The sequence below is a fragment of the Wyeomyia smithii genome, chromosome 1 (genome assembly GCF_029784165.1).
Source record: "Wyeomyia smithii strain HCP4-BCI-WySm-NY-G18 chromosome 1, ASM2978416v1, whole genome shotgun sequence".
In the NCBI taxonomy this organism is placed as follows: domain Eukaryota; kingdom Metazoa; phylum Arthropoda; class Insecta; order Diptera; family Culicidae; genus Wyeomyia; species Wyeomyia smithii.
The window spans coordinates 171,911,916-171,981,978 of record NC_073694.1 but is presented as its reverse complement, the minus strand read 5'-3'; the positions used below and the strand labels follow the sequence as shown (position 1 = coordinate 171,981,978).

Sequence of the window (70,063 nt, the reverse complement as noted above, 5' to 3'; positions counted from 1 at the left end):
CGTGGAAAAGTATTTTTCGATTTGTGCAGCACTTCGAAATCGTAGACCAATTTGAAAGTTGTTCGGATTTTTTACCTCACGCGTTGAACTAACACGTTAAATGGCTTATTTTCACAACAAATTTTGACACTTGGCACTAGTGGTATATATAGCTGAATAAATTTATGTGCATACTTTTGTTATTTTTTGGTTTGTCTTTCAGAATTTATAATTTTCTGTAAAATCGCGGCGCGAATAACAAGCAGGCCCGGATTTGAGGGGGGGCAAAGGGGGCAAATGCCCCGGGCCTCCCGATTGAAGGGGCCCCCCTAGTCCTAGTGCGACCTTTTTTTTTTGCTCGTCACCTTCCAGAACGTTATCTCTCAATGTTTTAAGAAAAGAGGGCCTCTCAAACAAATTTGCCCCGGGCCCCCCAGCGTCTAAATCCGGCCCTGATAACAAGAGACGTCTACTCGCGTTGCACGCTTGCTTCGATCTTTTTTTTTTTCAAATTAAGTATCCAATAAAGTTCATTTTTTAAAAATCTATTCTTTTTTTGTAAACGAATTGAAACATTTCGAGAGCTCTAATTGTTTCGGTAGTTTTTTTCCAACATTCATGTAAAAGTTTAATTTACTGAGGAGTTCAGCAGAAAGTAGAGCGGATAAAATAAGATACTCTCATGATACAAATGACCAGACGGACCAACAGTGGAAAATTGTAACTACAAAACATATAAAAACAAAAGTTTTGAATTTAAAACATGACGAAACATAGATAAAACTTATTAAAATTTCCATTTTTCGTTTAATATGTTGATTTGCAGAAAATATCAAAATCGAATAATTGCAATTACACTAAGGTCGCTTTTTACTCGGCTTTTTTACGCGGATTCCGGAATTTACGCAGTTTTTTTACGCGGATTCCGGAGTTTACGCCGTTTTTTAAAGCGGATTCCGGAATTTACGCGGTATTTTTTTACCCGGATTTCGGTTTCTCTTTACTCGGATTGCAGAATTAACGCGGGTTTTTTATGCGGGTTCCGGAATTTACGCTTTTTTTTACGCGGATTCCGGAATTCACGCGTTTTTTTTACGCGGCACGTATCCCCCGCGAAAAAAGCGACTTCAGTGTACATCGTTCTAGCATTCAAAAACAGAATTTTTTCCTTCCAACACATGTTTCAATTTACTGCAGGTTGAATTCTTGATACGCAAAAAACCTAAATCGATGAGCTTGGTTCAGTTCCTGCCGATGGTGTTTTCTGACGAAGCGCTCACCGCCTACAACTATCACGGATCGTATGCGTCGGGAAAAAATAAGCTGCCGATGAAAGGATACTCGATCTTTTCCACATGCTTCCTAGGTTAGTGATGGTATTTTTGGTGGTTTTCATGTTATACTATTTCAAATAAATTTCTGACTTTTTCTAGAAGCATTCGAGTCCGAGGGCATCGATATGGCCGAACTTGGTAATCAACTGATTACTGCAATAAAGCAAAGCCGAAATCGAATGCGCCAGCGAGCATTCCGAGCAAAAAAATCGATCAAGCGAATAGTAAGCCAATAGGATCTTCAGAAACATCTTTTTCTAATAGTTCTTCATTTCTCTAATTTTATTTACTCAACCTAAGTTTTTTTTTTCTTCACAAATGACTCAACCTAAGTAATACATAGATAAAAATATGTATGTTCTGGTGAAAAACATAAAAGCAAAGAATAAATTGTTCATACTGATACTGGCTGATTTTTTGTAACTGTTTGTTGTAAATTAACTTCGGATACTCTAACCATTTTCAATCATATGCTGAATAGGAGAGGATAATCTTATAAAACTGGAGTACGTAGAGGTCGAAATGCGACAACTGGCGGAGCGAATTCAGGAAAAATCGAACTCTGCCGAGGATGAAGAGCTCTGTAAGGTGCGGATGCTTCGCAAAGAGCTACGACTGCTGGACGATGAATTTCGCTCATTGTCAAAAGCGACGTCCCATCAACTGACTCCTACGGTTGTGGGTTTTCAATTTCCTATCGCTTGTGAAGAGGATGTTGAGCGACTAGAAGCAGCCGTGCAATCGGACGTAAATATTCGGAGTCAATATGTAAGTGAAAATTCATGCTTTCTGAGGTTCAATATTAACTGTAAATTGTTTTTCGGCAGGTTTACTATCTCAATGTGATGAAACCGCTGCGATTAACCGTTGTCCATGCGTTCAAGAAGTTCTTCACGGATAAAGCTATGACAAATTACAACTGGCATGGTTTGGAAAAAGCGGAGTTTCCCCGAACACCCAAAAAGGCTATGCAAAAATACGATATATTTTATGTTTGTATGATGGGTACATGCTTGATATGGAACGTGTCAGTTTAACAGTACTAATTTTTTGTTTCGAGTTACAGAAGCATGGGAGAGCCATGGTGTTGACCAGTCGCAACTGATCGAGCAACTAAAAAAAGCTGTGTATTACATTTGCAGACGGCGGTACACAAAAAATCAGTCATTGAAGAAAAAGTGCCGTTCTGTAGAACATTCAGAATAATTTTTATATTGTTATGAATAAAGCTTAGCAAACCGATAACAAGCATTATGATGAACCTATAAACATTAGTAATTGGAACAATACCTTATAATTTGTATATTTTTTTTAGATTTTTCAGATACTCCGTCAGTTTCTGAAGACCTTAAGGCAAGTGACGCGAAGGACGATTTTGTGGAATATTATACTACGTTCAAAATACAATTAAACCCACCACCTAAGTTATCAGTGGAAGGATTCAATTTTCCGCTTGAAAACAGCGAACAGGTAGAGCGTTTGGAGGCTGTGGTTTTATCCGATCCAAATGCGCGGAAACAATTCGTGAAATATTTGAAGATGCGGAAGCCACGCCACATGGATGTCGTGGAATGCTTTGGAAAGTTTTTCAGTGATGATGCTATGGCACCATACGCCTGGAATGGCTGTAAAAATCCCAGATTTCCTCGTAAAAGCATGAAGTCTATGGAAATTTTCACCGGCTGTATGCTTGGTGGGTTTTACATAACAAAACAACAACAAAGAAGCTGATGTTATTAATTACATTTTTTTTGTATCGCAGAGGGTTGGAAGGACCACGGAATATTGACTGTGGAGCATCTATCTACAGTTATGACAAAAGTGGTTTCCAAAATCTCAGGTCGTCGACGTTCGAACAACTACAACCAACGAAAGCGTATTAGGCAGATTAGTGACAGACACAATGAGGAAAAGTGAACTAGTTAAACATATCAATGTACAGTTACTCGTTGCTGAAATACAACACTGAGTCATTCCTAGCGCAAATGTTGTTACATCCGGGTGTTAGGGACAATGTGTACAAATAACACTCTCCATAACTTATCGTTAATAACATAGTAGTATACCAACTCTAAAGCTATGGATTTCATTTTCTTCCTGAGCAATTTATTTTCTCAGTCCATAACAAAATTAATTCTGTTTGTAAAAAAGTATACTCTATTCTGCAGATTTCGTGGTCCAGCGTGTACACAACGTTCAGCGAAACTCTACTGTTTCGAACACCTCATGCAAAGTGTCCGGATTTAGCTTTCCTCTCTTTTGTGAAGAAGATGTGGAACGACTTGAAAAAGTAGTTCGAGAGAACGCTGGAATTCGCAGGCAATATGTGACGTTTCTACAGTTCATAAAACCATTTCATTCGTCCGTAGCTGATATCTTCAGCAGTTTATTCACGGATATCGCCTTGTATAACTATTGGCTGCCGGCGGCAAACGAGAATGCTGCGAGAAACAAAAAGAATATCGCTGAATACACTATTTTTATAAGCTGCATGCTAGGTGAGGGGTAAAAGCCGAATCTAAATTGCGTAATTTTTTTCACATTGATATTACAGATGCGTGGAAATCCCATGGACTTACGCGGATTGGGTTAGTTAATCATCTACAGACGATAATGGCCCAACTGAACGAACGACGCAATATGTCGAACTTAAACCGCCGAAGGCGATCGGAGCAAATTCAGCTGATGTTATTGAATGAACAACAAAAAAAGAAATCAGAGTCAGATAGTAATAATTAAAATTATTTTTTTGCATAAGAAAACACTGTTTTTATTTTTTTTGTTATTGGAGCATTATGATTCGAGTTTTCTTAAGTGTTTTCGTTTCTATTTTAGACGTATCTCTGCATGCACAAAAATTTGCTCAATTAAAAGTTGAATTAGCGGAACTGGATAAGCATTTCTCTATACACTTGTCGAATCATACTAAAATCAATGATTCGTTCGGTATTAATGGATACGGAGTTGATGGATTTATTTTCCCCCTTAACAGTGAAGACGAAGTGGAGAGATTGGAGCAAGCCGTCAACACGAATTCTAATATCAAGCGGCAATATGTGATACCATTTTCAGTACATACATCAGGCACACGATAACGTGTATATGATTTTCAGGTTCAAATGTTAAGGTGTAAAATACCATCCCACTTAGACATGGTTAACTGCTTCTTTGATTTATTCGGAGCAAATGCGCTACACGGCTATACCTGGAACGGGTGTCAAGCGGCAGCAAATTCAAGGAAGGCGATGAATGAATATGCAATTTTCACTAGCTGCATGTTGGGTAAGATTATTGTAGCAGAACATTTCCTGCTCCTTTTTTTTTGTCACGGCACGACTTTCTCAAATGAAATGCTTTTGATTTTAACACTTCTATGTTCGCAGATTCGTGGAGCTCGGAAGGAACTGATGAACACCGTTTAGAGGAAGGAATAAAACAAGTCACACAGCGCGTTCAAGGACGACGTTGCACTGTTGATAACAAATGTTCGAAAACCAATAGCAAAAAGTATGAATGTTAAAGCTGTAATAAAAGCTATGATTCATTCAATAGCATTAAACTTTCTTATATTTATGCTGATGTACTATTAGCAGTTAAATCTAATGAGTGTTGTTGTAAATACTGCTTGCAGGTATTCTCTTAGTAAATAGGACGAGACAGAAAAAAACGAATCTTTACACAATCAAAACAGTGAATGAAAGGACAACTTACATGATTGACATGGATAACGATGATGGTGATGACGATGAAGGCGATCTTCCTCAGCACAAGTTAGCGGATGACATTACGTTTCCCATAAAATCTCGAGATATGGTTGAAAGGTTGGAGAAGGCGGTTCGATCCGATCCTGTTGTACGGGAGCAATACGTAAGGTCAGACTGTCTCAAATGTGCTATTTATCAATCTGAGCGCTACTTGTAGGTAAACTTGCTCAGGAAGCAACGCCAGCAAATAGGAAAACCCGTATTTGCTTTTCTCAAATTGTTTACCGACAAGGCATTGTACGACTACAATTACAGTGGGAGGTGTAATTTTGCGGGCGCGAAGAAGTTTGCCATGAAAGACTACTGGATATTTGTCCAGTGTATATCGGGTAGGTATTTTATATGCGAACGAATACTACATGCTAATAATTATTCATTAAAAATTTACAGATGCCTGGGGCGATATTGAAAGTGCAGAGGATATTCGACAGCATATTTGTAGCGCAATCACCTTGATCAACAATCGCAAACGGGGTGCACGGTTTAGAAGCAAACGCAAACAATGATTACTTCGTTAGTTTTTTGATTGATGTTTTCATGAGATATTTTTTTGAAAAAAATCCCTTAACATTTGGGTACAAATAAATCTTGAATATTACAAACAGATGAAAAGATATACAAATAGTTTTCCGCTGTGTCTATGTTGAAAGCTGTTCTCTTGGCATGCATTCCTAAACAAAATGAAACAAATTGTAACAATCTATTTTCACATTCCAGAAATGGCCAAGCTATCCGCGGATTTGAGCTTTCTTCAAAACGTCTTTCGCGAGCCTCCACTGGAAAAGCAGACACGAGCGCATGCTCGGCGTAACCTTGCAGTATTTAGTGAACGGATAATTTTGTTAAAGGAAAACAGTGAAATAGTTTTACCGATTCGATTCCCATTGGCAACCGAGCACGCCATTGAAGCACTCGAGGAGGCTGTTCGTCAAAATCCAGCCGTTCGAAGCGAATACGTTAGTAACGATTCTGGATTGACTGCAGAACATTATTCCTAAATTCTTTTTCCACAGGTAGGCCTTCTACGCGAGCGAAGCGTCTGTAATTGGGATGTGTCCGATGTGTACCGTGATTTGTTCACTGATGAAGCATTACAAAACTATAACTACTTTGGAATGACCAATCGAGCCAAGAAGAAGAAAGCTATGCGGAACTACGTGATTTTCACGGATTGTATGCTTGGTTAGTATCCAATAAACTATTTGTTTATGGTTGTATCGCATTCAATGTGAGACTTCTACATTGCAGAAGCTTGGGAGAACCACGGAATAAATGAAACTGTTTTGAGAGAAGAAATTGCAAAGACAATTAAGCGGTTGAACCACAAGCTGCGCACTCGAGTTTATAGGAAAAAAACGCCGGTGAATGAAATACCATACAAAGCATTAGAAGCAAAATCATCTTCAAAAATGTTGTACCCACAATCCTAAAGAATAACGATTTACAAAAACAATAAACGTACAAAATAAAATACTTTTTAAAGAAATGATCGTGTGAAAACATGTGTAGTCGTACTGTACGAATGTAATGTTTAATAATTTGTACTCTTTTTTTCTAGCGAAATCATCCACATATAAAGTAAAGAAATTAGGAGGACGTGATCTATCGAGCGCAAATCAGAATAATTTATCAACCTTCAGCTTTCCAATTCAAAGCGAAAGTGACATTGAACGACTAGAAGCGGAAGTCAACTCCAACTCTCATTTACGGAAACAATATGTTAGTATATTTTTACTCCAATTTCACAAATGGCAATCGATGAAGTAGTAGTATGACGCACTTGGGTCTAAATCATAATATTTGTACTTACAGATAACCTTTCTGCAGCGAGTTAAACCTCTGGGCGTGCCGATAGCAGAAATTTTCAAAAACATATTCTACGATGAGGCACTGACGAACTATAACTACAATGGTTTTTGCAACAGCCGATCTGCAAAAAAACGAGCAATGAAAGATTATGTCATTTTTGGTGATTGTTTCATTGGTAAAGCATAAAAATTGTCACTTCTATTAAAAAAAACGTTGGAATTAGAACGCATTTTTCTGACATTCCAGAAGCGTGGGCCCAACATGGAATCACTCGCGACGATATACGGGCTACTTTGAGGAAAATAGTGAAAAACGTGCATGGACGCAAACGCTTCAGACGTTACAAGGAGCGAATTCGTGTTCAAAAAAGCAGCAATCCTACTTATTTTTATATCGATGGAGAAGAGGAACTAGAATAAAATCAAAACATCCTAAATTTCCTATTACTTTTCTACTTTCAACATTTTCATTGATACCGTAAAATGAACGAATAATTTCAATGTTTGCGATTTTTGGCTTTTTTTACAGATGACTTGTTTATTGAAAAAGAGGATAAGATGACTATGCTTGTGCCGCTAAAAAACCTAACTTTTCCGTTAACTGACACAGCAACGGTCATACAATTGGAACATTGTGTTCGAAGGGATGATAAAACAAGACTTAAATACGTAGGTTTTAAAATGAAATGATCAATCTTTCAATAATAAACACTTCGCTTTTCAGATCAAATTCCTCCGCCGCATCAAAGGTCCCGATGAAGACATTGAAAACACCTTCAGTAAGATTTGCACCGATGAAGCAATTTTTCGAAAGTTCAGTTGGTCAGCCGTGAGATCAAGCGACCCTATGTCTCAGCGAGAATCGGTTAAAGATTATCTGCTCTTCTCCGAGTGTATGTTGGGTAATCGATTTCAGTAGTACACATATGCTCTAGTAAAGAAGCACTCATGTGAATTTTTTTTACAGATGCTTGGAGCGAGCAAGGATTGGATGAGCTTGATATAGCCGAAGCCATGAAAAACGTCGTGAAGCGCATTCATGTTCGAAACAATGTTCGGCGGTTTCGGCAGAGCAAAAGACACTCTCCTAGTAGAGCAAGAAAATAGAACTGTTTATGTTTTATATTCTCAGATTGATTTACTACTAAAATGAACAGCTATAGTTAGAATTGAATCATAGTTTTTTTTTTAATTCATGTACCTCAAGACTAACTCTAGAAAAAATATAAAATTGTCACTAATTATTACCTTTTTATATGTTCTATTCGTAGTTAAACAAGTTGCCAAACTTCGCAACAGGTTGCAATGCTTGATAAGGATGAGTTCCAGGCACACTGACCCGATGGACCAGCGGAAGCTAAAACAACAAATTCAGGAAATAAATCACAAGCTAAGCATGCTTGTGGCAGAATTACCGGAGAGTCTAGATAGCGACGACGAGTCAGAGCTACAAATCAAAGATGAATCAACGACGAAGGTAAGGGTTGATGGATTCAATTTTCCACTAAATTCGATGATCGACATTGAGCGGCTTGAGGAAGCTGTGCGGAACGATTCGAGTGTACGAGATCAATATGTAAGTTAGAAGCATGTGCTCTGGAGTGATAAGCTTTTTAATGCGCTTATCATTCTTTTATCTACTCAGGTTCATTACATCTCAAGCAACAAGCCACCATCGATGGATATAGTAAACTTCTTTTCCCGGCTTTTCACTGACGAAGCGTTAATAAGCTACAACTACTCTGGTGTAAACAATATCGGTGAACAAAAAATGCCCATGAGGAACTATAGCATTTTTACCGATTGCATGATTGGTGAGTAAATCTAATTCATTGGTGTCAAACTTTGTAACTAGAACTTTTAGAAAAAGTGCCCTAAAAAGTTAATTCCCAAATTCTATCAATGTGCTATTCTAACTTTTTTTAAACAATATAATTTAAGCCCGACCTCGAAGCATAACGGGACCGAAATTGGGTGGTTCATGTCTCTCAGAACGGGAGATGATAAAAAAAGAAAGAAGAATAAAGATAATAGAGTTACACTAAAGTCGCTTTTTACGCGGCGGATGCGTGCCGCGTAAAAAACCGCGTAAATTCCGGAATCCGCGTAAAAAAAACCTGCGTTATTTCTGCGATCCGAGTAAAGAGAAACCGAAATCCGCGTGAGAAAAAAATACCGCGTAAATTCCGGAATCCGCGTGAAAAAAACCGCGTAAATTCCGGAATCCGCGTAAAAAAACCCCGTAATTTCTGGAATCCGCGTAAAAAAACCGCGTAAATTACGGAATCCGCGTAAAAAACTCGCGTAAAAAGCGACCTTAGTGTATATAGCGAAGTTCTTTATTCCACAAGCTCATCTAGTTTTGACCTGAAGACAACCTAACTGCTGCCAAATCGTCAAAACCCTTCCTTTGTTCGCTTGGTTTTTACCCAGTATTGCCCTGGCTTGCTACCCTAAAATTTGTCAGTTTTAGCCCGTCATCGCACGTGCTTAGTTTGTAAACAATGCGTAGGTTTGCACTGACCGAGTGGAGTAAAGAAATTCGCTATTAGTGTGAAACTTTTTCAGGATGGTTGTGTTGGGAGAAGATGCACCGAGATAGTCAAATTTGATAATTGATATCTTTTGAAAAGTCATAAATAGGAATTGTTACTTTTAACCTTGCTTTGTGATACTTAGGGAAGCTTAATAACTCGTGTGGTGATTACTTTGTCAAGTGGATGGTCGTAGGTTTGAATCTCAGTAGAATCAGGACCAATCGATGTCAAAAGGGGACTATTATGGGTATATTCTCAGGCTCCCTCACAAGTTCCCTTTTTTACGCTGCATTCTTCTAAAATCTTTTGGTAACGTTTGCAGTACAAAAGTAGACTTATTTCGGGTAGCGGTAAAAAAGGGTAACTAAGACAGATAGTTAAGATTGATAAATTTTCCATGAAAGGCTTTTGCGAGCGGCCTCGTAGAAAATTCTACACCCTTCGCGAGCGGCCTTCCGGCAGTTAACCGTTAATGCTTTTATGCATGTATTTGAGTTCTTTCTTCGTTTTATTTATCAGTTCCTCCTCAGTTTTTGCGACAGAATTGTTGGAGTACATCTCACCTCGAGTAATGGGCTGACGCCAGATCTGGCCAAAAACGCCGCGTCTTCGGCCTTCTTGATGAACGACACAACTTCTGGCAGGCACTCCGTGCTATAAATCTCCCTGTTCACGGTTAGTCTGGAGCAAGAGAAGAGTGGTTTTTACATCCTCTTCTCGCTGATTGTCAGCCACAGCAGCACCTTCTTAGGTAACTTTATGGATGTTTACTTCCTTCGTGGGAGGAAGTAAAATACGAAGTGTCCTGCCAGTCGTTGCCATTCAGGGTAAGTGTCTCGTCGTCCATCAAAACCGTTTTGATCATCTTATTTACACGCTGGATGGAACTGCCCAGGAAGCGGCAGTATGTCCATTAGGGCGGGACAAAAAATGAATGTTAGCTCCCATGTAAGTTTCGTGTTCCTTGTGGGTACTATACTGCCGCTATTCGCATAATAGTCCTATGTAAAAGTTGCGAATCCTATGTAAATTTTGCGAAAACGGGTCCATTTTGGCATGTTTTTCAAGAATAGCCATTAGAAAAGTAAGGTTTGATTCCCACAACCTCGATTTTAATGACTACTCTTGTAGAGTATGCCAAAATGTACCCATTTCCGCAAAAATAAGAAAACATAGGACTTCTACATAGGACGATCTACGACGATCGGTGGAATTATATTTTTGCGTATCCATACAATTTTATATGGGAAAAATTCACGTTTTCAAAACTTATTCTCCAGAAATGTCCAGTTGGCTCCTAAAAATATATATATACATGATAATTGTAGGAAATTTTCCTTAGAAAAACTCTATGATGTTTGTAGAAAAAGTTATTCAACCAAACTGATTGAATTTCTAACGAACGGTTCACCATTGAATTTTCCAGCAACACTGCTGCAGCATGCTTATGTTGCAAATTCAACCACGCGATAAGAAATAATATCACGAAGATTTAACACTTGTAACTAGTAACACCGATCGATCTGAAAATTTAGACAGTTACAGGGCCCATAAGCAACAGGAAAAGTGCCTGAAAGCGAAAAAAAACACTATCGCCTTTTTCCCATATAACCTTGTCCCAGTCTAATGTCCATATTCGCCAGGTACTTTTCACTGTTTGACCGGTAGCACCGACCTTCCGTCCAAGCGCACGCAGCGATGTAGCCACTTTTTCCTCGGTGGAGCTTCTTGCCGCCAAGATATTGTTGATGCCGGAACGGGCGTTTCCGGTTTCTATGAGCTGTCTCACGATGTCCGTTTTCAATGCAACGAGGTACCGTTCTTTGAACGCGTACACTTCTGAACGGAGTAGCTTCAACGTTTTCGCCATCACGGTTAGAGTTCGACTGATAGAGCTGGCAATTTTTCTGCTGATTTATGGGTTACTACGATTAGTGCTGCATGAGTAGTTTCATTAGTGCCTGTGGAGGTAAACCCATGAAAAATCGGCAAATTATGTCCTTTTTTTATCGCAAACGTTATAATAAATAAATAAGTCCCTCTTATGATGAAACTGGCCAGAAGGAAGCTCAACGAAACTTTTCCGGAGGATTATTATTGGCGATATTCGGCAGAAAGAACTAGACTCGGTATAGTAGAGCTGTAAGTGTGTAAAAGAAAGGGTAAAACACACCAGCACAAATAAATAAGCATGCCACTTCTTAGTCACGGTATTGCTAATAGAAGTGACACCCGGGCATATCCCACAAATAGATCAGCGATTCTGGTCGCAGTGAGCAAGTCCACACTGGAAAATAAATAAAAAAGAAGAATCTATCAAATATACATCGACTAAACTTTGGGATATTGGTCATTTCGAACCCTACAGTATGTTTTCATTTGCCAAACCTTTACTACACGTTTGCTGGTTAAATTTTGTTAGCTGTTCTGATAAAGTCTGATGATTTGCAGATAATTAGTTTATTCTATTTGCAGAGGCTTGGAGGAACCAAGGCGTAAACCATGCTGTGCTGGAAGAGAAAATAAGACTAGCGGTGAAAAAGCTTACTGGACGAAGACGTATGAAACTATTCCGCCTGAGAAAAGCAATGAAAGAGTAGCCTACGATAGAAGTTGAATCAGTCAATAAATAATAATGTGCTCGTTAAACCACTATTTTATTTTCACTTTTTGATTCAAAACTCTTTATAAAATACTACTAAAATCAATTTCATTGTTATGTAATCCACAGATCCTTTACGGGTAATAGTCAAAACAGGAGGATGCCTGAAAAACTCCTCAGATGATGACGATTGTGCAGTTTCCAATGGAGGGCGGAAGTATATGTTCATCATTAGTCGTAAGGGCGGAATTCTACTGGTGCATGAAAACTACATCTATCGTTCAAATCTGCGTCGTCAGGGCCGTCATAAAAATATTCTCTACTGGGAGTGCTCTCAGAATAGAGCGGGAAAATGTCGCGGAAGAGTAAAGAGCGTGGGAGATTACTTATACATCTCGAACAGTAACAGTAATTGATAATAATAACCTTGCTGAACTAAAAACGATTACTAAAATTTTACCATTTCTTCCAGTTCAACACAACCACGAACCCGAAATGCAGCGAATTTCCAGTGCAAGGCTGAGTGGTCACCTGTCTTTTCGTACTTTTGATTCACTATGAAAAAAAGATAATTTCAATACATCTAATTTGAGACCAATACATGTGCTTATTTGAATGACTTTCTTCGTCTTCTTTTGAAGTCAAAGTATGCATTACATGATCATTCTGAAGTCTAATATTTCGAATATTTTTAGATCAATCAACACAACTTTTGATTTACATTAAAAGGTTATGGCAATCAAGAAGACGATCAACTGTCACGCACATGCCATTTTTTGTGAGCTTGTTTCTGATTAGAAAAAAAAACGACAAAATACTTTGTTAAATTGTTACAAAGAAAATAGAAAAAGATGGAATAAAAATGATTCAAATAGCGTTTTACAAATTCCTGCTAGTTTAGAAGGTATTTTTATGTGGTGCAGTTATTTCAAACAGATTTCCATATCGTTTCAGATTTTGTGCGATACGTTGCTGGCTTTCGGGGTTGCCGTAAACTGAAAGTGGGTGATTACAGTTTCACCAAGAACAAGGAAAGTCACAATAAGATCTATTGGTCTTGTGCGAGAGCTGGTATGAACAAATGCAAAGCGCGAGTCTTAACCTATGTGCTGCAAAATGGGGAAGAAAATCTGGTGGTTAGGTATCCAACTCATAATCATGATCCGTTTTAATGGACCTTACACATCTAAGGATAAACAATAAAATATTCTAGCAGTAATTGACGATACTGAGTTTTTTTTTTCGTTGCAAGGGGTCGGGTCGGGCATTAAGCAAGACACCATCACTAATGTTATTTGTGTTTAATTTTTTTAGAAACGCGTATGTTCTGCGATGATGACGATGAACCTGGCTCTGATATGGAAGTACACTTTTCGGTAGGGCAACGAGGATGCGTTCTTTTGAATTATGATGGGTACACTTTTGTTAAGAATAGAAAAAGTAGTACTAAAATATATTGGATCTGTGCAAAAAAGGTGAGTTTGTGAGGAATGGAAAAGTCTTAAATCTGTCATTGATGTTTCGCTATTTATTTCAGGGCAGTACCAACTGCAAAGCGCGAGTAATTACTGCCGTTCACGCGGAGATGCAACAATCTCCCAAATTAATTCACTGCAATGGGGCACACAATCACGACGTATTTGTGGGACGTAGGAAAAGATATACTCTAAAGAAAAAAATAAATACTAACTAAACTGTCAATTGTCTTTGTTGTTAAAAACATTACCAGTCAAAGTAGCTCGATTATACTATTGATAATTTGATTGTTTTTAATTTCTAGATGAAACGGATGAAGGACAAATCTTCTATATAACAGAATTGGTTGAGCGAGATGGTACACGACAGCGAAAGTCATTAATCAAACGAAATTCTACCGAACTTATTGAGCACTTATATGCAGAGACACTTCATCCATCCGATCTAAGTTCTAAAGAGAGATTGTCGATAGATCATCAGTCTGACGAGAAAAAACTGACTTCTGAAGAAAAATTTTCAAAACTAACGTACACAAGCGGGCGTGGTAACTACATTCTGATTTACGAAGGCCACCGATACATTAAAAATAATACCCATAGTGGAAAAACGTACTGGAAATGTACCAAATGGCACAGCGGCTGTAAAGCTCGTGCCATTACCAATGTTATGACACCTGAGTCATGTCAATTGAAAAATACTCATAATCATGATCTGTGAACAAGGGCACCAGTTGCTTTTAACCGTTTAACGTATAGTAGAAGTTTTTCTTTCTAACGAATTAGACTTGTGTACAAATAAAGACCTAGCAGTAACGTTAATTCTTAAATAAATTACCAGTAAGATAGTATTCGAGTGCTCATTTTGTTTTAAATGTTTTGATGAAACAAATGTCAACCCATCTACTGTGCGTATAAACAACATAGTATTGATGATATAATTGCATTTTAGTACACGTGTGATTTCGGTATACATGAAACTAATAACAGCTTTATTTTTTAGCACCGGTCACAACAGCATTCCTGCAGCAATTTCAAACCCAGCCTTTGCTGTCTTCGCCACAGTTTAGCTTCAAAACGTCTCAGCGCAGCGGTCGCCATCTGCTCGTGGTTAACGGTGTGACCTTCTTTCGCAATCGGCATCGTAACAACAAGCAGTACTGGAAGTGTAACCAGTACTATAAGTGCAAATGTCCGTGCATCGTAGTCATAGATGAAATCAACTCACGTATGAATGTGAAACATTTTCACAATCATGAGACCTCAGCGGCAGCCGGTCTGTTGCCTAACATGACAAATCAACCGGTTTCGGAAACGCAACCCAACGAGAGTTATCTCTCGGGTAACACGAGCGTACTGCTACGATCACCGATAGCCCCTGCTACCGGTGCAATTTCATTCGCCCAAACCATACAGTCGAGGGCATTTTCCCAGAAAAGAGAATAAAGAGTGAATATTGAGTTATTGTTCATTGAAGTTGTTTTTTTTATTGCTATCTATTAGTAAAATGTGACTTTAGAGATTTTTTTTTACTAAAACAATTTGTTACTTGCAGGTGTCTTCGAGCTGGCGATGTTCGGTATCACGCGACGTGGCCAGAAAAAGCTGATACATGGCGGCCACGCTTACACGAAGGATCGCCAGTCCTCTAAAACTTGCAACTGGAAGTGTTCGCTGTTCACGCGCTTCAAGTGCAAAGCGCGCGCAGTTACACGGGAAATCAACGGTGTCATCTACGTTAAGGTTACAAATACATTACATTACCACCCAGTGGAGCAATATAAGATCAACTTCAGGCGGATGAGTCACACACCGGCGGCTGATGCGGCCGTAATAATTCCGCCCTGCTGAGCTTATCATCATCTGAGTGTAAACTACTGTTTCTTTCTTCTACTATGTAGTCTAAAATATAATACTTGTAATTTAGAAATATCAACTGTTGCGTGATGTTATTGTCCATGTTTTCCTTTATGTTGGAGCGAAATATTGTGAAACAAAACAGATTATAATGTTAGCAAAATTAACTATTATTTTTTTCTAGCCAGGCTTAGACAAATTCCGTTTGGGTGAATTTCATGAGGTATCTTGCCTGTTATTAAATTGAACAGTAAACAAAAGTGCTAAGTGAGTTAATATTCTTTTTTTATTGCAGGTCGAAACCTACCAAATTTGATTTTAGCTCACATATTTTTCATGAACTTAAACTTACTTGGAGGCCTACATCGTCTTGCAAAAACCAGATCACCTAATGTAACCTAAAAATATAATTCCATTCTAAAATAAACCTCTTACAACGACCATTGACACGAGTTTCAATGCCACTCGATTAGTTGAATCGTGCTGCCACTAACAGAAGATTTTTGAAAATTCCACAGGTTCAGAGACGAAACCAAAAATAACACCCATTTTCGTTGGCGCCATTCGCACGGAAGATGATGACGACGACGACGATGAAGGCCAGGTCAAGCAGAAGTTTCCTCTCGATTTAAAAATGGTAGTCGGCCGGAAGGGACGCCCAATGCTACTGATGGGAGGATACGCCTTTTTCCGGAACAATAGCAATAAAAATAAAACATATTGGTTGTGCTCGAAGAGTCGCTCCCTCAAGTGTCGCGCTAGGATCATCACGCTGGACGGCAGCGCTGGACTTATTTTGAAGAACCAAACGCACAATCACCGTCCGTCGGAAAATCCGGAGAATGCCAACATTTTTCAATAATTTTCACCATTGTCGAAAACCGAAAAAAATTCTGCTAGAAAAATAAAAATACATTTTAAACCGATTTCGAATCAAACACAAAAAATGACCGAAATTGCAAACCTTAATATTTTGTTGATATCTCTAATATTCCATTTTTTTATTTTGCAGCTCAACCTAAATGTGCACCAGAAACAACATCTAAAAACACCGCCTTTTTGAGCCGGCAACGTAGAAACGTCACTGTGAAGTCTACAAATAATGTCGAAGAAGTAATAGCACATGGTAAAGGACAAGCAGTCATCTATCAGAATGCTCGTTTCGGAGCGGCTCCCGTACTGCTGGACGATCACACGTATCAGTTTACATTTAAGCGGAAGCAAGTCAGCCACTACCGTTGCATTCAGTTTCGGAAGACCAAATGTCCCGCCAATGTGGTCGTGAAAGAAGGCTTGGTTTATTATGCGTGTGATGTGCACAACCATGCGGAAAAATCGGCCCAAAGGGACACTCTGTGTGGATTGTATCAAGCCAGAGACTCGAGGTAAGCTAGAATTGTTCTTGAATTTACTACTACGAATTTACTACTACGAAAAATTTCTTTTTCCAGAACCTTAAAACGCTAAAATGGAAGTGGAATTTTTCACAATAAACAATGTTATAATGTCGAGAAGAAAAGCTGTTCTTTTATTGGAACAACTATTTTTAAATAAACTAAAAAACAAAAAAACATGGTGTAGTGTAAGTAGTGTGGCCAACAAAATTAATATGATCCAACAAAATTGCGACGATATATTTAGGAGGAAACCAATTAGAAGTAGCAATTCGGGAATAAACTATAGTTATGAATAAAATGTATCAGTATTCTTTCCAAATCCACATAGAATAATTTCATTATGCAGCGATTAACAAAAGCACTAACATTTTACTACTCTGCAGTAAGCACACCGGAAAAATACTACATTTTATCCTCCGATGAGATTTACGAAGTTCGCGACTCAAATGCACCGTATGTAACTGGATTTTCGTTCCCCTTAGTCGAACCGGAGGAAGTCGAGAGACTCGAGAATTCGGTCTCTCAAAACGATCGCATCCGCGAGGAATATGTAAGTTTTTCAGCTGATTTCAATCGGGCAACATATAAAAACCTCTAACTATTTCGCAAGGTAAACTTTTTGACTCGCAAGAAACCTGCTGGAATGTCGATAGTTCAATTTCTTCCAATGGTTTTCTCGGACGAAGCTCTGGATGGATATAATTACAACGGATCTAATGCGCTCGGAAAATGCAAATTGCCCATGAAAGGGTATGACATATTTTCGCACTGCTTTATTGGTAAGTCTAGCTCAGAACGTCTTAAGTTTGTAATTGCAATTCCTCCGTTGAAATACTGATTCCTATTTAATCTAAGAACTATGTAATTGGGATCTTATTTCAATTGAATTAAATTTTAAAACCGTTCCATGAGAATACTTTGTTATAATTTGAAATGTTTCAGACATTGAATTTACCTGCGATGATTCTGTCACATAGCTGAAGCGAGATTTTTATGTTTTGACCGGTCCTGGCTAAAAATGAGACCCCCTCCCCACAAAAAGGGGAGAATCATGTGAAGACAAGCTGTTATTGTATCTTTTAGTGTTGCTTACACTCTTGATGTTACATTAAAGAGATTTCAAATAAGTTAATTTAACGTCGTTATAAACCTATTTTAGTATTGTAGGGGAAAACGACATGTTTCTGACATTTTACGTAGATCAGACACCTGCCAAACGATTTCTAAGACTTTTTACTCAATATAAGACATAATTTGACTACCACTTTTAGAAATTAGCGCATTACGATCAATGATTATCATACTCCATATTATTTTGCTTTGTGGAATATATTAAAACCATACCAAAACCGTTTTCGTAGAATCATCGTTTTGTGCCCAATTTTTGGTTGATTTAAGATCTGTTTTTTTAAGGTAGGTAAGAAGATGCTAATATGTGGTCAAACTCTCGAAATTTCGATATTTGGCGTCGAAAAAACATCAAAAATTTCCGATTTCTCAAAAATTCGAAATGGCGCCATTGTTGCGGCTTAAGTTGAAATATATCCAAACTCGGGGAAATTTGTTTTCGCATCAAACTACATCAAAAAATCATACATGGAAGACGGAACCATTTACAGCAAAAATTAGAATATATTTGTCCTGTTGCGTTTCTTAGCCCTTCTAGGCTAAATTTTGACTAGATTCATTTCATTTGTGGCTTTTCTGGTCTAAGCTGCTGATTTTGAAATTATTTTTGTTATTTTTTTGCTGGCATTATTCATTTTTAATCCCTTAAATAAAGCATAGTAAAGCATAGATAGACTGCCCGCAGTTGCACTCCGTGGTTGATCAAACCAACAGAATTGCAAAATGAACCAGACTAATGGTGCTTGGGACCTAGGATCAGCGTTACATTCTCATTGTGTAATTTTCACTGGTTCGAAATACTTTTACAATTAACCAAGAACGACGCTGGCCACGACCAAAAGGCGGTACTACTTGGGAAGAAAAGGGATGGTGATGCTCGTTTGGTTTAGAGACCGCGGGTTCCACTGCATCACTACGAGTATAACAGGATAGGATTTGTGATCATATGAAAAAGAACAGCTTTTCTCCTTTTTGGTAAATGATACTCTACGTTACGCGAAATTAAACTTTAAATATCACGAAGGCTGTTGTGTGGGCTAATTAGAATTATAGATATTTACTAACTCAATAGCTTCAACATCACCAGTTTTCCTTAGAAAATCCTGGGAGCATATCAGTTACTAAAAATATCTGAAACTACTGAATACCACCTAACTATTACGCAGCAATTCTTCCATTAACTATATTAACGCGTTATGTAAATAATCCTCCATTTTCATCGATGAAATCTAAGATAGAATAGAAATATGCAGGAAAGAATACTTAGCCTTATTTATAAACCATATTTGCGCCGTCTAGGGTTCTATTACAAACATCAATTCGAATTTATACTTTTCCACAATCCTGCGACTTCCACTCACTCACTGAACTAACACGTTTAACAGCTCACTGGCTTATTATCACAGCAAATTGTTACACTTGTCACTAGTGGCATATGTAGCTTAATGAATTTATGTATATACTTCTGTTGTCGGTTTGTATTTATAATTTTCCTGTAAAAACACGGACGCGAAAAATAAAAGACGTCTACTTGCGTTGCACGCTTGCTTCGATTAATTTATGTTCAATCCCTCAATGAACCAGAAAAGCAAACGTTTTTCTTTTTTTTGCAAAAAAAATGTCCACGCGGACAAAGAGAAAAGAGGGGGGTTATCAATGTTCACGTTTGTCCACGAGGTGAAACGGGAGGGTCTAAACGACGATTTTTCTGTCCACGGGGAATGTAAACGGCCCCTTACTTGTGTCGGGGCGTAAAGTTGTAGATTATAATATTCTCCTTCAAAAAAAAAAAAAAAAATACATTGCAAAAAAATTGACAATAGAAAAATTTGCTTGTTTTTATTTTTATTTAGATTCAATTATCTATCTAACTGCACTGCCGTGAAACACATATCAGTCCTATCAGCGAAATTATCGAATGGAGAAAATAGCGATAGAAGAACTAAATTGCTAAATTCAGCTTAAGAAATATTGTTGTTTTCTTCTCAGATTCATGGATTTTTATGTTTTTGGTACTTTTGTTTCATAAAAAGTCTATTCATAACAAAGGGATAAAATTGAAAATAATAGTGGGATTGATATGCGTTTATTTTGCATTACAGTCTTTATGACCACTGAGACTGAATTAACTAGTTCACAGTTATCAAACTTGTTTGTTTTGCTGAAAGTGCAAAATATCCTCGTTAGACCTGATCCGTGCCGATAGCTACGTTGAAGATAGTCGCGGTTTTGATCTAGCTATTTTTGATCACTTTTAATTTGTTTCTCGTGTTATTCCAACATAAAATATTGTGGAAAAAGGAATCAAACTTTAAATACAAACGTTTTTTGATAATATCCATTTCGGGACTCGTATGCGATTACTTTTTAAATAGGACAAACTGATCTGATATTATGCTATTTTTTGAGATTTTTGTAAGAAAAATTTTATAATTTTTCACTCTTAACTGTTATGTAGGTACTCAGCAATTTTATCACACGTAAGTACTCGGTAGGGTACCCGGGTACCCACCAAAGTGAAATGCTTCTTACTTCTTCAATTTTTGACCGATTTTCGATCTTGACCCTTCAAAAGATTGGAAAACTTATCTATCTTCAGTATACGTGGTCTAAAAAGTCATTCGTTCTCATATGGTTCCTGTAAATCCGGATCTCCGGGTCGAGGTTCAAGATCCAAGGCAAATTTCAACAATAAATGGCAATAAAACCAAACAATGATGTTATCGAAATTAATGAAATCACTCCAGGAGTTGACTTTTATACATTCTGAGTCCATCTGCCGAGTTGTCCTTGAAATGGCCACTCTGGATCAGGTTTCCGTTGGGTTCTATATGGACACAGGCATGTTTTATAAAATCTTCAGTAATATGTATATCAAAATTCATGGAATCACTCCAAGAATTGATTTACATCTATTTACACCTGATGAGTTGTCCCCGAAATGGCCATACCGTAGCACACTCCCGTGGGGCCCTATATGGCCACCAACATGACATGGACTCAAAATGGATTCCTGAAGTGATTTCATAAATTTTGACATACATAATGCTAGGGCCCCGTATACGGCTACAATGAAAGACCAGCGGCGTTCTGCTCCACCTGTGCTGTACGGTACTGTTGCATTCACCAGCATGTTTTCTTTCAAGACATCAATTTTTATTAGGTTCTAACAGCAGATTAACAAATCGTTTGAAAAAAAGGGCTGTTTCAAACTTTCTAAAAAAACCTTTACCTTCCAGAGATATAGAGAATGTCACTGGTTGAATGATTGGTGTCTATTTACGTCGTCTGTGCTAGGTATGTTCGCATGTGATTGGTTTATTGTTCGTATGAATTTGTTCTTGAAAGTTTTAATCAAATTTGACCGCTGAGCAATGAAACAATAATGATAACTAGCGTTTTACAAACTTGCCCAACATTTTACCCATTCAACAACTTATTGGTTAGGCGCCGTACACAAATTACGTAAGGCATGAAGGAGGAGGAGGGGGGTTGAGTCTGTGTTACTTATCGTAACATAGGGGGAGGGGGGAGGAGGTAGTAGAGGCAGTTACGTAACAACGATGTTGACTGAAAATTTTGAGGAGGGTCAGGTTGTTCAGCGTTACGCATTTTTAGGGAAACGAAACATTTGTAGGTTCATTTCCAATTCTACCGAATGTAGTATTTATTAGATCAATGATCTAATTAATCAGCCAATATAGGCTTTTACTTAGTAGAAGTCGGGTCTTCAATCAGTTATTTTAAACAATCTTCAGATTTAATCTTCTGAATTGTCTCCGTACGTTCTCGTTCACGGCTCAAATCAGAAAGAACTTATATTCGGTCTTTTCATGCTATCATCTATCGAGAGCGAGAAGTCTCTCGCATCGTTTGGTTTTAGTACAATTTGTTATTTTTACATGCTTAATTTAGTTTTCAGTATATAACAGTATTGAAAACAATGACATAGTCCCACGTCAACAATTTTTTTTCACGATGTATATTTTTTCGGTAAGACTAAGCATCATTTTTTATTATCTGCAATTTTGCCGAAAACGTCTCGCCGATCAAACAAACCGTTCTGGCTCTGGAATAATTGTAATCATCCATTCATAACCATTTTTACATAAACTCTTTTCACGATTTAGTCTTGAATAAAAAAAAAATATTAGAAGCACAAAAAGACATCTTTAGCACACAGGAACATCTGTGAGAAGTATCATCCAGATCTAAAATGCAAGTTTGCATATTCAATTATAGGGTGCCAATCAATTGGCCGCGTACCGATAGCTCGCTCCACAAGTACAATTCTGAAACATGATGTAAGACAAACTTGCAGTCCTTAAGTAATACTACAAGTTTGTAGAAGAAAGCAATGCTCTAACTCATATAATATTCACCGCGAATATTGACTGAATATTGCACTGAATATGGGCTCTCCCGCTTCAGGCATAAGAGTAAGAGTAATGTACTATTTGACAAACTTATAGTATTACTTAAGGACTACAAGTTTGTCATATATCGTTTCCCTAAACTGTACTTGTGAAGGGAGCTATCGGTACGCGATGAAAAATCACTTAAAAATTGAATATGCAACCTTGCTAAAATGGTCGATTAATATAATTGTCCTTGTTTGAGGAATGTCACAGACTTGGCAAAATCAAATTTGGGATTGACAAAATCACGCCCAATGGTCTGAAAATAAGCAAATAATCGACCATTTTTTATTTGATTAAAACTTATTTGGCTTAGCATACTGAATATTTTCTACGTCGGCGTATTCAAAGCATTGCAGCTTAGAAATTGTTGGTTGTATAGGAAAGTGTTTTGAGCAATTGGTAATTCGGTTTAATGATGGCAATTTTGGTCACGGGTTGCTTTCAAAGACGTTTATTTTTTTGTCTAGGGGCCGTTCCTAAACCCCGTGGTCATATTTTGAAAACTTTTAATACCCCCCGTACCCCCGTGGTCTTTCGTGGTCTTTTGGCCAACCATCTACCTTACCCCCCCCCCCCCTTGGGACTTAACCCACGTGGTATTTTCATTTGTCAAGTGCACACAATTCGCTTAAATTTTTTACATTTTTATTATTAAACTTTCAGTACATTCTATATTTCTAAAATACAAAAGCTTCATCCCTGACTTGGTGGAAACAATATATCATAAGTCAGGAAATTTCGTTAACCCCCCCACCCCCATGCGTGAATTTTCGTGGTCTTTTGACAACCCCCGTCACCCTCTTTATGACACGTGGTTTAGGAACGGCCCCCTAGGCCAACGTTTCGACAATATTTCCTCGTCATCAGGGTAATTGTTTTTGCCCTGATGACGAGGGAATATATCTTAGAAACGTTGGCCTAGATAAAGAATAAACGTGTTTGAAAGCAATCCGTGACCAAAATTGCCATCATTGAACCGAGTTAATCATTGCGATTTGTCATGTTTCAAAATCATCTTTTCGTTTTTTTTTTCCAGACGCATTCTCGTCACAGGGATTGAACGTTAAAGAATTGGCCACACAAATGACGGCGGCTATAAAACTTAGTCGCAATCGCATGCGACAAAGGACATTTAGAGCGAAGCGATCTATTAAAAAAATGCTGTACAAAACACTATGAGTTGCGTTGGAATAAAATTATGCGAATGAAAAAAAACAGGTGTTTAATTTAGATTAACATTTACTCGATATTTATAGTTTTTTTTTCCAAAATGCAACATTTGATTATTTACAGTGACATCTTCAGCAACTTCATATCACCTGTTTTGAAAACGAGAACCTTTCAAGGTAGCCAGAAAAAGTATTGATTTGGCAGAAAAAGTATTGATTACTTCGAACTAATTTTTGAGTGTGTCAGGCTTTAACTTCTCTTTGCAAAACGAGGATATTGAACAATTGGAGAACTTGGTTTAAAAGAACCAGCAAATCCACGTACTATGTAAAAGATATTAGATAAACAAAAAAAGAACACTAATAGTTTGCTTATTCATTATAGATACGTTGCCTCAAGCATAAAAAAATCGCGATGAAAGTGCCACATTAGCAATTACTAGAATTTTTACCAACGAAGCTCTGGGGAATTTCATTTATCACGGTTTCTCGAATCCGCAGTATTCTAGGAAAGCTATTTTCACCGATTGCATGCTTGGTTTGCGAACTACTAGATGATGAGGATCTCCATTTTAACATTATACTTTTTTAGCTGCTTGGGAAGATCACGGGGTAATCCCGGAATGTTTAAAAAATGCTCTAATCAAGGCAACGCAACGAGCAAAGCAAAACCTGGCTTCCGCTCGATATTATCGACGGTACCGAAGCCGGTTAGTGAAAAACGAAAAGAGCATAAAAACAAATGTATGAATCATCAGTCTGAGGTTTTATAGTACATGTTAGATTATTCACGTGATTGGCCAGATTTTTTGTTCATTGGGATATATATATTTATAGAAAAAACTTGGGATATTTTGAAAAGACTTAAAACTGCGCCATCTAGAAATAAAACACGAATCGAAAAATTGAGATTATAGTTTTCCTTTTTTTGCTTTGGATAATAATTCATCAAAGATTGCTTTTAATACAATATAAAATACCTTTTCAGAAAAATACACACCATCCCGCGTGAAGCTAGAAACAAGTTGTCATGAAACTTTCAACAAAGTTGAATGTTTAGGAAATGATCGAGGCGAAATAGCAAAATCTATTACTTTAAATTTGAAGGATATCCCAACGATTGAGCAGAGAAATTCAATGCCACAAGCGGCTAGCACACGGAAATCTACTTCTTATAATAACAGGCCAGCTAAAATGTGTCGAGTAACAGGCTTTGATTTCCCTCTTACCTGTGAAGAAGACGTGGATCGACTAGAGCTCATGGTTCGTCGGAATCCAGTTATTAGAAACCAATATGTAAGTTAGGCAACCGTTGTTTCTTCGTATATTGAATTATAAACCATAAAATGATCCGTTTGTAGGTTCGATATTTGGGTAATAACAGGCCTTCCTATTTGGATGTGGAAAGTGTGTTTTGTAGATTTTTTGAAGCTGATGCTTTGACTAATTTTACATGGAAAGCGAAACACCGAACCGACCATAAGATAGGCCTGAAGAAAGCAATGCAAAATTATCTGATTTTTAATGGTTGTATGCTTGGTAAGTATTGGTTATTGTATCATTATTATATTGGTCGATGTGGCCCACAGCGTCGATTGAACCCATTACAGACCGGACCTAGATTATGATTTTTCTCCAACGTAATTCCAATGACGATGTGGTGATGCAAACATAAAGTGATGTTTTCATAAGCCAGCCATTTGGGGCTCCAACACAGTTTCTTTTTAAACAAAATGTATCTTGAAAGCAAAACATTTTGTATCCCTTAATTTGTTATATGAAATGTGAAAAATGTTCACCTCTTCAGCAAAAAAGATAATAATGGGGTCTGCAGTTATTTCATGCTGAAAAACTACAAAAAAAAAAAAAGAAATAGGGTATCGGCTCTAATATCGTCAGGTTTGGTTAGTCTTATTATCGTCCGGAGGGTTAACCCATTCCCGGTGGGTGCATAAGGCATCACTTTGATTTAATTTCAACAATAATTGTATATATTTTTTTGAGGTAAAAACTGATTTCTCTCCGCTGAAAATGGGTTAGGGGCCATCCACATACCACGTGGACAGCTTTGGAGGGGGGGTCTGTGTGATGTCCACGGTTCATACAAAATTTTTAGAATTTATATGGGCAGTTGTCCACGGGGGTTGGCGGGGGGTTTTAAAATCGTTAAAAAACTGTCCACGTGGTATGTGGATGGCCCCTTAATAAAGTCATAGAAAACTAATCTTTTGCAGAAAGATGCTTTGTAATATAAAAAAACTATTATGCAAGAAAAAAACGCTCTAGGACATTTCCCCTCTGACGATCATTGGACAAACCTGACGAGACGATAATAGAACCGATACCCTATGAAAATATTATTGATTTTTTGTAGAACAATTTCTGATAATGAACAATTCTCGACTACTTTGTGATAAGGTCGTATGTCTAAACGTAAACAAAACGAGTGAGAGTTATACTGCCGTTCTACGCATAGTTGTCCCATGTTACTTTTGGTCGATTTTCGTTTTTTATCACCAATGAGTCTATTTTCATGTATATTCTTGAAAAACTTTCAAAAATAATATTATTTGTTCCGAAAGTCTTGAAAAACCATACCAAATCTGTTTGTCCCATCGATGATTTTCTACACATATTTGTCCCACTAGATTTTTTCTATTCTAATCGATCCCACTAATCACTAATTCCCATATTTACAACTTGGGAAGTGCTACAGAGCAATAGAAACTTCTCCTTACAACGTTTGGCTACATTACGGGTGTCAGAGATTCGGTACCGAAAATCACTTTGCTTGATTATTGAAATGCGGTACGTTCATATCTTTGTTCGGAATACCTAAACATTGTGTGCTGGTTTGTAATCTTATTGCCTTTCCTTTTCGAGCATAAGAAGATAAATGCATGAGATTCATACTAGTTGAAAGTTATAAGAACTATCTTTTGTATGTAGCCAAAATGGTGAAAGCCTAACAACGTTCAAATATGGGCAATCTGAAAAAACAATTCCCCTTTGTGAGTCATCTGATACTTATTCAATTAACTAAACTTTCATCTCGACTATTATCGCCTGCTTATAAAGACAACACGATTAGCGTGATCATTTTCGTGAAAAGTTAAACAACCTTGTATCCTCAAAACAAACTTTGTATTGGGAAACATCGAATGCACGTGGTGGGACTGATATGCGTAGAAATTACCTATTGGAAGGCAAATTTCTCGGCATTATTGTCCCAGTGGGTATTTTTATGGAAAAAAGTGTGTCTATTGCAAGATAAAACTGCTTTAAAACCCATGACTGCATTTGTCACATTGGCGCAATGCGCAAAAGCATTCTAAAACTTTAACATCGTTTTTCTCGTTTGCATGATTTAGAACATGGGACAAATATGCGTAGAACGGCAGTATATTGCTTGTACTCCACAAGCACAAATCATCTCTCACTCGTTGTGTTTACGTTTAGACATACGACCTTATCACAAAGTACTCCAGAATTGTATTTTATCAAAAACATCATATCAAGAAGACTGGCATCTCTGGATCGATCCCATACAAATGACAAGCGTCAAATCAAACAGCGCACTCCCTCTATTAAAGGTGGAAGTTTGCATCGCTGCGAAGACAGAGTAGGCGTATGTGGTGGTCCAACCTGTGCGTTCGGCTTGCATTCGCATCGCCAGTACACACACTAGCACACGTCAGTTCCACTTTTACTCGAAAGACTGCGCTGCCAAACCTGTCACTCAATCTCAGTTTCCAGTCTTCTTGATATGATGTTTTTGATTTTATGTTTAAGGTAACATTGAATTTTCACGCCACATACAATTTTTGGTCTGAAATTTGTCTATTGTTCCCAGTTTTTTTTAAATATTTTTATTCACAAGGTACCTTAACTTTCTTTACAGATGCTTGGGCTACACAAGGCATTACGAGCACATCTCTTGCAGAATCGCTGCAAAAAATTTTGCACCAAATTCTCCAGCAATAAAATGACAGCACAAAGAAAGTGAAATAAAGAAAAGCAACATACAGTATTTAGTTGTTGTTTTCGTTTAGAAAGATTTCACCGATTCAGCATTAGTAATATTTTCTAGTTTCTCTGCTATAATAAAGGCATAGTCATCGGTTAAAATCACGATAATCCTGTCGGCTACTACATATATATTTGACGCGTCTCGACAAAATAAAGAAAAAAAACTGTTTTTCTACTGGTTTGCAAGTAGTGTTGAATACAAACATCGTTCGGCATAGAATCAATGATGAATAGCTTTACTTACGAAAAATGACTTCCACTCTTGTATCACCCTGCTCTAACTGATATAAAAAATATTGATATGAAATATATCCAGCTTTTTACTGCCGCTATTCGCATAATAGTCCTATGTAAAAGTTGCGAGTCCTGTGTAAATTTTGCGAAAATGGGTCCATTTTGGCATGTTTTTCAAGAATAGCCATTAAAAAAGTGAGGTTTGATTCCCACAACCTCGATTTTAATGGCTACTCTTGTAGAGCATGCCAAAATGGACCCATTTCCGCAACAAACAAGAAAACATAAGACTTTCACATAAGACTGTTATGCGAATAGCGGCAGTTTACGCGCCACAATTGCGGACGCTATAATGCAAAGTTCGTAATAAATTACCCACCCTTTTGACAACTCTGCTTATGTTAGTTAGAAGTCTTCATGTATTTTAAAATTAGAAAGAAAAATTTATCTGGCAAAATTTGTGTTGCCAATTCTTTCGAAATCCCAAAACTGACGTAAGCAGAGATTCGCATGTAGACTGCCCGTAGTTGTACTTCTTGATCGGTCGAACCAACAAAATTGCAAAACGAACCAGATGAATGGTGCTTGGGACTAGCATTACATTCTCATTGTGCAATTTTCACTGGTTCACAATACTTTTATCTTTTACTGACCGATAAAGACTCCTACTACTTGGGAAGGAAAGGGATGGTGATACACGTTTTGTTGAGGGACCGCGGGTACCACTGCATCTCTACAGGAGAGGAATTGTATTAATTGGAAAGGGCACAGCTCTGGTCACTTTTTGATAAATGATACTAAATTACGCAAAATAAAAGTTTTAATATTAAGAAGGCTATTGCGCGATCAAAACCGATATTCGTTTTAGTAAGATTAGGTAAGAGAATTTCACCGAGCCGAATACTAAACTGATGATTTTTGTAGAGTTTGCCTGATTTGTGGTACCCGGTATTCCAGGAACAATTTGTGATTTGTTTTATGCTTATCTCCGTGTCAATACTAATAAATTCTACAAACCGCGCGACAAATCTGCAGAAATCCAGCTGCCGTAATGCATTGGTATTAAACATAATTATAGCGAAATGCTAATCTAAAAAAAGAACGCTCTCACCAGCTATTATAATGCCATCCAGATCCTTTTCATTCAATCCCCATTTTGTGTCCTTAGTCGATAAAATTCTTCGATCTGTCAAGTGTCACTCGGTAGCTAGTTGCGAAAAAAACTTTAGACGTTCAGTATCCTTGCCAACAATTGCGGATTTTCCATTTTATGTCGCCTTCTAGATCTTTCGAGAATTGCTTCACAAGTTTCAAAAGGCATCACTTCTAAGTTCTAGCTTGATCTCATGCACCGACCAACATTTCGACCAATATGGTCTGCCTCTTCAAAGCAGACAATCAACCAATGCAAATGGCATTTATGTAACACTAATTTACCCGAAAACAATAAACTTAAAAATATTCAACGAGAAAATTGTGACGCAGGAAAAAAATCACGTTCGTTCGCGTCCATGGTTTACCTCGATCATTATAGCGATCGCCATTATGGTGCATAAAAAGCTGGATTCCCAGTACTAGCAATACGTAACCTGATAGCGCTACCAGCGACGCCAGCCTCGCCAGCCTGCTTTGTTGCAGCAATAATAAATGTATATCGGTTTGAAAATTTACACGGAATTTACGATCAATAATAGAATTAAAGAACGTTAGTGTGTTGTTGAAATGAAGCAACTTTCTATTGAAGGAAGTGCCGTCTGATGTATCTACTACTGTTGCTGCCCGCTACCTGACAAAGGCAGCTATTTACTAGAGGAAGTGCCGCTGCACCAGCTGGCCCTGTCACTATCGCTGCTGATACCCGCTGTCGATATAACAACGATCTTGCCACCCTGTACACCTTGTTACCTAATGTGGTGAGTGTAGTGACATACTTTAGCCTTCTGCTGTGTATGTGCATGACCGCCATTATTGATATTTCATCATTCGTAAGAGAGAACTCGTGGTGTAAACATCTCGTTCAATAAACTTTTTTTGTTCTTGATTTAAAATCAAACTTGGCCTTTCATTCCACTGGAACCTTATTCCAAGAGGTTATGTGCCCAGTTATCGTTGAAAGTGCGTGAGTTTATTTTTTTTTTCGACGCGGTAGTGGATTTTATCACTGGTGTGAGTCGCGTGTATTTTTTTTTCGGATTTGAACTTTGCGTGTGCCGGGTGTACTTGTGAAAAACAAAATGGCGGACACAAAAGTGACGATCGAAAAATTTAACGACGGAAATTATGCGGTGTGGAAATTTAAAATGAAATTGCTTCTAACGAAAGAAGAGCTGCTGAAAGTGGTTACCGATCCGAAGCCGGAGGGGGCCGTGGATGCGACCTGAATCTCAAATGATGAGAAGGCGCAAGCGGTCATCGGTCTGGCATTGGAGGACACGCAGCTGATTCATGTCATCGAGAAGAACTCGGCAAAGGAGATGTAGGATGCGTTAAAGGATTATCACGAACGCGCATCTCTCTTCGGCATAATACACGTAGTGCGTCAGTTGATTACGATTCGCATGCCAGAGAACGGTGTTATGTCGGAACATTTAAAAGAGATGGCTGCTCTTCGGCTCCGGTTAGTTGCACTTGGGGAAGAAGTGAAGGACAACTGGTTTGTTGCGTTGATGTTGTCTAGTCTTCCCAGATCGTACGACGGGTTAATTGTAGCACTTGAAAGTCGGCCAGATAAAGACATCACAGTGGACTTTGTGAAGGGAAAACTTATTGATGAGGGTCGACGTCGTGCTAATGGTGATAGTGAAAGTGTTGGTGAAAAGGCACTGGTGATGGACACAGCCAAACCGAAAAGTGCAAGTAAGTCCAACTGCAAAAAGGAGGGACATTTTCGGCGGGATTGTCGGAAATTGGCACAGGATAAGCGTGAGAAGGAGAAGCAGAATGATCAGAAGGCGAGTATGGCCATCAAATCGAGTGCTGGATTTGAAGTGTGCTTGGCGGCGAGTGCTACCGGTAGTACCGGGTTCTGGTATCTAGATTCTGGTGCAACGGCTCATATGACGAGTGATGCGTCGATGTTGAAGGGTGTGGATAAATCCAAAGCAAGAGCCGTCTGTTTGGCGGATGGAAAATTCATCAAATCGGCAGGATGCGGTACTGGTGAGCTAATTTCTTTCAACGGAGACGGAATTCGAACGAATGTGAGACTTGACAACGTCTTGCACGTTCCATCTCTAGCCGGTAATCTACTGTCGGTGAGTAGAATTACAGATTTGGGGTTTCGGGTGCTCTTTGGTGAAAGGGAATGCCATATCCTGAAAGGAGGAGAAACGGTGCTAGTTGGGCAGCGCAAAGGAGGGCTGTACCACTTGAAGCAGGCTCCGGAGAAAGCGTTCTTAGTTGACTCGAAACATGCAGATTTGTGTTGTCATCTATGGCATCGTCGTTTCGGACACCGTGACGTGCAGGCTCTGGACAAAGTAGTGCGTGAAAATCTGGGATACGGGTTGAAAGTGGAACCTTGTAAGGTTCACTCTGTATGTGGTCCGTGTTGTGAAGGGAAGATGACTCGTGAATCGTTCCCGAAAGTGTCGGACAGTAAATCTTGTGCGGTTGGCGATTTAGTGCACACAGACTTGGGCGGTCCGATGGAAGAAGAAACGCCGAGCAGTAATCGATTTTACATAGTGTTGGTAGACGATTACAGTAGATACACGGTGGTGCATTTGTTGCGACAGAAGTCGGACGCTGAAGAGAAGATTCGGGACTTCTGCAATCTGATGAAAAACTAGTTCGGACATTATCCCAAAAAGATCCGCTCTGATGGTGGTGGCGAGTATACAGGTGGTTCGTTGAAAAGTTTTTTGCGGAGTGCGGTATAATTCACGAACTAACGGCCCCGTATTCACCACAACAAAATGGTGTTGCCGAGCGTAAGAATCGCTACCTTGTCGAGATGCTGCGGTGTATGCTCTCGGAGTCAGGGTTGAGCAAAAGGTATTGGGGCGAAGCGATTTGCACTGCGAACTATTTGCAGAATCGTTTGCCGTCGTCCAAGGTATGCAAGACACCGTTTGAGCTCTGGAACAACAAAAAGCCTTCATATGCTCATCTTCGAATCTTTGGGTCGGAAGCGTACGTTCATATTCCTATGGAAAAGAGGCGCAAGCTGGATCTCAAGGCCGAGAAGTTGGTGTTTGTAGGATACGCAGAAGGGCGTAAGGCGTATCGTTTTTTGAACCTTGAAACGGATATGATTTTGATTAGCAGGGATGCAAAGTTCCTTGAGATGTGCAATACCAAGGAAGCTGTTCGGAACAAGGGCAAGCAGACAGGAGGAGTTTTAGAAACGAGCCTGGAAATACCACTGACGTCACTTTCTAAGACTGATGGGGCCTCGACGTCATCGGAAGAAAATTCGGAAGTTGAAGAAGATGATCCGGTGGACGATTACCGGAATCCAAACGGATCGTACTACGGAAGTGCATCGGAAGGGGACCAATCGTTTCGTGGGTTTCCTCTGGATGAAATAGCGCGGCGATCTGGAAGAACAACAAAGGGTGTTCCTCCTCACAGGCTAATCGAAAAGATTTTTGCTGTGAAGTCCCTGAATAACGAAGTAGTTTAGGTTCTTGAAGGAGGCAATTACCTGCGAAGAAAAGGAAAGCTGGAAGGCGGCAATGTCAGATGAGCTGAAATCTCACGAACAAAATGGAACATGGGAGCTAGTCAACTTACCTGCTGGACGAAAAGCGGTTGGATGTCGCTGGGTATATAAACTGAAGAGAAACGCAGCTGAAGACATCACTAAGTATAAAGCTCGTCTGGTTGCACAGGGATATTCCCAAAAGTTCGGAGAGGATTATGATGAGATTTTCGCACCAGTATCCAGCCACACCACACTGCGGGCGCTGCTAGCCGTTGCTAGCAAGAAGAAAATGACGTTGAAACATTCTGATATAAAAACGGCCTACTTGTACGGTGATTTAAAGGAGGAAATTTTCATGAAGCAGCCACCTGGATACGCAGTGAAGGGAAAGGAAAACATGGTGTGTCGTCTCCGAAAAAGCATTTATGGACTCAAACAGTCCGCTCTATGCTGGAATCAATGACTGCATCGCGTCCTTCTGGAAATGGGCTTCAAGCAAAGCGATGCTGATCCGTGCATGTACACAATGATGGTCCATGGGAAACGTGTCTATCTGATAGTGTATGTGGACGATATTTTGGTCGGTTGTGCGGACGAAGCAGAGATTGAATCGGTTTATGAGGTGCTGAAACAGTACTTCGAAATCACCAATCTGGGAGAGCTGAGTTACTTCCTGGGGCTTGAAATCGGCAACGAAGACGGCAAGTACAGCATTTCAGTGCAAGGGTACATCGATCGTGTTGCGGAGAAGTTCGGACTACGTGATGCAAAGCGAGCGAAGACGCCAATGGAAGAAAGTTTCCAGAGCACGGAGGATAAGAGTCCTCTGCTGGCTGACGGGACAGACTATCGAAGTCGCGTTGGAGCGCTTCTTTACATTTCTGTGTGCGCTAGGCCGGATGTAGCTGCGAGCGTGGCGATATTGGGTCGGAAGGTGAGTTCGCCGACGGAGGCGGATTTGGTGGCGGCAAAACGTGTTGTCCGTTACCTGAAGTCAACCAAGGAGTTTGGTGTATGGCGACGCTGGTGGAAGTCTGATCGGATTTTCGGATGCCGATTGGGCTGGCGATGGTACTACAAGAAGATCTACAACCGGTTTCGTCTTCCACTATGCCGGAGGAGCGATATCGTGGGTAAGCCGAAAGCAAAGTTGCGTCACGCTGTCTTCGATGGAATCTGAATATGTGGCGTTGAGTGAAGCTGGCCAAGAATTGATTTGGCTTCGAAACCTATTGAAGGACATGGGCGAACAGCTGAGCGATCCTGTCGAGATGATGGAGGATAACCAAAGCTGTATCCAGTTCGTGTTTTCAGAGCGGAAGAATCGTCGGTCCAAGCACATCGAAGTGCGGGGACATTTTGTCAAGCAGCTGTGCGAGGACGGTAGCATGGAACTACAGTACTGTCCTACTGAAGAAATGGTAGCTGACGTGCTCACTAAGCCGGTGGGTTCAGTCAAGCAATTGAAGTTTGCACAGATGCTGGGATTGTCGCCCAAGAATGGCAGTACTCGTTGAGGAGGAGTGTCGATATAACAACGATCTTGCCACCCTGTACACCTTGTTACCTAATGTGGTGAGTGTAGTGACATACTTTAGCCTTCTGCTGTGTATGTGCATGACCGCCATTATTGATATTTCATCATTCGTAAGAGAGAACTCGTGGTGTAAACATCTCGTTCAATAAACTTTTTTTGTTCTTGATTTAAAATTAAACTTGGCCTTTCATTCCACTGGAACCTTATTTCAAGAATTTCAGCTGAAGCATGCCAAATAGTACATTCCCGATTTACTAGGTCTATAATTCGGTCAAACGTGCGTTCCAATTTATTGCTGCAAGAACGAAGGTAATCTATCGAAAACTACCTAATTTATAAGCATTTGAAGTTGGACATGTTTTTCATTTTTTCCGTTTTTAGATTTTATTTTACATCCTTCTGTAGCCGAATTTTCTGAGAGACATAGTTCTACGTCAAAATGATTTTCAATATTCAACTCGACATACTCATCTTTGATCAGTTATAGCTTTTTTAGTGACATCCTAGCTCCTCAGTGTCTTCGGCAAAGTTGTTAGGCATTTAGAAGACTATACCTTGACGTAAGGTAGTGCATTGAAAAGCTCTGAGCTCTCTAGAAACGGGAATGTAAAATGTAGACTTTTCCATACAATTTTTAATGCGAATTTGAAATGCAATGCGCCAAACAGGCTGGCTTCACCGTAGATCTAGGGATTTGTTCACTTCTACGGATATACGGGTCTTTAAATAAAATCTACGGCTATGGAAATTTACGAATTTATCAAAATATCTACAGTTGGCTATCCAGGAGTGAATATATTCAATATAAATAATACATACGTTAGAAATTTTCATGCGAAATCGACCAAATTTCAATAATTTGCTAAATTTTTACATATTTTCGTTAATTTAAACGAAAATTTACCGTAACTCCTGGAGTGATGTTCACACTATCGATGAGCACTCTTCCGTGGAAGTGTATTATGTGTGAATCCGTCAATTTGTTCAATCAGGGAACGGGGAGAAACTGGAACAGTCGAGAAAAAATTAGTGAACGCAAAACGAAAACAAACGCCATTGCAGATTGAGAAATCTTTTTCGCATTGCATGCAGTATTTATGACAAAGTTTTCGCAAAATATGCCGAAGAACATGAAAGTTACTGGTGTGATAGAGTTGGAGCTTGTTTTCGTGGAAAAAATCATTATTTTGTGCCACTTTGAATCACATCGAACTAGGTTGTACAGTAGGGAGATTATAGTTTATAGGAAACTCTGTGAGAACTGAAAATCCGTGTTCAGCCAGCCTTATACCTAATAAAAAACAAACGGCAGTGAATTTATCTATTGATTCGAAGGAAAACGTAAATCAAAAACCATGTCTCAAAAGGTGTTTTTACTAAGGAAGCATAAAAATTATTAATTGTAGAGTTTCCCGTGTTAGGATATGGCATTAGGTACATTGAATAGATCCAATGATTTAGGTTTGCATACAACGTATGAGAAAGGTATGAAATATCAAGAACATTAACAAATTCGATATATAGCATAAAGTGATTGAATACATTCATATACAGGATTTGTTAGTGAATCCAACTAGAACACAACTTGAATTATCTTGTTAGGTATTTTATCAAGTTAAGACAGGTGTGTTCTGCCGCTCCAAGCATAACTGTCCCATAATCTGTGCAAACCTTATGGACGCTGGGACAGTTATGCTTGGAGCGGCAGTTTTTCTTGATTAAAAAGGATAAATAACATTTTTCTTCTTTTTTTCTACTTTTAGGATGATCAATTGTGATATTTGTTGGTAATCAACCATAAATAGCTTTGAAATATTATCAATAAAAAATTACCAATGTCGAATTTGTTTCCTTATTTGTCGTTCAAAATTACACATTGATAAATTTTGGATTGAAGATTTGTTATTTCGCAGGTAATCTACATGTTGTTAAGGTACGAAACTTGACGACAATGCTAGACGAGAAGCAGCCGAGTAAACTTCCTCTGGTTGATGCCAATCATCAAGATCTATACATGCAGTCCTATCATCATAACATGGGAATTACCAGTCATCACTCTTTTCCCGCTTCCACTTCATCACGAATACAAGAAAACCCGTCAGTGCTGGGTTTTGATTTTCCCCTTGGAACAGAAGACGAAATCGAAAGGCTGGAGCTGAGTATTAAACAGAGTGCTGTTATTCGAGAGCAATATGTAAGAATTACCCGATAACTTATTAGCAATCTGGAATGTAACAATACGTTTATTTAGGTGCAATATCTAAGTCTAACAAAGCCGCTCCATTTGAGCATTGTGCAATCGTTCAGTATGTTTTTCAATGATCATGCGATGACCAACTATAGCTTTTACGGCGTCGAAAGAGCAGAGTATCCTAAGACACCGAAAAAGGCTATGAAGAAATACGACGTGTTCTCTGTCTGCATGTTGGGTAATTTGCCTGAAATCATATTGCGATAAAATCCAAACTATAACCATTCATTGTTTGACTGCAGATGCATGGCGATCACATGGCATAAACACCGTCAGTCTAATGGAACAACTGAAAAAGGCAATTTATCACATTAGTCGGAGACGTTACACGCGAAATCAAGTTTTGAAAAGAAAACTGAAACTATTGCAGAGCAATTAATTCGGTTCTTGTTTGTTACTTCTAGAATAAATATCAGTATTTTTCTATATAAATTTGTTCGTGTTCAGACTTCAAAAGAGTATTGGTGAACATCGCATAGTGATTTTTTCAACTCAATTTAAGTATCTTTTACTGATAACATTTTATCGTTTTCCGACAGATAATTGCCCTTTAAGAATGCTCCGCTGCAAAGCACAGCTTTCACCGTATAGACAAGCCACCGGAAAAAATCCGTTCAACTTGTCTGCCACACGTCGCGTTCATGTTCCTGGCTTTGAATTCCCTTTAAAAGATGAAATGGATGTCGAGCGATTGGAAAGAGCCGTTCAAATGAGTGAATTCACTCGAGATCACTACGTGAGTAAAAAAATTTTACAGTAGTAAGCACGTTCTGAGTTAATATTATTTTCACATGTTTTTATAGATCCATTTCCTTTCATACATGAAACCTCCCAAAAAGGATTTGGTAGATTGCTTCAGTCTGTTCTTTGCCGATTCTTCGATGGTTAGATACAACTGGAGTGGAATATCTGGACATCGATTTCCTAAAGTAGCGATGATGGGATATAGCATTTTTACCAACTGCATGTTAGGTACGCGAGTCGTCGGAATCGCTTACAGTAAGCGTTAATCGTGATAAAATGTGATAAATATGATGTTTTTTAGAGGCTTGGTCTGATCAAGGTGTTTCAATGGAAATGTTGCAAATTAAAATTAAACGTGCCATCGAGAAAATAAATAATCGTCGGAACGTGCAGCAATCGAAGATGCGTCGTAAAGCTAGACTGTCTAATATTGAGGCTGAATGTAATGACATGTGAAATGGCGAAAGTTTCGCAAATTCACGTCATTTATAGATTAACCATTTGAATAAATATCATATATTTTTCAAATCTGCGGAATTCTTATATTCATACTATTTTACCATTCCAACCGTTCTTTGTTACTAATAGCTTCGGGCTCTTTTTTCAGAGAAGTTTTCACGACTGTCTCCGTGCATTCGAGATGACTTATTTCCTAAGGAAAAGAGATCTATACGATCTAATTTTACCTTTCCAATAACCGATCCTGATACAGTGGAAGAATTGGAGTATGCTGTTCGTCATGTGTCGAAAACAAAGCAAAAATACGTGAGTGTTAAAACGATGATATATCGCGTTGTCACTCTGACCCTGAACTATATCCTTAGATAAACTATCTTCGTCGCATCAAACTGGAAAACGAACCGTTTGAATCCGGAAATGCTTTTGGTAGAATTTGCAGTGACTCGGCAATTTTTGGACATTTCTGTTTTACGACCACCAAATTTAGCGCTAACGGTCGAAGAAGAGATGCACTCAAAAATTTTGTGATTTTTAGCACCTGTTTGCTCGGTGCGTTGTAAGTTGTTTTATATACTGAACACAATTACCGAATTTTCTTTTTGCAGACGCTTGGCCTGATCATCAGGATATAGACAAAACAAGTTTGATGCCCACCATGAAACGTATTTTTAAGCGTATTAACGTGCGAAACTATGTGCGCCTGGGAAGGAACCGGGCTTTGCGACCGTGCAATACCTAACTTTATTTTTTATTGTTTGTTGAAGTTAGTGAACACGCTGCAGCAAAGTATGCTGTTAATAAAAACAATGAAAACTATAGAGAATTTACCATTTTTGTTCAGTTAGATTTGCTGACATTTAAACAGGTTCTAATTGTGCTTATTAATTTATTTCTAGTTTTCTCTCGGTACATGCAGCGTCAGCAGCAAAGAAGACGCTACTTTCTTCCCACGCCGAACAGGTCGGACCTGTCGTTTTCACATTCACATCACATTGCTGTGGCAGGCTTTGTATTTCCGCTACAAACAGTTGAAGAAATTGATATGCTAGAAGACGCAGTGCGGAACGACATGTGTGTGTGGCAGCAATATGTAGGTGAATTTCTCTGCTGAATAATACGGAAATGAGAATTAAAGTTTGTGCTTTCTCCATACTTTAGGTGCAATATCTACACCTTCGAAAATCAGACGGAATGGACATCCCGCATATTATGCAATCATTGTTCATGGATGAGGCTTTCGACGGATACAACCAGCGAGGACGACAGAAAAGACCTTTCAAAAGTTATGCTATTTTCGTCGACTGTTTGCTAGGTAACTATGTTGCGATTGCTGTTAAGAAATAGTCAAACTCGAATCGATGGATAATTTCTTCATAAAAGTGACTGATGATGATAGTACCTGTTTTTATGGTTTTTTATATCGACTAACCTGCATCAGTTTTACAGATGTTTGGCACGAGTACAGTACCGATAAGATTTTGGAAACAGTTACAGATGCAATACGAAGAACACGGCAACGCTTGGCGAAACGACTGTACAGAGCAAAAAAAGCACTCGAAGAAGAACTGAAAGCTTGATCGCGCCTCAAAAGTGTTATTAATCTATGTTTCAAACAACCGGTCTATTTTAGATGACAATATCTTGTGTTTTTCAGACTATCGAAATAAATTTTTCGACATTTAAACTGGTTGTTGCGAATAAAAAAAAACAAAAAAGCTATTTTTTAAACTGTTTTTCATTTATCAATACAATTTGTTTTTATCAAGAAAAATGAATCGTACTAATTGGATTTGTTCGTTTCAGTGTTCAAACGAATACAACTGTTTAAACAAAGTGCACAGCAAGGAGTAGACAACTTCATATTTCCGATCCCAGACTGTGATACCATTGAGCGGTTAGAGGCATCGGTGAGAATGTTTCCAAACATCAGAAAACAATACGTAGGTATCAGTTGAGCTGTATGGAATCCACTATTTATATATTGTGATTGTTAACACACAGGTAGAGCACCTCAGACGTGTCAAGGATCAAACCAAAGATGTGGCAAAGGTGTTCCCGGTTCTGTTCTCCGATGCTGCGCTAGAGATGTACAACTATAACGGGACAGGCCGAAAGGAGCGAAGGCCCATGAAAGATTATCATATTTTCCACAATTGCATGCTAGGTTATACCATCAAGCCGTGTTTCGAGTAGACAAATACGCTGAACTGTCTTTATTCCCACAGAAGCGTGGTCCGAGAGCGGTGTAAACGAAGCCACATTGCAAGAAAACATTAACATCGTAATCAAGCGAGCCGACGGTCGAAAACGTGCCAAGTTGTTCAACTTCCGGCGGCGAATATTTCAAAACGTGGGCACAATTTTCTCCAGTTTTCCCGATATACAGTCATAATGTGAATGGCTGAAGTTATGGCCATGACGTACTGCTATAGTTTCTATCGAAGCAATATATTTATTATTTTAGTACTTTTTTATTGATTTCATCGGCTCGAAGCAATCAGTAAACTAATTTAAACTAACTGTGCGTTTTCTTGCTACATCATTTGTGCGATGCGATCCATGTAGTGTAAATATACTGCTTTGTTTGTTTTTCAGTAACCCCATTAGGCGGAATCACCGGTGAAATTCAGTATTATGAATGAAACTAGCGACTTGCTGTTTTTTTTAGAATTGTAATACAAGTTCCAAATTTCTTACCTTTTCAGATCAAAAATTGAAGCAACGCATTAGACTATGACTAACCAATCTGTATAAAAACAGACAATATTGGTGCAAGCATAGGAACAATGATTACAGTCGCAGTCACAGGTCGCAGTTTTACCAATACCATTTTACTAAATAGATAATAAAAAGTCACACCCCAAAGAACTGCTTTTAGGCTAAATCTACAAACTGTTTAACAGCACCTTATGCACATGTCTAATCAGAACCCACTTTGCTCTTCCACAGCCTCCATCCGTGTGGTCAGCGAGGAAAAACTGCTCGACAAAAGCATTGAATCGCTGAGCTCGGGCATAAACCTCCGGCTACGGCAGCAACAGGGAGCGGTGAACATTGCTGGTTTCTGTTTCCCGATAGCGGACGAGCAAACCGTGGAGAAGCTGGAACAGGCAGTACGTAGCAACTGGCTTGTACGGCAAGCGTATGTGAATCTGTTGCGTTCTCAGATGCCGCACAAATCGGATGCACACAGGATCTACGATATTGTATCGAATAAAATCTTCACCTACCAGGCGTTGCAGAATTACTATCTGACTGCCGATAGGCAGCCGTACTTTAAGCAAGCGAGTCGGAAGGCGATGGTGAACTATGACATTTTTCAAGGATGTATGCTAGGTACGTAGTGATAATGTTTTATCTTACATTCTGCACATTTTATTGTGGCGGGGTAGGGCACAGTGCATCGAAAAACATTTTTTCCTGTGATAATTTTCTTTTCAACATGGGACTACCATAGGCGTAGCCAGAGGAGAGAAAATGGGGGGGGGGGGGGCTGTAAAAGTTGGGCCATTTTGAGAATCATATCTTGAATTCCCGGTTGCGGCTGCTGATCAACTCTATTTTCTGATATGTTCGTGGATTCTTGAGATCCTCGTCACAAAAATGCTATGTCCAAAAGTTTGAATGAACCATTTTTTTACTTCTAAAATTTTGAAGAACTTGCCCTCCCCCCTATTTGAAATTCTGGCTACGCCCGTGGGAACTACGTCTTACTTTAAAAATACTATACAGAAAAATGTACCTAAAAAAGGTCTTCAAACCCAGATGAAACTCAAGCAAGATACAAAAATCTCCATACGATCAAATGACCAGATCGTAACGCGGACATCGGAGTGACCGTTTACAAGCAAAATTTTCGGTAAATGCAGTGAAGACCACTATATCTTTTTGCAGATGACTTCCTCTTGCTAACTGGTACGGTTATGAACAGCCTTCGTAATAAACATCCTGTGTATTTAGGTGTCGACTCATGTAGTCTAAAGATTTGGTTCGTTCATCCATTTGAACAGTTGAAGAATTTGGCATAAGTTAGAAACGTATTTACCTCTTGTAATTCCGTAGAATCTCAGAACTTAATTTAAAAAAAGAATCCTAGAACTTTTTCCACTTTTAATAAATAAAATCAATTCGATGAAGACAGTTTTGCGACAATGTTAAAATGTTTGCCTACTTGGATTGATTTGCAGTTTTTTCTCATTTTTTTAAGTAACGGCATGAGCCCTTAAATTATCTAACGTTGCTAACGTTACATGTTTTTTTTTTTTTAATTTTTTAACGCATAGATGAAAATAAAAAAATACGTTTTTTTTTAATTTTTAAACGCTTAGATAAAAACAAAAATCCCTTCATATAATTACAGAGGCCTGGTCGGACATGGGAGTCGATAGCTGTGCTCTGAAAAATGCACTCCGTGCCGTGGTGATGGTGATCAGCCGTAAGCTGCGAAACCCAGTTGGAGCAACGATCCGACGGTATTAACAGCACTACTACCAACGTTGTGCACCCAAGGCTGTGTGTATGGATCAAATGCAAATTTCTATTCTGAACCTTTTTTTTATAAATAAAACATTTTTCATCATCAAAACGACACATTTTTCCAATTGCAATAAAGTTAACAGTATAAACCAATGTTTGACTTATTCATAGTAGTCACAGAGTTTATAATAACACTAATTACACATTTTTTTTATTTCGTTTTAGCCAAACTTCACAAGATTAAACTTGTTCAACAAATGTACAAAGCCCAAAGCTATAAAGCTAAATCATTGTCTCGCGAAGCATCGAAACTAATTATACCAGATGATGAAAGCGAACATCTGCGAATTGAGTTTATTGGTGACATGGATGTATCAAATGTAGCGCATGCAGCGCGTGCTTACGGCTTCCCCGCAATACAATCGCTGCCCTTAGTACGAGGGTTTAATTTTCCTATTCCAGACGAGGACACTGTGGAACTACTGGAAGCAACCGTTAAGGCAAACGCCCAAATACGAAAAGAATATGTAAGTGTAAAACAGGATTTCAGTTTTCCGCAATTAATTTAATTACACTTTGTACAGATAAAGTTTCTGAAAGCCAAAAAACCTAAATCGGTCAAAATTATCAACGCTTTCCATGCACTGTTCCAAGATGAAGCCATGTACAGTTTCAATTATTCCGGTATTTGTCATCGAGGTCCTCGAAGAAAGGCAATGCAAAGTTACGACATTTTTGCCGACTGCATGTTGGGTTAGTAAAGTAAATTATTTATGTCTATCGATTCACATTTAGTGGGATATAGATGTTTTTATAACTATTTTCGAAAATTTAATTAAACTGTGGCCGACCCATCTAGTCGAAGTCTAGTGAAGACATTTTTAGTTCAGTTTATTAGGGTTTGCGGTTTAGTGTCATTTGCTGAAAAAAGGCGTTAATGCTTTAGATTCAATCAATTTCGTGGTTTCATTTTAAGCTTCAATCTCGTGTCTGAACTCTATAATCTTTGAATGATGTCTCTTCGTTATAGTTTCTTTAATTAAAAATCCGTTGTTGACTGTATCGACTAAGGCAAGGCGCAGCAGGTTTGTTTAATCTACAAACTATTTCTGTTGCAGAAGCTTGGCGGGAGCACGGAATCGACCAAACAGCTTTGAAAGAAGGTCTAACGTTGGCGATCAAGAATATCAATGGTCGTAAAAGGAATCGCAAGTATTTCGCGCGCAAAAAAATAAGGAATGAAATGCTAATCCATGACAACTGAGTTCTTGTCTGATGATAACTGTAAACAAAGTAAACCTTTCATCTTAACCTAGTATCATTTCCTATTGATGTTATTTTGCTTATCAAAATAATAACTACTAGTTGTTTTTAATGGGTCATATCAAATAAATGCACTGATTAAAGAAAAAAAAAACGTTGGTTTTATTACTCGGTTATGAAACAAGAAAAAGTAACTAATGCAAAGCTAACTGAATTTTTACTTTTTTCACCAGGAGGAAAAACATCGGCAGTGGAGACGACCAGCACTAATTTCATGGAGCCAACGATTAAAATCGAAGAAGATAGTGTCGAATTTGATGAGTATGCGTTCTATTCAGTGCCAAATGTGAAATCCGATGACAGCAATAGCGACGATAAAACGTCCATTACGACCCAGCGGCCACGCCGCTCGGCAACAAAGTTAAACATTGCAGATCTGTTCCAGATCTCCAATGTTTGCACACAAAACAGAAACTTACTGAGGCAACCGTTTCCGATTCAGACGGTGAACGAACTTAATGAATTAGATACGCTGTTGTTGGGCAACCCAGGATATATGGAAAAATGCGTATGTTATTACAATTTTCAATTTTTATTTAAAATTGATGGTCTTGTTTTCAGGCACAAATGCTGCATAATGCTGTACGGAATGAAACGCTGGAAAATGTAACTGGTCACATGAGACTGTTGCTAGAATTTGCTGTGGATTATTCGGTACTTCTGAAGTATAGTTGGTTTGGGTTTTTACCGCGTTCACCGATTGCTAGGGGTATGGGCGAGCAGCAACCATTTCGAAATCTGATAGGTGTAATACATCTTTTGCATAGAGCTAGGCGACTAAGGTTTGGCAAATGCAGCTTGGAGGAGATCCACGAGGGAATCGAAAAGTTCCTCAAACGCAAACTGCGCTGTCATGCGTTGTTTGTCAAAAAACAAAACTACGTCGTGCAGGGCTAGAATATTGTGAACAAAACAGATGCCAAATATTATACATACGGGATTTTTATTACAGTCTCAGAGAAACCAGTGTAGTGCACAAACATATGCTTACAAAACGCATACTTCCACTGTGGTTTAAACGACAGTATTATAATGGTAGTTTAGTAACACACTGCGTATTGCACTGTATGTGAATTATAACCATTGAAAAGTGTGCTTGAGAAGCGCTACAATTCTAGTCAAATAAATACCAAAAATAACGCAGGGGAATCGACTTTGGGTTATAGGATTATTTTATTTATTCTTTATAATATTTAACACGCCTTTTTAAACGAAGCATTAGTTTCTAAATTAATTGGTCTTAGCTTTCCTTTTATATAACCAAACCAGTTAGCATAATATCCTATATATTAGATGTGATGTCTATTCATATAATTTTACGATTACATTTAACATATTATAAGATAAGATTTTCAGCATAAGGTAAACATCAGTAATTAGTAAAAGCGAGTTTTTTAGCTTGCAATGAATGCTTTCAAAAAACTTCGTTTTACGAGGAAGACAAATGCGACACAGTTTTGTTTTGTGATTACGTTCTAAAATTCAAGCAAATAGTCCAAACATTTTTATGGCAAGGTTAGGTTATCATTGTTATGTAATATATTTGATATACCTATATTTTTAAATGCGATTAGTAGCCAAAACCAGTGAAGACTCCTAAATGCCAAAGTTTGCTGTAACGGCAAAAGAAGAAGTACTCTAGTCAGGTCGCTAATATTGTGAAATTGGTAAATTCTCACTTTGTCTATACCATGTGCCATATCTAGCGTTAGCGTATCCGTCTCCCATTGTCGGTTCTTTCACTGTATTGAAATAGAGCATAGCGTACTTTATTGTGGGTAATTTATTTTACGATTTTAGAATCTGATTGAACAATAAAAAATACTCAGAACAAGCTACCTTTTTGTGTTTTACAAAGTGCGCTATGTGAATATATGTGTTAATGAAAGGCGCTATCTTTTCCCGCTCTTTTTCAGGAAACAGCAGACGCGGCAAGCACGGTAAAAACGAACCATACGTCTTACTACTACCGGCGGGTAAGATTGTGGGGGTACGTGCAGGGTCCTCAGCTTTGCCGAGCATCGATAAGTATAACAATCCCTACACCAGCGTCTTCAATATCGAACATATTTTGCTCGATCAGGATTTGTACGAAAATCGCAATGGGAAACGAATACTAAAACACCTAAAGCAGGGTTCCAGACTAACTGACTCGGAAACCAATGAATTGGTTCGAATCTGCTGTGAGCATCTACAGCGATGTGATGGGTATGTTGGTATGAAATTTGATGCTAACGATGCTAACTGAAAACGGATTTTTGTAGTTCTATGTACCCCGATACGGATAAGAAAGAAATTTTAGCCAAATCCATCGTGTATTCCTTTCCGCAGTTGGCGAACGAACAAAACCCCGCGGAGCCACATGCTGTTTACTTTCATCGTAAACAAGAGAACGTAGTAGACGATAGACACTCGGGGAAGATAATCAATCGTTTTGATACAATCTTTCGAAAAGTCAACGGAAAAAAACGTTATAAAAAGCCAAGCCATGTGATTATAAGCTAAAGTTGAATAACTGATACATTCAACCTTGCTCTCGGAACAAAATCTGGAAATATTTTTTTCGTCTCCTTCATACGAGTGGTGTGTTATTTCGGTCATTCTGACTTTTATATTATATATTCATGACTTTTATATTTCATTATTGCCACCAAACACCAGCTTATCATGTAAAGAATTATTATTGTTAACATTAAAAATGATGTATCCATATTCGAGTTAGTTGAAAATGCAGTAGCAATGCTACGTTTAATAGGGTCCAGAACCAAGTTTTTTGGTTCCATTTAGGGCCCCACATAACCCTAAACTCACCGAAAGGCGTTTGGTTTCAATTTTTGCATATAACGACACCCCACTCTAATGTGTACTCAATTAAAAAAAAAAAAACAAAACAAAATAAATAGAAAAATAGAAACATAACTCGAAAACTACGAATCCTTTCCAAATAACGACAAAAACAAAAATACTATACTGTTCTTATAAGAAAAAAAGAATTCAAACGTAAGAACTAAGCATGAAAAATAACTAAAAACATTTAAAACAAAAAACTTTTTGAAACATAGAACGTAGAACCACAGACTAACAGACATAACACTTCGAACAAATTTTCAATAAAATCATCGTTCGGACGATTCCAGTACTTTACGTTAGTAACACTACCACCACAGACTAACAGACATAACACGTCGAACAAATTTTCAATAAAATCATCGTTCGGACGATTCCAGTACTTTACGTTAGTAACACTACCACCACAGACTAACAGACATAACACGTCGAACAAATTTTCAATAAAATCATCGTTTGGATGATTCCAGTACTTTACGTTAGTAACACTAGCACCATCTGCTGTCATGTTCGCGCTGCGTCATGTATTTCGACATCAGCGTCAGCGTTACTGCATGTCTCAAATGGGGAACTACAAAATATGTATGAGATTGCATGACAGTGCCCCAGACGACGTTTTCGCGCGATGACTGTTGTTCGGTTGAAAATTTGAAATGAACGTTTTTTGTGGCGATGGAGCTAGGTTCCAGTGTTACGTCTGTTAGTCTGTGCTACCACCATCTACTGCCGTGTTCGCGCTGCGTCATGTATTTCGACATCAGCGTTAGCGTTACGGCATGTGTCAAATGGGGTACCACAAAATATGTATGAGATTGCATGACAGCGCCTCAAGCGGCGTTGTCGCGCGAAGACTGTTATTGGATTGGGAATTTGAAATGATCGTTTTTTCGTGACGATGGAGCTAGGTTCCAGTGTCACGTCTGTTAGTCTGTGGTAGAACTATGCCTTTAGGGAAGCTTTTAACAGCGGGTGTAAGATGAAAATCTCAAATCGGAACATGTAATTCAATCCTCGGTTGATGTTGCGAAGACGGAACATCGATGTGACGTTCTGTTGTCCAGGAATGATCACGAACGAGGGGGGCAGACGATGGCTACACTTATATGTCTTTTTCGTTTTCCCGGTGTAGCTACACTCAAACGACACTTTTGACACCGGAAATGTTTTATTTGACTTTTCGGACTACCCTTTTTCTGTCTCTTCCTACACTTTTTCTGTCCCTGACGACACCCGAAAAAAGCAGAGTGTACTGTAGGAAGTTAGCAACACATTCACACGTATGTGTCAAAACTGGTTTGTTTTGGTTTTCGTTCCACGTGGTAAAGTGTCAGGTAAATTTTTTCTCAGCATATTTGCGAGATGGACATATGAAATGGAAACGAGACAAAGGTGCTTATTACGGAAGTCACTTCACGGTGAAATATATTTCACTCTCACGCTCACTTCACTTTTTTAGACCTATTCCCGATTCCACCTCAAGTAAGGTGACAAAAATCACCTCCGTGGAGTTTGATTGACAGTGAAGTGAAATTGAGAATAGGACAAGTGAAATGAGATTGTTTCCCAGCTCAAAAATGTCTAAGTCCCAGACAGTCGTTTTTTCCCGTTTTTCTAGATAACACCAGATCTCGACGTGTTCTGCATTTCTAAGACATTCGACATAAAAAAAAAAGTTTTTTTTCGGTATCGAAAATTTCCTGAACTAGTTTGCATTTTTTTCATCGGGCAAAAAAATGAAAAATTGACCGTTTTAAGGCACGGATCAAACTCTGATTCGCTTCGTTACTATAAATCCAATATTTACCATTAGATCACAAATCAATCAACTTTAAGACTTATGGCATCTTTGTGGAATCATTTCACCGTTCAAAATGGTCGTGAAATAATTCCACGCGAAACGTCGCTTTTTCCGTTCTCACTTCACTGATGTGACACTCATAATGGTGCTTATTACGGGAGTCACTTCACGGTGAAATCTAGTCAGCCTATACACCAGAGAGACGCCGACACACTCACCGTTAAGGCAGCTGTCAACATCAAAACGGGCGATCTGTATAATTTTGCATTGCCGTTATCCGTTTTGATGTTGACAGTTGCCTTAACGGTGAGTGTCTTGTCATTTCTCTAATGTATAGGTTCGCTAGTGAAATCAGAGTGAAGTGAACAAAATCCTATTACGGGACTCACGTAAGTGAGAAAAACGTCGGGAAGTGACATCTGCCGTGGAATTATGAGGTTATTATGAGTGTAATATCAGTGAAGTGAGAACGGAAAAAGCGACGTTTCGCGTGGAATTATTTCACGACCATTTTGAACGGTGAAATGATTCCACGAAGCTGCCATAAGTCTTAAAGTTGATTGATTTGTCATTTAATGGTAAATATTGGATTTATTCTTCAGTAACGAAGCGAATCAGAGTTTGATCCGTGCCTTAAAGCGGTCAATTTTTCATTTTTTTGCCCGATGAAAAAATGCAAACTAGTTCAGGAAATTTCCGATACCGAAAAAAACATTTTTTTTAATGCCGAATGTCTTAGAAATGCAGAACACGTCAAGATCTGGTGTTATCTAAAAAACGGGAAAAAACGACTTTCTGGGACTTAGACATTTTTAAGCTGGGAAACAATCTCTTTTCACTCGTCCTATTCTCAATTTCACTTCATCGTCAATCTCACTTGAGGTGGAATCGGGAATAGGTCTAAAAAAGTGAAGTGAGCGTGAGAGTGGAATATATTTCACCGTGAAGTGACTCCCGTAATAAGCACCAATAACCCAGATTACGCGGCAAATGTCACTTTGCGACATTTTTTTCACTTACGTGAGTCCCGTAATAGGATTTTTTTCACTTCACTCTGATTTCACCGTGAAGTGACTCCCGTAATAAGCACCAAAATGACGAATGCGATAATGACTAGGGACGTTGCGATACCATCGATGCTAATACAAAATCGATCCTTCTACTTCCGATACTCTGATATTTGGTATCGATGTTTTGCCAGCGATACTTCATCAATATCGATACACACCTCTCAGTATCGAAAAGACTCAAAACAACCCTGTAAAGAAGAACGAACGAAGCAGAAAACTTGCTGTTTCCTGTGCCATTTTGATGCATCGTATGCATGCATGCCAGGCAATGCTAATTTAACAGAAATTTGTATAGATTAACCTACGGGAACGATCCTTTACTACGGTCATGCAGATTCGAAAGTAAAATCTACAGAGCCATGCAAGCGGCTCTTTTCGAAAACAGGATCAATTATTAAGGAAAAGCGTAATAGACTTTCGACTAAGTTTCTTGAGAAGCTAATGTTTCTAGATTCAGTAAATTTATAGACCATTTTACGAACTGACAGGTGTCACGTATTCTGCTGTTGATGATGTTGCTTTTACGTGCGTTATGTCAGCGGTTCCGAGCTTTCTGTCAAAATTTCATTCATAGATTGAGTTCAGAAACGTCTCGTAAAATGGTCTATATAAATGGTTTAATTGAATTAAACGTTTTATCTTGAGGAATAAATAATAAAAAGAATTATGACTTATATTTTGAATAACTGGTATCGCACAACGATACATTTAGGTATCGATACGTTAGCCTCAATACTATCGGAATATCAGTACTTGCTCTCGATACAGGTATCGATCCTAAGTATCGATGTTTAATGGTATCGCAACGTCCCTAATAATGACCAAAACAAAACGAATTGACAGCTATCCCATTATTACGCATACCAATGCAATGACACTGAAAATGTTTTACTTGAAGCTGCAAAGGATAGCACGGAAAAAGTGTAGCTACACCGCGAAAACGAAAACGACAATAGTTACCACCTGGCGGTCTGCTATAGTGTAGACCGTACCACGAGACAGCATGCGGCGAGTAGGATTAAAACTTTAGCCCTCCGCGGATGGTGGATGTCGCATTTCGATTCAGAGATATTTGCGGAAGCGACGAGAGCGCGAGGCGAATAAGTCACCCGAACACCAATCAACTTAATGCCATACTTTCGCGGGCTTGTGATGCCACCGTGCCTGGGAACCGCCAGCCTAGGCATGGAAGGCCACCAGGCTATTGGTGGACCGATGCAATAGCGAACCTCCACAGAGCGTGCCTTCTAGCGAGAAAACCGACGAAAAAAAAGGAAGATCGTCGAGCGGCTTTCAGTTCCACAAAAACGGCACTTAAGAGAGCAATAAAGCTAGTAAAGTGCGTGCTTCGGAAGACTGCGCTAGTGCCAACACTAACCCGCGGGGAGACGACTATAGGATGGTGATGGCCAAGACCAAGAGTGCGATGGCGCCCCTAGAAAAATCACCCGAGTCACTTCACTGACGTTTCAGTATCTCAAACTCACACCAGGCGTGACCTGCCGAACACCCTATATAAGATTAACGTTGTTAACCGCGACGAGGCAGAGGAGGCGGAAGTGATTGAAAGTGATTACCAACTCCCTAAAGGTGAGCAAGGCACCGGGGTTAGATGGGATTCCGAATCTGGTTTTGCAGAAGGTCATCAAAGAGGCCCCGGACTATTTTAGGAAGTCGTGCAAAAGTACCTGGATGGCTGTACATTCCCAGAGAGCTGGAAGCAACCGAAGCTGATCTTATTGCCGAAGGCAGGAAACCACCTGGCGAGCCGTCGGCATACGGACCGATATGTCTGCTCGATACGGCGGGTATGATGCTCCAGCAAGTTATTCTTAATAAACTGGTTAGGTACACCGAAAGTGCAAACGGTCTGTCGAGTAACCAGTTCGGCTTCCGGAGAGGCAAGTCTACGGTGGATGCTGTCCTGTCCGTCACCAAACCAACAGATGCAACACTCCAGCGTCAAAATGGGGTATTTGTTACTGCGCAGTCGTCACGTTGGACGTGAAAAATGCGCTCAATAGTGTTAGCTGGGATTCCACAACCCCCCTCGTTTCGGAAACTAGACATTCCGGTGTCGTTGTACAGCCCCAAATAGTTTTCCAGAATCGAGTCCTAGTTTACAGCACAGTCAAAAATGCGTCCCAATTACCGCAGGGATCCCACAAGGTTCCATCCTTGGCCCGGTACTGTGGAATGTCATGTACGCTTCCTTCAGAGGTTGTGGTCGTTGGTTTTGCGTATGAAATTGCACCTGAGGTCTACGGCGAATTGATCGAGGAGGTTGAGTAGGGTTCGCACGACGCTTATATGTCGAGGATGACCTCCAAGAAAGTGGAGCTGGGGCATCATAAGACGGAGGTCGTAGTTCCTAATAACCGCAAGTCGAAGCAACATCGCAGCATTATCTCGTATGATTTGCAATACACTGGGGTCGCTTTTTACGCGGGTTGTTTTTATGCGTTTTTTAAACGGGATATTTTTACAATAAAGCGTATTATTTCTACTCGATTCGGAAGATTATTTGTACGCGGTATCAAATAAGTTTAGTATAAATATATCTAATCTAATCTTTTAAATGCGGTACAACCAACCGCGTAAAAAGCGATTCCAGTGTATGACCAATTCTGCTTTTGACATACCGTTACACCCAGTGGTGGGCACCATTCCGCTAATTCGCTAATAGCGACGCTAAAATTCAGTTAGCGATTTAGCGGTTTCGCTAATTTTTGAGCTGGTTAGCGAAACTGTTAGCGTCGCTAAACTTTTGGCCTTCGAAACGCTAATCGCTTATTCGCTAAATATTGTAGAGAAGCGACAATAGAAATATTTAGAAAAACTGTGGATTGCTGATGGCGTACGTAAATTGATTCGAAAGATGAACATACTCTACTGCGAAAGTTACTTTTGTCAGTTTTTTTACCCTAGAATGGAGTTCCAGTTATCGTACAAGCCACAGGAGCATTTTGAAGAACAAGCACAAGGTCTAGATTAAATTTTCGGCACACTAAGAACTTTGGTAAATTGCAATGCGCTTGAAATTGCGACAACTTTGGTTCTACTTTATCGATTCAGATAATAATTGAATTTTTATGAAAACATTCCTAAGAGTATCTATTTTCAATGCAAGCTTAATAACTTTTGTTATTCTTGTTTTTACAAAATCAAATATGAATACCGTTTCGTGAACCTCTTATTGTAAATACTTAGTTTTAAAAAGTAATTGTTTTCGTTTGTTTAACCAAAAAAGATCAAAGCGGTCCAAATCTTACAAAACACGAGCAATTAATATAGCGATATGACTATTTACATATTAAAAAGTTAGCGATTAGCGAAAGTTCCGCTAATGTGAGTTTAGCGTTTAGCGATTATCGAGCTAAATTTTCCGGTTAGCGGCTTAGCGATTAGCGTCGCTAAATTTTCGTTTAGTGGTGCCCACCGCTGGTTACACCATGTTTTTATACATCATGCTTGGGCCTTTAGACAGTATCTGCATAGGTTCGAGCACATGGAATCCCTCATGCGTCCCGAGTGTGTACACACGGAGAAGACCGCTGAGCATGTCTTCTTCGTATGCCCCGCACGCTGAGTGAGATGGACACTACTCTGGGACAACCTAGTGCGGATAATGTGCGAAGATTCGAACACATGAGGGCTGTAAGTGCGGCCGTCTCCCAAATAGTATGAGAACTACAAAACATGCGTCAGGTTGACCACCAAAACGCTGGCGTTAGCTAACTGCCTGTCAGATTTAATCTAAGTAAAAAAACTCTCCACATTATATGTATGAACTTTTCATTCAAAAATAAAAACAACGCCGAGTTTTCCGTATCTACAGCAACACGAGCAAGATAACAGCAAAAATATGATATGATGTTTTTGATAACAGGAAAGAGCGAAAACAATGAATTCGACGTTTCTATATTGTACTTGATGTTATAACTCGGGTTTTACAGGGTTATTTCATATTATCGACAGACAGATAAACGCATCATTAAAATAGAACCTTACCTTCTATGTTTATATCATTATTACATTATCACAATGCTTAAACTGCGAGCATACTCGACTATGTTCGCTTGTGTCATTTAAAGTTGGTTTCCGATATCCACTCCTACAGACTACAGTAATGAAGTGACTATAGTATTTTAATATCACTGGTAGGTAAACGCATCCTTCACTAAGGGGAGACAACTGGGTATAGATTTGCATCCACTTTGGGAACCACTCGCTGATTGGTTGAAATTGAAAACCTCGAATGCGTTAAAATTTATCATCAGGCTTGCTGGCAGTGTTGCTGCACAACATGTTTCGTTGTTTTGATTTATGTTTTTTATGATGTCACCTGTTATAATATAAAATATTTTCAAGTGAATATCCAAAATGAAGTACAAAGCGTACAAATACTGGTGTAGTAAGAGATCCGACTTGGATCATCACTTATATCAATTACCAAAAGATCTAAAAGTGCGCAAGGAGTTAAAACGGTTTTGCGTAAAGCATAAGAACAGCATACCGCTGCTCAATGTCGGAAGCAAATAGTGTAGTGTAAGCTTATTCCCAGGAGGATGACATCTACTAGAAATCATGTATCACACATCGTTAGCAATATGGCGGCATTTGTGTACATGTGTACATGTATGTAGAACAAAAGTTATTACACATTATTTGTGTTTATACTACAGCCTGTGAATTAAAAATAAACAGTATAAATAACAGTTCACTTATTTAATACCGTTCCATACACATCACGTGATCAAATTGATAAATTTGATCGCTTTTAGTTTTATTTTGTCATCAGTAGATAGGGCCATCATATGGAGCAGTTGCTCGAAAATTCTTCCCTTTAGAGTAAACTGCCCAGTTTCCGGGTACCACTAGTGTCAGCGGACCATTGAGATGTTGGGTACACTGCAAATATATGAGATTTGACAGCGATAGCATAGTCCTGCTTATTTCTACTTTCGAATCCGTTCTGGATTAAGTTTAAAATATACCTGTTGAGGCATATTCCTTGTGCGGAGAGTACAATGCAGTTGGGTCAATGAATGAATCATAATCATTGATGGATGACACCTTCGATTTTGAGTATATTGTGATTTCAGAGAAAAATTAGAATTTGCGCTCTAACTGACAACCGAAAATGACAATCTCAGACAGCACCGATAAAAATGCGACTCATAAACTTGTTTGTCAAAGCGTATGCACTCTTAATTTACTTCAATTGAAATTGAATAGCATTGAAGCCGCCTTGATTCCTTGCCCTCGACTATGCAGCAGAGCCGCATTGATTTGGTTTGCAATCAGAATGTTCTACGAATAAACTAGTTATAATCCATTATTTGATGTTGCTTAAACAGTATGCAATATAACATAGTTTTCATTGACTGGTGAATGACCGCCGGTTAAAACCTCAACAAAAACTGTGTCGATGAGATATATGGGAAAAAGACCTCTGAATTTCGTTCAGAGATTTGGAGGTACGGCTCAAGAGTTTCGTCTTCTCGAAAGAAGTCACTATTCTAATTTTCAGCACAATCGGACTTCGGGATGTCGTGTGGGTAAAATTATGTTTTTTTATCAATAAAAAAATGTTCGATAAAAAAAATTGTGATGCCAAATTCCTTAGAGATGCAACAAACGTTAAAATCTAGTGTTTTTTTGTAAGATTTGGACCACTGCGACCACTGTTTTGACCTTTTGTGGTAAAAAAAAATATTTATATATTTTTCAGCTGGGAAACTCTCTCAGCTTTAATTTATTTCTACCATTGAGGACATTTTTCGAAAAACCGAAGCTTCTAAGCCCTACCGCTAAACGAAATTCGAAGGCCTGGTTTCCCCATAACTTCTGTTGGTACCAGCTGGAGAATTTCTATGCTTCAGAAAGTCTTTTTTTTTTTGAAAATTTGTTTCCTGAGTTAACATAAATGTTTTCCAGTACCGCAAAAGTGTACAGCGCATCGTTTCTATGTTTGTCTCCTGCATCTTCAAAATTGAGCTTTATAGACATAGTTGTCCCACGACTTTTATTTTATATATCATGGCATTGTTGTGATAAATACATAAAATGGCCAAAAGCATGCGAACTTTAACAAACCCGTACCCGATGTTGTCGTATCATATTCACTAACCGATCTAAAAACAGGCGAAATGGTGCCCATCGCTGATGGCAATAAATCGTACATGTCTTTGATGATGAAAATGATATTCTTTGCTCGATCAAGGCAAACTAAAACCTAAGAAACAAATAAAAAGACTCTATTTTTCGAACTGAATTTTTATTTATAACAACGGCTTTTTCCCGTTAACACGCAAGTTCATTAAGCAGACAGTATATGAAGTAGAGAGAACGAAAATTAAGCGAACTGGAAATATATCATATTCTACTTCATATACTGTCTGCTTAATGAAAAGGACTCTAATTAACTAATGAGGTGTAGAGAATAAAACTTATTCGGATATTTTTGTATTTCAATTACGAACATTTCACTATCCCCAGTTGAACGTGTATCGAGTGCTATTCCTTACAGCACTTTTTTACCAGTGTTTGAGATGTCTGTCAGTTGCGGGTGTTGCTTCTTCTTTTTCTTAAAAATACCCTGCATTCTAATTTTTTTATGAAAGGACAATATTAAAGATGCAGATTCTCAGGTAACCCTCAGACGGTAAAACTGTCGCCTGCAGGAGGAACTGTGCATAATTGTGATAAAAAGCATTAAAAACATTCAAGTATTTTCCGAGTGAATGGCATCACTTACGAAAAATACAACAGGGATCATCGAGGTGGATGAGGAAGAAGAGTAAGAAGCCAGATTCGCCCCTTAGATCCTTCATTCGGGTTATTCGCGTTGAAAGAGATTTTTAAGGCTGTTCGCACCTACGTGAACACTCATATGCAATTGTCAAAATGTGCGTGAAAAGCGAAAATATTTCCTTCCTTTTTTTCGCATGTAAAAACCAAACAAGTATCAGCAACACCGTCAACGCGAATTTCACTTGCTGATCGTCTAGGGGAAAAAATGTAACGCCAGTAACGTGGATTTGTTTTTCATTTTTCAGTTCCTCTCTTTCCTCGGCTCGGTTTCGACGACCAGTCATACATCGAGCTTTGCCTGTGAGAGAGTTTGTTATAATCGGAACGAAATCATAAATTGCATAGAGCAAAATACGCGTACATCTTTAATTCAGATTTATTTTCTTGTCTCGGAAAAGGTGATTTTTTGTTGTGTCCCCATTATTCACATCGTAACATTAGTATTTTCGATTGATTACAATTTGTACAATTGCATTTCTTGCAAAGCGACTGTGTCCACCCATTTTCCACTTATATTAACCTATACAAAGAATTCCTCTCTGTTAAGTGCCGTTTTCTAATGACAAAGTGATAAAAAAAAGTAACTTATGACTGATAGTTTTTTTCCGGTTTTTGGCTAAAGCAAAGTGTACGCTACGCCTATTGTGAAGGGGCGTATTAATCATCGACAGCTTCGGAAGAACGGTGTTTGCTGAAATTAGTCCGTTTGGCCGCGTCTCATCCCTGTATCCCGTGCGGAAACAGCGAGAAAAGAGGCAAATATTAGTAGTAGTAGGTAACGACAGCAGAGCAGAGATGATGGCTGAATCAGACAACACTGCGGACGCAACGAGACGGCTCAATGTGAAGAAGCAAACCCTAGACGATGCCTACGCGATTCCGGCCAATTTCCTCGAGATTGATGTTGTGAATCCCATGACTACGCTGACGGCCGGAAAGAAACGTTACACTGACTACGAAGTTCGGATGCGGGTGAGTATACAACTTAATATCTGTATCCAACAGGCATTGTTTGTTGATCAAAACATTACCGCAGAATGATAATATAGCAAAACTAGTGCCACAACTTAACTATCTGCAGAAATGGTTGACCTTTCTTTCAAATAAACCCTCCCGTAAAAATAATCCAAATTTCTTTGGTTTTAAAAATATATTCCAGTGGAAAGTTATTTAACTTCCAAAATTGAGCTTTTTTATCTGCCGTAGCACATCTATGTTGTATATTAGGCAGTCAAATTATAAAAACGTAAAAATTTCATAATAATAGAGTAATTGCTATTCGATAAATGATGATACCTCTGCTAGCTGATTATTTTGATTTTGGTTAGCAACACTACAAATCTATAACATTAATCATCAATTTTTGATTTTTCAGACAAACCTTCCTGTCTTCAAGGTCAAGGAATCCAGTGTCCGTAGGCGATACAGTGACTTTGAATGGTTACGAAATGAGCTCGAGCGCGATAGCAAGGTAAGGTGGATTTCGTTGCATTTTCCAAGTGAAAAAATCTACGGTTGTGACCGTATGTGCTCCATAGTAATTCGATTAGTATTCGCTACTAATTTTAGTGGTAATTCCGACACTTATTTCACGTTTTATCGATTTTCATTCACGTAACTAAAAGAACTGATGTGGTTTTTGTTTTGTTTTTATCCGTGCAGATTGTGGTGCCACCTCTACCGGGAAAAGCGTGGAAACGCCAAATGCCGTTCCGTGGCGATGATGGTATCTTCGACGAGAATTTCATTGAGGAGCGGCGAAAGGGCCTGGAGCAGTTCGTAAACAAAATCGCCGGTCACCCATTGGCTCAGAATGAACGCTGTTTGCATATGTTTCTACAGGAGCCAACCATCGACAAAAACTACGTGCCCGGCAAAATTCGAAACACGTAAAATGATTAGGATATATTCCAGAACAGACTTTCGCTGGAAGTGTGCGAGAAAACTAGTTTTCTGTTTGATGTGAGTGATTTTGGGAAGCAAAAATACATACAAAAAATCCCGAATTATTGAGAACGAAATTTGTTCAGCTGTAAAATGTATCAAAAAACTTCAAAATATTTTGTTTTTCATAGCAAAGCCGTTAAGTTTATGAATCATCGAATTATGAATATTGTATACATTTAATCAAAAGAGTCTGTCAATATCATGAATCTTGTGTAAACCTACAATAATATGCATTACCAGTGGATAATAAAGTTGGTGATGCACTCACTATAATTTTCTAAAGAATGTTACAACAAAACATATTCTCCGCAATAAGATTACGTGTGATTTGAACTGGCGGTAGCATAAGCGTAACGCTCAACAGCTCTGCTTCATTTCGTTTACTGATATTGTGTATCTATTTTTAGCACACTACTTTATCGACACCGTCGTTACAATCTATCCTGTATGCAACAAGCGATAAAAGGTGGATGCATTTTTATTCTACGGAAAACTATTCCGAGATGAACGTACAAAACACTTTGAAACCCTTTTTGTCATAATCGTACTATATCGTGATATGTTGAGTTCATTTTCTGTCTGAATTTTACACAATCAACAATCGGATTGTAAACCTCGACAATTACTTTTGCTGTTGAGTGATATTTTCTGAATACTTTTCTAGAAGGGCATTCTTGAAAGGCTTGTATATGTTATCAAAAATTGTACTTTCGATTTACAAATGTTGCTGTATTGAAAGATGATTAAATGATTTTCCATACTTTCTTGTATCTTTTAAACCAATTGAATCAATGAACTGAATAAATACTTGAAATTAAACAAATTATCGCTTTTTTTAAATAAAACATCATTCCCAAAGAACCGCTATCTCAGTTAAAAGAATACGCTTTTTTACTAGCATTATCGATTCTCTTTCCCCATAGATATGCAGCTTGACTTAGTCGACCGTCGGCAAGGCATGCTGTACCAGGGACATCAGTATCACAAAAGTGGTCCAGTACGACGAGGGTTTGTGTACTACCGCTGCGCATTCATGCGAAAGATCAACTGCAAGGCATCCCTAACGCTCAACAGTGCCACCGGGGAGATCCGCTTGGGAACGCAAAAACAGCATAATCATAGCATCTTGGAATCCGTAACCGATGGGAACGATTTGGTCGTTCGTGGCAAGAAAATGCTTTCCGGTGGATACTGCTTTTACCGGCATGGTTGCTCCGCACGGCGTTTGTACTGGCGATGTTCCAACGTGAACACCCTTGGCTGTACTGCTCGCTTGCACACTGATCTCAGAGGAAGAATGGTCGAGACTAAAAATCGTCATTTGCCAGCTTGTACCAAGGCGATGATCAGCACTCGCTATCAGGATGGATTTTGGGATGTCAGTTCAATAAATGCACAGTTGGTATAAATACTAGTTAAGGAAAATACGAATGAAATTCATATTTTCAGCACATGATTAACTGATTATTGGCAGTCCACGATTCGACTTAACTCTAACTGGATGAATTATTGTTAATCGCTTAACATTAGACTTTAATAACTTACTGATCGCTAAATTTGCATTCGTCAAAAAAGCAACAATCACTAATTTCGAAACCCCGACGGAACTGTGAGGCGGTCGATGGACTGACGGACAGTACGTGCACGGTGTGTGCTTAACGTTTTCCCTTTCCCCTTTTCGATTGTGGTTGAACTTGGTCCTCGTCTAAAATTACAATACGAGAAAAAATTGGTTGTAAAATGTGCTCATCAAAGAGTGGTAGTTCTAAATGCTTATATTTTTGTTTATTATTACGCGACCGTTTAGAGCGAACTCTACAAGCTAACGGATATAAAGCAAACTAAAACTGATTCAAAATAATAGAAACACATGTGCCATTGAATCGTGAACGAAATAAATTCATAAAAATAAAAATTAAAAATATAGTTTTAGGGTGACGGTGCTGATAGTGCATTTGTACGGATTGGTTCCCATATTGCCCTAATTTTGCACTTGAATGTGTTTGGGTCTACGCCTAGGCAGGGTCTCAGTGTCTGAAAAGACAGCAGGAAAATACACAAATGATATATACGTTTATAAGCAAGCAGAAAGAAAGAGAGTGATATATGTGGATGTAGCAACGAAAGGTGGACTATCCGGCAACTAAGCGAAAATGTTGGTTGTGGAAGTGCACTTCGAATTTTACGTCTAATAATAAAAAATATTCTAGGTAAAACCATCGCTAGCGTGTCATCGAAAGGTGTTAAACCTGTATGTACTAATTTATTTTAAAATGAAAACTGACAGCATATTGTTAAAAAAGAAGTTGTCACACACTTATCGAACACCCAATCAAAGTATGCTGGATTCACCTGTTGGAACAGAAGGATTGTTGGATTTTCTTTTTCTTTCTATGTGAACTGTCTTCTCTCAGTTCACGAGCTTAAGGGCTAGTGACTAGCGACTGTAATGCCCTCTCATATCACCAGATTACAGGGTCAACTTGCGGTCTTTTACAAATTCATACACTTCTTTGTACAAATGAACATCAATCGCATCACATCGCACAAGTTCTATGCTCTAACGCATGCAAGAAACTGATGATTTTACTAATATTCTTGGTAATGACTATCCGACATTCGTACGCAAAAATCAATTCGAACGAGTTGAAAAATTAAAAAATGCTATTTCAATTTATCTAATCAAAAAGGATGAAGGTTGAAACGAAAACGTGACGGAGGCTGGTTAATGAACCATTCTGTGATTTGTGGGTTTTAAAAAAAAAAATCTGGTGAAACAAAGCAGGCTGCAGGAATTGGATGCAAAGTTTTGATCTCGAGTGTTTTGATTAGTTTTCACTATTTGACAATTCAAAAATGTGCCGTTTTCACAAAAGGGATTTTAATTTTTAAAATGTTTTTTGTTCTCAGTAGGGATTTTTTTATTATGAAGTTCTGCTTCTGGTTTATTTTATCAAATTTATGACAACCGAAAAATAGGCACGTTTTTACGCTAGCTAAGATAAATTGTGGAAAACCAAAAAAAACTGTGTCAGGAAGAACCTAACTTTCACGTGGCTGAAGCTCTTTTCTCATACATGGTATTGTCTACAATAAATGAAAGGGTTGTGCATTGAGCCGAACGATTCTTAACGATCTTAGTTATTAAAGTTGGGTGGTTAGTGATCGCAAACTATCGGGCGTTACAAAGTACATATAAAATCACAGGTAAGCAAGTAAAGCAGTTAGATTATGATAATGTAATATTACAATAACTTTACAATATTCTTTCTCTTAATGGCACTCTGTGAAAAATACAAAAACGTTGCAGTCTCTAATGGTGTGTTAGTTCCCGCTACCAAAGTAAATTTTGCGTGCGAGCATGCTATACATTCCTCAACCGGCTAACGATTCTACGTATCCATGCAAGAGATCAATTGAGTTTACCTGAACTATCGCTTTCGATGATCTTGGTAATTTTTTTGTTCTGTCGAGCCCTTGCAGCGGCGCGGGCCCGGGCCGCCGGTGGCATATTTTCTTCTTCGCTGTCACTGTCATTATCCGATGACGAGGATGATTGTTTCTGCAGTTGACCGCGACGACCCCTACCAGCTGTTGGTTTGTTTTTCACTGCCGATTTTGGGTTTGATCGACCCCCTCGCTGTGTCACCTTTTTGGTCGATGCTGCGATATTATTCGAGCTACCGGCACCATCATCACTAGCGGTCGCCATCGCGGAACCATCTTCTCGTATTGCCAGACACTCTTCCAGGCGATTTTCAAACTCAGAAACCACAGCCTAGGTAAGATAAAATGGTTAAAACAACAACAAGCAAGATCACTAGTAGGACATACCTTCAATTCCGGTTTCGCCAGCTTGCTGGTGTTGCTGATGATGGTTTTGAACGATCCAAGAATTTCATCATACTGTACTTTGTCCTTGAAACAGCCGATGTTGTCCGATAGTTTACGGATTGTTTTCTCGTTGTATGACAGTAGCGATAGACAGAAGGCAATGTCGCGCCACTGCCGCTGCTCGGTTGTCACTCCGAAGCGAATGCACAATTTTTCCACCAAACTCTCGATTTGTTTGTCCTTGTTGATGAGTCCAATAATATGCTGCATTATAATGTGATACTTTTCCTCCTCCAAGTTTAACGCCGGATCACTCAAACGTGAAATGATATCAGGCAGAACGTTGTAAAGAATGTTCGATTTGTGGGCTATCTCCTTGAAGAACTGCTCAGTAATTGTGCGTATTTCTGGCGCAGGATCCACGATGCACATGGCCAGGTCCGATATTTGACCCTTAACACGAATCATCTCGTGGAGAATCAAATTGGATAGCATCTTAACGGCTGTCAGGCGCAACTCTACGTCTTTTTCGTGCAAGGTCGCATACATATAGCTAGTCCACGGCTCAATTACATTCGGAAAACGAAAAGTCAAATCGGACAGACCGATCATGATGTTGCACTTGATTTGATTGTGTTTCGTGTACTGAAGAATGTTCATCAGAAAAGACATGTGACTTTCGCAAAATTTTGAAGAAACTGACATCATTCGTATAAGTGTAAGAACAGCGCATTTTTGAAGTATTTCATTTCGATGTTTGTTTGGATGGCGACATATTTCGACAACCATTGGTATAGATCTGCCAAGCAAATTGTGCGCGCTTCCGAGCATTTCCTGCTCACAAATCGCGTTAATCAACTCGGCAGCGGCGTCTTCGGCCGTTGCTCCACCTAACAGTTCTTCTTCCTCTGGCTGCTCGTGTTCTTTTCCACCCGGTCCAGACCACCGCTTAATCGCGCTACTTGCCGACACGTTCATGTTCATAGTCTTACGTTTCGGTGTATTTTTGCTGAGAGCGGCCGTTTTCTTTTTCTGGTTTTTAAGTTCGTCTTTCAACTCTTGGCGGTATTTAAGATTGGCATAAACGTCAATATCTAAATAAATCATCTCTCGCATCGCGACATACCCGATGACGAGGACGTATCGAGCGACCAGAAAGGTTGGTAAGGTAACCGAAACCTGACGAGCATGTTGAGTAGCGGCTTGAGATGCATGATTTTGAGCTTCTTGTGTTGATCCGGGAATTATATCCTCCTGTGAGACATGGTTAGTGTCATCCTTGTCTTTCAATTGAGTTTCCAACGAATGCAATTTACCGTAAATTTCAACTAGTATGCCCTGACTGACGATGTCTGGGGTATTAACCACTTTATAAATGTAGTCGAACGTTTTCGTACCGACTTCGTCGAAGCATTCAATTTTACTATTGAAAAACATTTTTACAAAAATGTCAATAATCTTTAAAACTGTCGGACAATCACGTTCTACCCGTTTGTAGTGTTTCACGGCAGTTTTTGGCTGAGAAATAGAGTTGATTAACAACGATAGCGTGGCGGTGAATATACGTGGGTCGCGTAATCCTCTCTTGTCGAAGCCGATATTTTCTATCAATGCTTGATTGGCTTTCACAACTGACGGCTTACCGCTTGAAACCATGACTAATAGTTGCAGCGCTTGTCTTGATTCGTCGTCGGTTATGGTGTCAAGCTTTTTCGTGTACATTTCAAACATAACTTGAATCATCTGAGCGTCAATATCGCCACCTTCAACCCACTCACGTATCAACACTTCCATAGCGGCATAGTGACCAGCATTAAGTGTTACCATAAATTCGCATAAATTCCGCACGGTTTTAACGTGTTTTGCTCGGCCTTCCAAATCAACTTCCAGCAACACTCTCTTGTATGCAGCAACCACACTGTTGCGTTTATCTGCATCGGAATCCCACACTAAGTACAGCATTTGCTGCATGCCTCCTTCAGTTCCTTTTATACCAAACAAATAGGCGTAGGTGAAAAATTCTATCGCTTCGTAAACATCCGTTTGAGACTTCGATCTTAGCATTTCCTGCAGTTTTGGAACAGCGCCAGCAACAATTTCCGAAAATCGAATCGAGTCTTTCAAAAAATTACATTCACTTTCAATTTTCTGAAACTTTTCATTCAATTCTTTGTCGATCTTGGTGTTGATGTAGTAACTTTTAATTACTGTCAAGTAATACAAACATTGTTGTTCTACCGTGAATGTTTTTCTTGTTTCTGTATTTCCCAAGGCATAATCCACTTTGCATGCCAGTAGAACAAGCTCTTTGAACCGTTGCCCAGCGATCATGTCACCGATTTCTGCAACGAATTTTTTGCCATCTTCTATTGTTCCCTCTAGGTGACCCGTATCTTCGGCAGAGTTTTCTTTTGAAAGTACTTCCGAAATCACAGGATACATCTGCACCGTCAAATCCTCCCAATCTTCTTCGATTTTTTTCAAAGCCGTATCCTGCTCGACCATTTTATCCCGAATCTCCTGTAACTTTTCATTCACCTGCTCATACTGGGTGCGCAATTCTGCTAATGATAGCTAAAAGATGAAAATTAAGAGATTTTTTCGTATATCCAGAACGTGTTTATTACTAACCTTCGCAGAAAAGGGATTGTGTTCTAAAAACACTTTTATCAAAGCAATAGCATTCTTTCGAACCAGTAACGCTTTGTCCTCCAACCTTTCGACGGCTCTTTCCAACACTTGATGCTGCCATAAAAGGGGAACAGCATTCTGACGCTGCAAAAAGTGCCAAATTTGTAGCACTTTTGATCGAACATGAGCCGAAACGTCCATCGTATGATTGTACAAGTCTTCTAGAAATTCATTCCTAGTTTCTTTTAGCTCTTCGCTCAGGTCTTCCGAAGAAAGTTCCGAAATAATGGCTTCACCCATAATTTGCAGTACACAATTGCGAACTATATAAGAATCGAGTCCCAGAAGCTCCTCACTCAGCGTCGAAAGGTGCGGGATCATCAATTTTGGTGTGAGAGTTCCTAGTTCAACCAGAAACTGACTATAGTGTCGTGCCGTCTGCGTATCTGAAGCATCTACGCCAAGACGTTCGATCAGTTCGTTGATCAAAACTGGATAAATAGTTGAAATGTTGAACTTTTCATGCAGAAGCATTACACCACTGGCGATCGGAGAAATGGACGCTTCGTGTCTTTCTAAAATTTGAAGTATTCGCACCGGAAACGCTAAAGCATGGTTGTATCGCTTTATCGCTGTACCCAATATCTGAAACACGCTATCTACCAGGTTTCGAATTTTTACGTATGACTGTTCTAACGTTCGGTAGCAAATGTCGCAAATTAGACTAGAATAGAACCAAAAAAAAAAAAAACATGAGTGGATGAATATTACCAAAACAAGAATCTGCTTACTCCACAAATGTTTCTTCGCAAACGGGAGGGTCCCACAATTTCTCTAGTGGTAGCTGGAACAAATTGTACAATTGCACCACACAGCGACTCCGTTTGTTATCCCAATCTAAAACTTCGATTTGATCTTCAGATTCTTTTTTCTTGTTTGCTCCGCTTTTCTTCAATAAGCCACCACTTTCTCTCAGAGCATTCACGTGAGCATCAATCGCTTTAACTGTGCCGCCCATTAGGTAGATCAGCATCTTGATCGCATTTAAAGAAGCCAATCGATCTGGTTGTGCCAGGTCTGCCCGGTTTAGCAGTTCTGCTAGCATAGTCCCTAACCGGTCGACAGCAATGTATAGCAAGTCGTACGCCCGCAACAGATTGCTGCCGGATATTTGCTTTGCATTGTCGATCACCGAGTAGAACGTGTCGAAGTGATCGAATATTCCGAATGGATCATTCAACGCCAAACGAGCATTCTTCAGCGCGTCTGAAATCTCACGCGACTCGAGAACGCGCCCCACACAGTAATTATTTTTATCGGAACTAAGCAGATCAGCGTTCACTCGCGGTATCACAAACTGCCACTCCATTTTGCAGTATTTTGAGTTCAGATTTTATTGAATTGTGTACCGTTCTATACCGGCAGCGACTTTTTGCTACAATTTCTAAACAAATTGCGAGTAAAATTTATTTGTTTCAAAATGCAAACACAAAAAAACGACCGCTTGCTCGGCTTGCAGCGATGTAAACGAAACGAAAATCAACCGACAACGGATCGGGGGATTGAACCATAACGCTTGAGTCATACACGGTGAACGAGAAATGAGCAAATTATGACCTTGGTTTACTCAGTTGCTCGTTTGCAAAAGGTTGCCGCTATCGATAGCCTTTGGGTTTAAAGGCCTAAACACAATGGATAAATTGCGGCTGCGTTTGCGGCAATTTGACAGTTAGCCCATACATTTTCAGTCAAATTTACGTAAACGCAACCCAAACGTATCCATTGTGTTTAGGCCTTAAGACTTTTATGCATTCAGAAAACAATGAAAGGAGTTTTCCAAAAAAATTAAATTCTTGCTACAAATCTTATTGTAACATTTTTGTTAAAGTTTGTTTTGCGGAACTACTTAAATCATCATAGTAATGCATAGAATAGGCCAGCAAAGTTTTCACTAATTTTTAGCATATTTGGTTGACCAAAATGTTATAGAAAATGTTGATATAGTTCAAACTCGGTAATAAGACAATCTACGAGACGGTTGCGATCAGTTGATTTCAGTTTGATTTGAACTTTTGACAGCCACTGGTATGTACAAACGGTCGCAACTTGGATACAATACGGATCGAAAAATGTAAAAAATACATACGTTGTATCGCGAGTAGCTATTCGCGTTGACGGTGTTGCTGATATTTGTTTGGATTTTGCATGCGAAAAAGAAGGAAGGAAATATTTTTGCTTTTGTCATCACGCACATTTTGACAATTACATATGAGTGTTCACGTAGGTGCGAACAGCCTTCAAAATCTCTTTCAACACGAATAACCCGAATTCTTAGCACAAAAATAGAATACAGTACCTGTTCGCTAACTGGGCACGCTTTCACTGGACTTCTTTTCAACTGGGTGCTCGCTAACTGGGACGATTCCCAGTTTAAAAAAACAACAAACTTCAATGATCAAAACTAACGGGGGCACGTAAATGGGGAACATTAAATAAAGATGCTGCTCCTCGTCGGTTTCGCGGTTAACTTTCTAGTTTAACCTAGAAGGTGGGATCTAATAACAATATAACAAGTTACAACACGAATAGAACTTTCTGTCTGCGAACAACTTTATAACTTAAATCTTTAATGAAATTGTCGCGAAGCAGCATCAGCCTGCTGTTCATCGAAATCCCCCTCGATATTTATTTACGTTTGAAATAACATCCCAGTTAGCGGGGCGATTTCGATAACTGGGAAGTGCTCTTCGCCCAGTTAGCGAACAGCCACATTAAAAGATTTCATGTTCGGTTATGATTTGGTTTTGCAACTTTAAAAACAACAAAAACAAAAAAATGAAACGTCACACGAGTATTGCCTTATGGAATGATTCCGTCGGTAAACGAATGATAATTCATATGGTTTCCAATCGAGTTAAAGTCATCGCACGATAACACCGCCTGGGGCACTGTCATGCAATCTCTTGCATATTTTGTTGTTCCCATTTTGACACATGCACGTACGCTAGCGCTGGTATCGGAAAACAAGACGCAACGCGAACACGGCAGAAGATGATGCTAGTGTTACTAACGTGAAGTACTGGTATTATCCGAACGATGAATTTATTGAAAATTTGTTCGAAGTGTTATGTCCGTTAGTCGACCCTAACAGTCGTGACAATATTCCGAAGTAGCTATTGGGCACATTGTATGGTTTAATGGTTCTAAATAATAAACCAAAATATTTTGTATTTTACTATAGTATTTTTTGAACATAAGCTGTTCTTTACATTTATTGTTTGTGTCCATATGTCAAGTAAACGAAGCCTAGGTGGCTAGCTTGGGGCTAGACACTATTGATATATCGCGAAATATTTCAAATATTCAATATTACGAAGTATTTATCGTTGCATTTTTGGGCACCCCTCTATATATATTGGACGGTTGTCATTCGACAGATAAACGATAAATATCAAAATATATCTACTGATATCAGGTAATATTATCGAAATATTTTTCATGAAAATAAAGGTGTCTAGCTCCTAGGTGGCTAGCTCTATTTCTGAATAAGAAAAAGATTAAGTGCTGCGACTACTACGCATACATATTCCACAAATAATAAATTTGTAATATTTCTGGCAACCATGCACCTTAACTGTGCTGTTTTTGGTAGCACGGTGCGTAGCAACTGTTAACTGATGTAGGAAACAGCACATCATTAGTAATACTCAGAGGGAGAGATATGCGAAGAAAGTGTTGTGAGCCAAACGAACATGTCAAAATTCGAGCCAAACGAACAAGAAAGGTAACACATTGAAAGGTATTGCAATAAGGTTCAATAAAGAATATATTCATTTTTACACGTTTTTCATGTTTTATTGCTAAAACATGAATCGAGAATACTCCAAAGCGCCTTCATCACAGTGATTTTTACCTGGTGGTTCACAAACCCTTTGTATAATCTACAGATTGATGATGAAAGTATAGAAAATTAAACATAAACATAAAATTTAACACCTTCAAGTTTTAGTGATGCCCTTTATTATTCCCCAGGACTTCCGCCGTCACCATCAGTTATACGAACCGAATAAAAAAGTTAGTGAACATTGCGCTTTGAGAAAAGATCTGGCACCTCTGATATGTGGAACCTAGTTGCCAAATCAGCGGTTTTTTTCATTGCTTATCTCTCCCTCTAGGGATCTCTACACATCATCGCCACTACCGCTGCGGGGGCCATATCCCGCGTAAGGGAACATTTATAAATGACGTAGCATTCGAGGGAGGAGGTGGGGGTTTGCAGTTTACGACGAAATGTGACGAGAGGGAGAGGGGAGACTACGAAGCAAATATGAAACTAAGAAAAAACATTTGGATTTTTGGTATTGTTTTTTTTTTTTATCACCTTTTTGTCTGTTTAGAGTCATTTTTATTACTTTCCTGTCTTTTCTTGTTCATTTTCGATACAAGGTATGTTTTTGATGATAAAATTTGCAAAAAAAATGTCATGGGGAGAGGGCGGTTGTTATAAAACTACGTAATTATCTAGAGGGAGGTCTAATTCTGTGGCGAAATGCTACCCAAAAAAAGCTACGTCATTTATGAATGTTCCCTAACTGAAAGTGTTTTTTATTATCAAAACGTGATTTTAAAAAGGGTTTATTGTTGTCCTTCGATCCTTAAATAAAGGATAAAAACTTCTCAAAATGTCAGGCCTATGAAAAGACGCAATTTTTCTATGACCGAAAAATAACAAGCAAAATATTGGAACCACAGTGGGTTCGAAATGGAAATGGAGCCAAAAAAAAAGTCACAAACAACCCAGTGCAAAAGCAGAGGCGCGTCTAAGGCCTGCAAAATGTGTTTAATGACAGTATAAGAATCACGTTTTGATCAAAAATTACACTCGTTCAGCTAATACATAAAAATCAGAAAACTGTGTGTGAAAACATTGCAACCTAATTCACGCTACCAATTAAAGATAATATTGGGTAGTTAATATTCACTGTGTTGTATGCGTAGAAAATTACTCGTATAACGCATAATTTCAAACCTTGCGTGACGTCCGTTACATTTTTGGAGTGAGAGCCGTTCTTAGGATTAGCGAACCTATACATTAGAGAAATGACAAGACACTCACCGTTAAGGCAACTGTCAACATCAAAACGGGCGAGTTTTTTTTGAAGTAGAATACTTCTCTCAAGAAGTTCGGCTGCATAGGGATGTGAAATGAAAATCTAAAACCGAAAAAAGTGAAAAATATGTCCAATTTCAACTGCTAATAAATCGGTTAGTATTCGATGGATTCCCTTCGTTCTTGCAGCAATAGATTGGAAAATCTTCTAAGATTCTTCCAAAAGAAGATAATTGTAATTTTATTATTCACACTATTGTACTATTGAAAATAGTCAAGCCTTATCAAAACGAAAAATACGACCTCTGATTGGTCGTTATATGATTGCTTCCCAAGCACGGTCGACAGAATCATATACCTTGCAATTGAAAACATGCTATTTGACCTATGTAAGAGCCTGTTTCAGCCGAAGCCGCTCATAATAAATCTAGACAGCGACAACAGCAGTCGTCCTCCCTTAGCAGCAGCACTAGCATGGCAGTGGATACAAGCGATGGCAGAAAGCGACCACAGCTGTGGCGTAGCAATGGACAGTGCACTAGTTGCAGCGGATTCCAGCAAGGATAGCAGCTGGGCCAGCTGATGCAGGGACAGTGGATACCAATGGCAGCGTATAGCGGCCACAACTGTGGCATGGCTATGGATAGCGAACTAGTTGCAGCGGATCTCAGCATCGATAGCAGGTGGTGGAGTGAGGCACTTTAGTGAAATGCAGTCTCTGTGCGATAGTGGGCACTAGTAAATGCATTCAATGAAAAGTTGACTCATTTTGACAACACGTCTAACTTTGAGTGTTATATCAGCATTTCATTGTTTACTTTATCACAAGGAATAGGGGTAC

The 70,063-nt window shown here is 38.9% G+C and overlaps 6 protein-coding genes and 2 long non-coding RNA genes across 20 annotated transcripts; 6 read left to right on the top strand and 2 right to left on the bottom strand.

Moving 5' to 3' along the window:
• Positions 1–7,307: 7,307 nt before the first annotated feature.
• Positions 7,308–12,899, top strand: LOC129720013 (uncharacterized). 3 transcript variants are annotated; one of them, XM_055671427.1, is made up of 7 exons: positions 7,308–7,554; positions 7,610–7,787; positions 7,853–8,082; positions 8,157–8,461; positions 8,531–8,699; positions 12,154–12,432; positions 12,497–12,899. In XM_055671427.1, the coding sequence occupies exons 4-7, from the start codon at positions 8,204–8,206 to the stop codon at positions 12,583–12,585; spliced, it is 795 nt and encodes a 264-aa protein (XP_055527402.1). In that variant the 5' UTR covers positions 7,308–7,554; positions 7,610–7,787; positions 7,853–8,082; positions 8,157–8,203; the 3' UTR covers positions 12,586–12,899. The 3 variants fall into 3 exon arrangements, with proteins under 3 accessions (XP_055527402.1, XP_055527397.1, XP_055527407.1); XM_055671422.1 differs by having other exon boundaries at positions 7,853–8,461; XM_055671432.1 differs by lacking the exons at positions 12,154–12,432; positions 12,497–12,899 and adding an exon at positions 11,898–12,071 and having other exon boundaries at positions 7,853–8,461.
• LOC129717362 (uncharacterized) lies at positions 12,791–13,247 on the top strand. Its single transcript, XM_055667238.1, has 2 exons — positions 12,791–12,802; positions 12,921–13,247. The coding sequence occupies exons 1-2, from the start codon at positions 12,791–12,793 to the stop codon at positions 13,194–13,196; spliced, it is 288 nt and encodes a 95-aa protein (XP_055523213.1). The 3' UTR covers positions 13,197–13,247.
• A 3,202-nt stretch (positions 13,248–16,449) lies between these two features.
• On the top strand, positions 16,450–27,498 carry LOC129720048 (uncharacterized). 3 transcript variants are annotated; one of them, XR_008727236.1, is made up of 10 exons: positions 16,450–16,738; positions 16,805–16,935; positions 17,134–17,300; positions 17,361–17,529; positions 23,336–23,517; positions 23,593–23,796; positions 23,854–24,006; positions 24,061–24,764; positions 24,830–25,007; positions 27,370–27,498. It is a non-coding gene; the product is annotated as an uncharacterized LOC129720048 (long non-coding RNA). The 3 variants fall into 3 exon arrangements; XR_008727237.1 differs by having other exon boundaries at positions 23,336–23,796; positions 24,061–24,212; positions 24,457–24,764; XR_008727234.1 differs by having other exon boundaries at positions 23,336–23,796.
• Positions 27,499–34,917: 7,419 nt separating this feature from the next.
• Positions 34,918–37,439, top strand: LOC129720037 (uncharacterized). 2 transcript variants are annotated; one of them, XM_055671455.1, is made up of 7 exons: positions 34,918–35,257; positions 35,323–35,401; positions 35,830–36,110; positions 36,168–36,345; positions 36,410–36,903; positions 36,971–37,139; positions 37,213–37,439. In XM_055671455.1, exons 2-5 carry the CDS (start codon positions 35,341–35,343, stop codon positions 36,544–36,546), a joined length of 657 nt encoding a protein of 218 aa, XP_055527430.1. In that variant the 5' UTR covers positions 34,918–35,257; positions 35,323–35,340; the 3' UTR covers positions 36,547–36,903; positions 36,971–37,139; positions 37,213–37,439. The 2 variants fall into 2 exon arrangements, with proteins under 2 accessions (XP_055527430.1, XP_055527426.1); XM_055671451.1 differs by having other exon boundaries at positions 34,918–35,401.
• Positions 37,440–41,857: 4,418 nt separating this feature from the next.
• LOC129720027 (uncharacterized) lies at positions 41,858–45,003 on the top strand. 2 transcript variants are annotated; one of them, XM_055671447.1, is made up of 4 exons: positions 41,858–42,373; positions 42,431–42,599; positions 42,965–43,677; positions 43,731–45,003. In XM_055671447.1, the coding sequence occupies exons 1-3, from the start codon at positions 41,999–42,001 to the stop codon at positions 43,108–43,110; spliced, it is 690 nt and encodes a 229-aa protein (XP_055527422.1). In that variant the 5' UTR covers positions 41,858–41,998; the 3' UTR covers positions 43,111–43,677; positions 43,731–45,003. The 2 variants fall into 2 exon arrangements, with proteins under 2 accessions (XP_055527422.1, XP_055527415.1); XM_055671440.1 differs by having other exon boundaries at positions 41,860–42,373.
• A 7,893-nt stretch (positions 45,004–52,896) lies between these two features.
• On the bottom strand, positions 52,897–54,052 carry LOC129720058 (uncharacterized). Of its 4 annotated transcripts, XR_008727241.1 has the most exons (5): positions 53,882–54,052; positions 53,630–53,795; positions 53,401–53,570; positions 53,286–53,345; positions 52,897–53,229 (listed from the first exon to the last, which is right to left on the bottom strand). It is a non-coding gene; the product is annotated as an uncharacterized LOC129720058 (long non-coding RNA). The 4 variants fall into 4 exon arrangements; XR_008727240.1 differs by having other exon boundaries at positions 53,286–53,570; XR_008727239.1 differs by having other exon boundaries at positions 52,897–53,345.
• Positions 54,053–55,940: 1,888 nt separating this feature from the next.
• Positions 55,941–58,470, top strand: LOC129726773 (sorting nexin-12). 2 transcript variants are annotated; one of them, XM_055683861.1, is made up of 4 exons: positions 55,941–56,098; positions 56,323–56,672; positions 57,076–57,171; positions 57,363–58,470. In XM_055683861.1, exons 2-4 carry the CDS (start codon positions 56,496–56,498, stop codon positions 57,591–57,593), a joined length of 504 nt encoding a protein of 167 aa, XP_055539836.1. In that variant the 5' UTR covers positions 55,941–56,098; positions 56,323–56,495; the 3' UTR covers positions 57,594–58,470. The 2 variants fall into 2 exon arrangements, with proteins under 2 accessions (XP_055539836.1, XP_055539827.1); XM_055683852.1 differs by having other exon boundaries at positions 55,942–56,098; positions 56,299–56,672.
• LOC129726756 (condensin complex subunit 1) lies at positions 58,345–65,650 on the bottom strand. Of its 3 annotated transcripts, none has more exons than XM_055683822.1 (5): positions 64,904–65,650; positions 64,113–64,836; positions 61,482–64,055; positions 61,074–61,425; positions 58,345–59,003 (listed from the first exon to the last, which is right to left on the bottom strand). In XM_055683822.1, the coding sequence occupies exons 1-5, from the start codon at positions 65,479–65,481 to the stop codon at positions 58,708–58,710; spliced, it is 4,524 nt and encodes a 1,507-aa protein (XP_055539797.1). In that variant the 5' UTR covers positions 65,482–65,650; the 3' UTR covers positions 58,345–58,707. The 3 variants fall into 3 exon arrangements, with proteins under 3 accessions (XP_055539797.1, XP_055539807.1, XP_055539816.1); XM_055683832.1 differs by lacking the exon at positions 58,345–59,003 and adding an exon at positions 59,057–59,681; XM_055683841.1 differs by lacking the exon at positions 58,345–59,003 and adding an exon at positions 59,057–59,352.
• Between the last annotated feature and the right edge of the window lie 4,413 nt (positions 65,651–70,063).

Bases quoted from the DNA above. Each gene is read 5' to 3' on its own strand.
- LOC129720013 (XM_055671422.1), top strand. From the start codon at position 8,081: ATGTACCTCAAGACTAACTCTAGAAAAAATATAAAATTGTCACTAATT. The intron at 8,462-8,530 runs GTAAGTTAGAAG...TTATCTACTCAG, and splicing joins CGAGTGTACGAGATCAATAT to GTTCATTACATCTCAAGCAA. The intron at 12,433-12,496 runs GTAATTGATAAT...CATTTCTTCCAG, and splicing joins ATACATCTCGAACAGTAACA to TTCAACACAACCACGAACCC.
- LOC129720037 (XM_055671455.1), top strand. From the start codon at position 35,341: ATGGCATTAGGTACATTGAATAGATCCAATGATTTAGGTTTGCATACA. The intron at 36,111-36,167 runs GTAAGAATTACC...ACGTTTATTTAG, and splicing joins CTGTTATTCGAGAGCAATAT to GTGCAATATCTAAGTCTAAC. The intron at 36,346-36,409 runs GTAATTTGCCTG...GTTTGACTGCAG, and splicing joins GTTCTCTGTCTGCATGTTGG to ATGCATGGCGATCACATGGC.
- LOC129720027 (XM_055671440.1), top strand. From the start codon at position 43,285: ATGAAACAAGAAAAAGTAACTAATGCAAAGCTAACTGAATTTTTACTT. The intron at 43,678-43,730 runs GTATGTTATTAC...TCTTGTTTTCAG, and splicing joins CAGGATATATGGAAAAATGC to GCACAAATGCTGCATAATGC.
- LOC129726773 (XM_055683861.1), top strand. From the start codon at position 56,496: ATGATGGCTGAATCAGACAACACTGCGGACGCAACGAGACGGCTCAAT. The intron at 56,673-57,075 runs GTGAGTATACAA...TTGATTTTTCAG, and splicing joins ACTACGAAGTTCGGATGCGG to ACAAACCTTCCTGTCTTCAA. The intron at 57,172-57,362 runs GTAAGGTGGATT...TTATCCGTGCAG, and splicing joins AGCTCGAGCGCGATAGCAAG to ATTGTGGTGCCACCTCTACC.
- LOC129726756 (XM_055683822.1), bottom strand. From the start codon at position 65,481: ATGGAGTGGCAGTTTGTGATACCGCGAGTGAACGCTGATCTGCTTAGT. The intron at 64,837-64,903 runs GTAAGCAGATTC...GTTCTATTCTAG, and splicing joins TGCGAAGAAACATTTGTGGA to TCTAATTTGCGACATTTGCT. The intron at 64,056-64,112 runs GTTAGTAATAAA...TTCATCTTTTAG, and splicing joins ACAATCCCTTTTCTGCGAAG to CTATCATTAGCAGAATTGCG.